Source organism: Mus musculus, chromosome 19 (genome assembly GCF_000001635.26).
Source record: "Mus musculus strain C57BL/6J chromosome 19, GRCm38.p6 C57BL/6J".
In the NCBI taxonomy this organism is placed as follows: Eukaryota; Metazoa; Chordata; class Mammalia; order Rodentia; family Muridae; genus Mus; species Mus musculus.
This window is the reverse complement of record NC_000085.6, coordinates 24919071-24975009: the sequence shown is the minus strand read 5'-3', so window position 1 is coordinate 24975009 and position 55939 is coordinate 24919071. Positions and strand designations below refer to the sequence as shown.

The 55939-nt window shown below is 37.6% G+C and overlaps 1 protein-coding gene and 1 non-coding gene across 5 annotated transcripts; both read left to right on the top strand.

Annotated features, from left to right (window-relative positions):
* The first annotated feature begins 13346 nt into the window (after positions 1–13346).
* Cbwd1 (COBW domain containing 1) lies at positions 13347–55381 on the top strand. Of its 4 annotated transcripts, none has more exons than NR_033744.1 (15): positions 13394–13693; positions 17020–17106; positions 19578–19674; positions 21659–21750; positions 25749–25808; positions 26904–26941; positions 32281–32327; positions 34175–34261; positions 36570–36614; positions 43290–43346; positions 46635–46683; positions 52186–52254; positions 52348–52413; positions 53860–53989; positions 54308–55094. NR_033744.1 is itself a non-coding variant. In NM_146097.3 (15 exons), the coding sequence occupies exons 1-15, from the start codon at positions 13479–13481 to the stop codon at positions 54415–54417; spliced, it is 1182 nt and encodes a 393-aa protein (NP_666209.1). In that variant the 5' UTR covers positions 13394–13478; the 3' UTR covers positions 54418–55094. The 4 variants fall into 4 exon arrangements, 3 of the variants coding, with proteins under 3 accessions (XP_030106750.1, XP_030106751.1, NP_666209.1); NM_146097.3 differs by having other exon boundaries at positions 13394–13626; XM_030250890.1 differs by lacking the exon at positions 32281–32327 and having other exon boundaries at positions 13347–13626; positions 54308–55381.
* Mir3084-1 (microRNA 3084-1) lies at positions 32707–32775 on the top strand. The gene has a single exon (NR_037245.1). It is a non-coding gene; the product is annotated as a microRNA 3084-1 (primary transcript).
* Positions 55382–55939: the final 558 nt, after the last annotated feature.

The following is a 55939-nucleotide window of genomic DNA, read 5'->3' as shown; positions in this document are numbered from 1 at the left end:
ATAACAATCTTAACAATGTTAAAAGTCCAAAGTTCAAAGTCTCTTCTGATATTCATCCAATCACTTAACTGACATTCCCTATAAAATCAAAATCAAAATGCAGAATACATATCTCTAACACCAAAGGATATATGTTACCATTCCTAAACATCAGAATAAGGAAATACTGGACCAAAGCAAGACCGAAAATCAGATGGACAAACTCCAAACTCCACATCTCCATGTCTCCATGTTGGATATCAAAGTGCTCTTCAGATCTTTCATCCTTGTTAACTGCTGTTAGCAGATCTGGCATTCAGAATCAAAAAACTTATTTCTCCTGAGCTGGTTCCATTCCCTGTTAGCAGCTTTCCTCGGCAGCTATCCCACCGTTCTGGCATCTTGGACATTCTGATGTTTCCAAGTCAACTTCAACTTCACAGCTTCTTTTTCCAATGGCTGAGATCCACACATGATCTTCTGGGCTCCTCCAAAGGACTTGGGTCATTTCTCTAGCTCTGTCCTCTGTAGCATTCTAGGCTCTGTTTGACTCCATCCCACTGTTGCTGCTGTTCTTGGTGGTCATCCTCTGGTACTGGCATCTCTAACTGGGTTTTTCTACTGCAACTAGGCTTCACCAATAGCCTCTCATAGGCATTCTTTTTAGTGCTGAGCTTCAACTCCTTTGAATGACCCTTCAGTCCTGGGCTGTCAACTGCAACTGAGGCTGCACTTCACCAATGGCCTTCTCTGGCCTCTCATAGTGGCAAGCCTCAGCTGCTCTCTGTGACCCCTTCATGCCTTCAAAACCAACATCACCTGGGTGATGCTTACATATTATCAAGATACAACCTTGGCTATCTCTGGAACACAGTTTCTTTGTGCTCTCAGGAAAACACTTCCCAGAAGATTTCACCTCATTGATGCTGATCTCTTCTTAATCACAGCTAATTTCTTAGCTATAACTAACCAGCATCAATTGTCCCAGTATTCCCTTCTACTCTTGATTATAAAGCCAGAGCCACATGGCCAAAGCTGCTGAGTTTCTGCTGCTTGCTGGAGCTTGAATGTAGCCTGCTCCCTTGTTTTATTACATTATCATCAGCTTTCTGTTTTCCAACTTCTGCACTGCCTAAACTTGGAACTTGCTCTGTAGATTGACTGTGAACTCAGAGATCTGCTCTACTGATCTCCTGAATGCTGGGATTAACTGCATGTACCACCTTGCCTGGACTCGCTGGAACTTAAGTTTTCCTTTACCTGGGACTTGCTCTGTTCCGGGCTGGCTTTAAACTCAGATATCTCCTTGCCTCTGTCTCCTGGGATTAAAGGGATGTGTGGTATGAGGCCACTGACTTCTGCTACTCTATCAGTATGGGACCTCACCAGGACTCTTGTCAGATATTCTGTGGTTGCCTGTGTCATGGATATCCTGTAGCTTTGGTTCTGCAGGACCAGCCCGTTCACCACTCGAGTTGCTCACAGATGGGGTGGGCCAATTCAAAACCCTGAATCCGTGCCTGAGAGGCACCTGACTCACTGGTCTGCTCTCCAGTTCTCATGACCTCAAAGAAGGCTCACCAGCAACACCCCCCAGCCTCTGTGCCCCCTCCTGACCCCCTTCCTACCACCCCTGCTACCAGGGCCAGCTCTATCCCTCTACCCAGGCAAGGTGCAGGGCCCACTCTCCCAAGTATTGCAGCCAGTGAAGAACAGAGCTAGTTCTCCCACTCTCATAACCAAGGTGCCTGCTCTCTGCCCTGCCGTAGGTGGCAAGGGAGGAGGGAGGGGATGAGGGCAGCTCTCCCTTGTCCACACCACCACCCAGCAGACAAGAGGCAGGGCTGGTTTTCCTGCACTCAGCACAGCCTCCACAACCAGGGCCGGCTCTACTGTGCTGCCCAGGTGAGGTTCAAGGTCTGCTCTCGATCTTGTGCTCTAAACCTAATATTTTTGGTTTGATTTTGTTCAATATCAGAAGAAATTATAATTGATTATAATTTGCATCTTTAATGAAAATACTGGAAGAACAGGTCTCTCACCCAAGAGCATTTGAACAAAGGATAATGCAAGTGTGAACCCCTCTGAGAGAAGATAATGGGGTGAGTGTATACATTCTCAGACATACCATAAAAAAGGAGCACTATCTAGATGGGGCCAAAGTCCAGGTAGGCACTCTAGCTCTGCTAATAGGTTTGTTGAATGCACACTTTCTTTTGGTTGTGATATATTGTTTTCTCAACAATGTTTACTGAGAAAGAACAAGTCAACTGTTCTTTATTTAATTTAATAAATTATTTAACCAATTTATTTAATCTCACTTTAAATCATGGAATGACCATAAAACTACTACATAATGTGTGTTGAGGAAATAAGGCTTATGCTATAATCTATAGGGTATGAATGCTATAAAAATTAAGTTTGTATTTAAGGTCTAGATGAACCTTTCACATCTTATAGTGTGGGTTCTTTTATTGATTAGAATGCTTTGGGGCTGGGGTTGAAGTTCAGTGACAGTGTGTATATTATCAAGCATGAAGCACTGTGTGCAATCTCCATCTCCCCAAAACAATGAGAGTATTTCATTGGAGATCTTTCTGCCCCACCCTTTTTTCCTTTAAAGGCTGCTAAAATTAAAAAGTTGGTTCTAGCAACTTTTACAAGACAAAGCAAAGCCTTACTCTAATGTAAGTTAAATTTATCTAGCTATTTCCATTTAGGGAATTATAGTGGGTTCTCAGTCAGATTAATTGTAGCAAGTATGTGTTTTCTTTTGTGGAGTGGGCCTTAAATCTAATCAGAAAGTCATTGGTCACCCATGTAATGTTTGTACCACTATAGCACCCATGGACATACGCCTCATTCTTATGAGAAGAAAGCAGCAACAGTGCATATTTTCATGTGAGGAAGTCAAGTTCTAGAACAAAGCCTAGCTGTTCTTATTTAAGTTAAAAGCAAGAGATACATGGCGGCTGGAGAGATGGCTCAGCGGTTAATAGCACTGATTGCTCTTCCAGAGGTCCTGAATTCAATTCCCAGAAACCACATGGTGGCTCACAACCATCTGTAATGGGATTCAGTGCCTCTTCTGATGTGTCTGAATACAGCTACAGTATACTCATATAAATAAATAAATAAATCTTTTTTAAAACCCAAAAGATACATATGCATATTAAAATAATAAGCAGCAGCAAAGTTGTAGATCACACAATTAAAGTGTATTGGCATCCATTAAGCAGCTCACACTGATTTTTCAGTCTCAGTGACAGAAAAGAGACTGGCAGTGGCGAGAGAGACCCTGCTTTTTATTATAACACTTCTGTTCTCTTTAAACATTTTATCAAGGGGTTATACGTGCTATCCTAAAGACAGCTAACCAAATAAAAACCTCATATTGGTCATGACTAGTTTCAGAGGCATAAACAGAACTCTAAACAACATGCGATTTCTATTACCCTCTTCTGTGGTTTGGTGCAGTCCTCCGGAGGCATTGACCACAGGAGGGACTGTTTCTAAGTCCCCGTGCCACTTCCTCCTATGCGCAGCTCTCATCGTCAGCAAGCAGGATGTGCTGTAACCATCACTCCCACATCCTAGACAAGAGGACCAAAGGAGAAATAAAGAAAGATGCTAGGTGCCAGGTCGTTGTCACAGGCATATGTTCCATAGCCAGAATTTTCTCACTTGGACACATATAGATGCAGAGGAGACTGGGATGGGTGTTCCTCACTTCTGGGAGACATCCACATAGTTTAATCTTTGGGCTTTAGAAACAAAGAAGAGAAAATATTCAGAACCTGTCTTTCTGGGTCTGGATTATGTCACTCAGTATATTTTCCAGTTCCATCTACTTACCCTCAAGTCTTACTCTACAGATTAATATAGTACACTGTGTATGTGTACTATGTTTTTATTATCCATTCTCCAGGTATGGATGCAGAGGCAGCCTCCATTTCCTAGTTATTGTGAATAGAGCAGCAACAAGCATGGACAACCAAGTGTCTCTATAGTTGGGTATGGAGTGCTTTCATGGTTTCTCTTCTTTGTAGATCTTCAGAGTATATAACCTGGAGTAACGACAGAATCCAGGATAGTAAACTGGGACCATGGAAGAGTAGAGGGAACTCTAGAGGAGAGGTTAGTAGGACATGGGTGCTAAGAAGGGGGAAAAGAAGAAAGCAGAGCAAGTTTAACTGGTGAGGGGGTGTGCAAAGGGAGAGGAAGAGAGAGGAGATAAACGGCACTGAGAGTGTTTGAAAAAGCCATGGGGATACAAGTTATTTTCTAAGCTCACTTAGAACATACACATAACATATGTGTGAATATATATATATACATATATATGTATATAATTTATATGGGATTATTCCACATGGGGTGATAATGCTCCCCAAAAGAGTTATAGACTAGCAAAAACCCAAGTGCCAAGCAAGAGACATCTCCCCTTATATTGTTGGTCAAGGGGATCTTGTGGGAAGCCGCCCTCACATTCGCCGTTGCAAGATGGCACTGACATCCTGTGTTCTAAGTGGTAAACAAATAATCTGCGCATGTGCCAAGGGTAGTTCTCCACTCCATGTGCTCTGCCTTCCCCATGACGACAACTCGGCCGATGGGCTGCAGCCAATCAGGGAGTGACACGTCCTAGGTGGAGGATAATTCTCCTTAAAAGGGACAGGGTTTCGCCATTCTCTCTCTTGCTCTCTTGCTCCTGAAGATATGTAAGCAATAAAGCTTTGCCGCAGAAGATTCCGGTTTGTTGTGTTCTTCCTGGCCGGTCGCGAGAACGCGTGTAAGAGGATCCAAAGGTCCCCCAAACAGTATAAGCTAATTGCCATTGTCTTTGCTTACCTCACAGAACTTGAAGGTAAGACCCCATTGCTGAAGATACCACTCTCTTCAGACACAGGACTTAGAGGAACCAAGCTGGCCTGGAAGCTTCTCCCCCAAGGAGAAGAACCACGGCTGTGGATGTGTACCCACGTGGCGTTTTCCAGCCACAAGGAGCTATGATTTCACAAGGTTAGAAATATTGGGATAGCACTTTTATCATCAATTGGCTCTGAAATTATTGCATTGGCATCTTATAAATTGTGATATTATTGATACATAAATCTGATTGATTAATTAAGCATTAAGAGTCTTGATTCTAGTGGGGTACTGGATATTGTGATGTGATGGCTGACCATGGGGTGCTTAGGGCGTTATGTGGTTGCAAGAGGAACTGGAGGTGGGAAGCTGGAGAGATGGCCCGGCAGGAGCCCTGTCGTCCAGTGTGGCCAGAGACTTGGCGGGCCGTTAGGAGCACAGGAGCGTGGTCTGACCCAAGGAGAGTTGGCGGGTTCATTTTTTAAAAAAATTTCCCACAACAGATGGTTCCCTGAAGATGCCACACAAACTGCCAAGGTAGAGACATTACCAATGGACCTATCCAGCTGTGAAGCCTGGAAATTATAACAATAATTGGTGTAACAGTACTAATAAGTGGCACTTTTACCTTGGGGATAAGCAACAGCAGATTGGACTTCAAGCTAGCCCAGCAGGAGTGAATCTCTGCTGGTTAGGTCTTTGTCATTTTGACACAGTCCAAAGTCATGTGCAAAGAAGCAACTTCAATGAGGAAAATGCCTCTAGCAGATTGGCCTGCAGGCAACTCTGTGGAACTTTTTCTTAATTGATGTGGGAGGGCTCAGCCTGCTGTGGCTGGTGCCACCCCTGAGCAGATGGTCCTAGGTGTTATAAAAAGCAAGCTGAGGCAGCCACAAAGAGTAGTAATTCAGTAATCAGCATTCCTCCATTGTCTGTTTCAGGCCCTGCCCCATATTCTTGCCTTAAGTTCTTACCCTGACTTCCCTTCACAATAGAGTATAAGCTGTAAAATAAAGTAAATTCTTTCCTCCCAAGATGCTTTTGGTCATGGTGTTTATCACAGAGATAGATGGCAAACTAAGACAAGAACTCATACCTGGGATTGTAAGCCTAGCCCCAAGACCTTATAGCCACAGATGTCATAGACCCTAGCAGAGAACATACTACTGCCATTTTCCTAAGTCAATCTAGCTTCCAATTGTACTGTATACTAAATACTTGCACACACAGTAAGTGCACCTCTCAATTCTTTGTGCAGCAGATAGAGGCTACTACAGAGATCCACACTGGTAACAATATAGACAATAAGTGACAATAGGATGTGTATCCCCAAATGATACATCCACAGTTCAACCCTCAACACCCAAGGCTCAGGGAACATCATGGAATAGGGGTTGCAAAGGTTGTGAGAGCCAGGAGAGACCAGGATGCCAGCTGAGAGAACATGTCTTCCAGATAGGACAAGGATATTGTACTCATGAAATCTTAGCCTGTATCCCTCCTCTGCACAATGAGCACACAAGTAGACATGGATGGTGGAAAACTTCATATGGCCTCACCTGTAGATAAGGTAATCAATGGTTGTACACACACACACACACACACACACACACACACACAAAATATAAATTATAAAAGGACAGGTCATGAATTTGAGGGAGGGGAGATACTGGAGGAGTTGAAGGAGGACAGGGAAGGCTTGGAATGGTGTAAATACAGTGTACTAATAAATGAAATTCTCAACAATTTTTTTAAAAAGATTTATTTATTTATTATATGTAAGTACACTGTAGCTGACTTCAGACACACCAGAAGAGGGCGGCAGACCTCATTATGGGTGGTTGTGAGCCACCATGTGGTTGCTGGGATTTGCACTCAGGACCTTCGGAAGAGCAGTCGGCGCTCTTAACCACTGAGCCATCTCGCCAGCCCAACAATTATTTTTTTAAGTAAAGAAGGGGAGGAGGAATAATAGAGTCCTTAGCTCAGGAACTCTCCTGTTAGTTCAGATATTTATTGTACCAGTGAAACAATATAGTTACTGTGTAGGAGAATAAGTATGCTGAAAGTTACTCATTTGAGGACATTTCCTTAAAGAAAGAAGACGTAAAGAGGTGGAGAGAAGGAAGTGGCTTGAAAAATCTATGTTGCTATGAATTTGAAGCAGCCCACACTGAGGCTCATGGGCAGGAAGGAAATGTTAAATTAATAAAAAGAAGTAAATTAATCTTATGAAAGTTTCATTAATCTTTGTCTTTCAGTACAATTTTAGTGGGTGCTGTGTTCTGAATGTGTCCCCTAAATTTATACAGTCGGAGTTTAATCACCAGTGTGACAGTATTAAGAGGTGAGGCCTTTAGGAGTGAGTAAGTAACATGGTTTGTCCTCATGGATGAGATTAATGATCTCATACAAAAATGTAGGGCTTCTGATCATTGGCCCGCTGAGGACACAGCACATGTCTTCTCGGGAGGACACAGATGCCATGCCTTCATCAGACAACACACCTGCGAATGCCTTGATCTTGGACTTCACTGTTTTCAGAGTTTCATGAAGTAGCTTTCTTTCATTTGCAAGGTCCCCAGTTCCGTGTTCTGTTAGAACATCATGGAGTTACTAAGACAGAGAACTTGCCCAAAAGGAGTTGAAGGAATTAGAAAATACTGGTCTCCAATTCAGGTCTTTGCTCAGTGAATTGAGCACTCTTTGAGGGCAATAGAGAGAGGGGCCTGAGGAAGAGAGGTGGAGAGCTCTCATTCATTTCTGTGTCTTTATTTACATTTAAGAAATAGTGACCTTATATTTACATTTAAGAAAATACTCCTGTGTGTTTGGAATATACTTCCTTAAATCTATAAATGTTAGACAGTAAAATGTTAAGCCACAAAAATTAGTTCCAAATTTTTATTGAAAGAATATATTGCTTAAATTATCTCCCTAAACAATTACAACATAAATTACTTCACTTTTTTTTTGTCTTGCTTAATACAGCTCCTTGCTTAATACTATATTTTACAGACAATCGTGCAGCTCTCTGCTAGTCTGCCTGCAGGCTTTCCTTAGTGTTTAGTTTTGCCTTTGAATTTGTAGGAATCTGGCTTTATAAGTGACTGGCATGTAAGCTAAGCCTTATTAATAATAACCTTATTCAAATACCACAAGATACCAAAGTTTAAAAGTATTGCCAACAGCCTTTGAAATGAAAGTCATAGCTGGGCGGTGGTGGCACACGCCTTTAATCCCAGCACTTGGGAGGCAGAAGCAAGCAGATTTCTGAGTTCAAGGCCAGCCTAGTCTACAGAGTGAGTTCCAGGACAGACAGGGCTACACAGAGAAACTCTGTCTCATAAAACAAAACAAAACAAAACAAAACAAAACAAAACAAAACAAAACAAAACAAAAGTAAAACATAACAACAAAAACAAAAACAAAGAAAGAAAGGAAAGTCGTACCTCCTAAAACATGGAAATGTCTGTATCTCATCTGTTGGCTACTTTCAATATTCTAGTGAAAGGATATATTTCTTTAGAGTGGCTGTGTGTTTTAACACAAGAGAACCAAGCACTGAATTCCAATAGTCAGTTTTAACCAAAGCAGTCACAAGAATCGCTGCCAGTACTCTGAGGCCTTCCTGATATGTTCATGTGCAAGTAAGCTGGTAAACATTAAATATTTATAAAAAATATTTTGTTTGTTTTATTTGCTAAAGAAGAAGAAGTGGACTAATTGTGAAACTCTCAGTTTCCTTTTCTCTAAGCCAAGAGCTATTGCTGGCCATGAGCAAAGCCCATGCAGGAAGTTACAAAAAAAAAAAAAAAAAAGTGAGAGAAAAAAGAAAGGCAAGTTGGCATTTTTTTCCCTTTGACTTACCTTTTCTCATGGAGACCGATATAACTATTCAAGGAAGAAAAAAAAAATGGGACAATGGGAAGTGACAGGAAAATATGCCCAAGGATTTTGATAAACGAGGGTGACTGTCACAAAGCTGAGCTGCTAGAATCTAGATTCCCAGGAAACTTACCTGTTTTACTCTTCACTAGCAGGGATCCTACTGAGCAGAGATCCCATACTGAGCAACTCAGGTCTTTCTCCAGAGGGGCAGGAATAATTTCTGAGCTTCAGCCCCTCTTCTGAGGTTACTAGGTGTACAGTAATTGGAGTGTACTTGAAGCTGCAGAGCAAGAATTAGCTGGAGTGCTGGGTGATTTAGAACCCAAACTTAAGATAGTAAGGAGTTCTTTTTGCTAAACTTTATTTGCTGCAGCGTAAGAAAATATTACGTTACATCAGGAGCTGATAAACCATAGCCTGCTGCCTCTTTTGTTTTTGAATGGACTGCAAGTTATTCATGGTTTTCGCAATTTTTAATAAACTGAAATCTGAATTTTGAAGGTCGTAGAAATCTGTCTTCTCCTTTATTATATAATCAAATTCTCCCCATAGCTGATTTTTTTGGGGGCCTGTAAAGCCTAAAGAATTTATTATCTGGTTTATGTTTTGTTTTTAAAGCTTTCAGATGCCTGGTTTGGCAGAACATGAACTTCCTGGTCAGGCGGCTCTGGAGTGAGCCACAGAGCTGTTGCTCACTGTTTTATGACCTTGGGCATGATCCGTAATGTCCTTCAGTTTCCTATTTATGTTTAGTTTCCCATCTAGGAAGTGGGCATGCAAGTAGTATTTATCTCAGAGTTAAACATATTTAATATGCTTAGTGTGAAATTCATTAGATATTAAGGACTCCACATATCATAATTATTGCTGTTAACATAAATTCATTGACATTAAATAAAATAACAAAGCTAACTGTGGAGGGCATTTTAAGATAAATGAATAACTGTGATACGTTTTACAATGTTATATGCAGGAATTGTTTTCATTTACTTTAAAAGACATTTTCAATTAATCAATAAGGCTCACTTAGAAGAATGGTAAATCTTCTATTATGCTTTAATAAAATCTAGAAAAAAATAAGATCTAATTACCTCCGCAGAACTGAGGCTCTAAATATTAAATAGATAAAAATCTTGCTTTTCAGTTTTATTCATAATAATAGCCAGACACTGGAAACAACTGAGACATCACTCAACTGAAGAATGGATAAAGAAAATTTGATACATCTACGCAATGAAATACTATTTCGCTATTAAAAACAAAGACATCATGAGTTTTATAGGCAAATGGATTGAATTTGAGAATATCACGCTGAGCGAGGTAATCCAGATTCAAAAGCACAAGCATGGAATGCATTCTACACTTATAAGTGGATATAGTGGATATTACTTACACTTATACGTGGATATCATGGGTATTACCCATGCTCTACTCCACAGACCCAGAGAAGCGAAACAAAAAGGAAGGCCCAAGTGAGGATGCTCGAATCTCACTTAGAAGGCGGAGTAAAATAGTTGTAGGAGGCAGATAGATGGAGGGAGCTAGGTGGGAGAGAGGATGGGGTGGGGGAATTGGAGGAGTTTTCAGGATCTGGTGTGGGGAGATTCAGGGGAAATGGCCAGATGGCCATGAGAATGAATGGAAATCTGCAGCTGGTGTGGGTGTGGGTGTGGGTGTAGTGGGCACCTCGAGGACATTCCAGAGAACTGAGATAGGGGAGACTCCCAAAATCTATAGGGGTGGCTTTAGCTGAGACTCACCACAGTGAGTATATGGAACTTGAGTAAGCCACCTCCTGTGGCCAGGCAGGAACCCCAATGGTGCCGTAGGGACACCAAACCACCGACAAAATTTTCCACCCAAAATTTATCTTGCATACAAGAAAAATGGAGCAGAGACTGAGGGAATGGCCAACCAATGACTGGTTCAACTAGAGATCCATCCCATGGGCAAGCACTATTGATATTCTGCTGTGCTTGCAGACAGGAGTCTAGCATGGCTGTCCTGTGAGAGGCTCCACTTGGCAGCTAACTCACACAAATGCAGAGATCCACAGCCAAATAGTGGGTGGAGCTTGGGGACTCTTATGGAAGAATAGGTGCAAGGATTGCAATCCTGAAGGGGATAGGAACTCCATAGGAAGACCTACAGATGCAACTAACCTGGACTCTTGGGAATCTCAGGCAGAAGAGTATACACAGGCTGGACCAAGGCCCACTCTTCCATGTGCAGCTTGGTCATCACGTGGGTCTTGAACAACTGGAACAGGGGCTATCCCAAAAGCTGTTGCCTGTCTCTGGGATATGTTCTACTAGCTGGGCTGCCCTGCCTGGCCTCAGTAGGAGAAGAAGTACCTAAACCCTGCAGAGGCAATGTGCAGGGTTAGGGAGATACCCGGGGAGGTGGGGGGGGGGGGGGCGGGGAGGAGGCGGGAAGGGCTTTACCTCTCTCTCAAAGGAGAAGGGGAGGAGGGATGGGGGAAGGATTGTGGGAGGCGTGAGCGGGAGGAGGGACAGCCATGTAAAGTGAACAAATTTAAATATAAACAAAGCAAAAAGAAAGAAAAAAAGAGAAAGGAAGAGAGAGAGAGAGAGAGAGAGAAAGAAAGAAAGAAAGAAAGAAAGAAAGAAAGAAAGAAAGAAAGAAAGAAAGAAGGAAAGAAGGAAAGAAGAAAAGAGGAGGAAAAAGCCCTTGCTTTTCTGAAATTCTGCTCAGTGACTAAAGTGAGAAAAGAAAATGACAACTCCATAGATTCAATGGATAATTATTTTATTGGAAAGAGATATGCAAAAAGACTAAAGGAACAATTTTACCAAGTTATAAGTCTTATGTTTGCACCTGAGGTTAGAACTTTAAACTGCTAAAATTATCAATTCTCTGGGGAAAAACAAAAAACAACAAAAAAACTGGCCTAGCATCTGAGCACATGATTGCCTTTACCTAAAATAGTAGTTAAGGGATAAAACTCAATATAACATTAACTAATCTAATGTGCACAAGTCAATGTTTTCCAGTGGATTCAGAGTTCTTTTTACCATAATGATAATCACATTTAGAACATTTTTATTACCATAAAAATACATGGTGCCCACTAGCAGGGACTATTAAACCCCTAGTCCTTAGGAGTCACTAAGCTGTTTTCTGTATCTCTAGATTTGCCTGTCATGGACATTCTTCTATATTAATGGACTTGCATAATGTATAGTTTTTATGAATGGATTTATTTTTAGCACATCTTTGAGATATGCTTATCTGGTAGCAGGTAGCCAGTACTTTGTACCTGTTTTTCACCAATTAATTTTTCCAGTCTGGATATGTGGCATTTTGTTTGTCTATCAGTTGATGGGTGTTTAGAGTACATTGAACACCCAATGTATATAACTTATTAAAACCTCATTTTGAGGGGCTGGAGAGAGAGCTCAGCATTTAAGAGCACTGACTGCTCTTCTAGAGGTCCTGAGTTCAATTCCCAGCAACCATATGGTCGTTCACAGCCATCTGTAATGGGATCTGATGCCCACAGAGCAATGCTTGCTAGCCCCTCTTAAAGCCTGAAATTAAACATGGTCAAAACACATAAAAAGATGCTCAGTTTTGTTCAAATCCAAAGAAATACAACTGATGATCACATTGAGGTACTATTTTGTATTTAATTGGGAAAAAAATTCATGTCTGCTAATATTGACATTACACCAATATGATCTCTTACATTGTTGGGAAAATGTATGACTGTCTCAAAATGAAACAAAACAGCAACACCTGAAAACAATTGACAGGAAATTCAGTAGTGAAGCTGGAAATCCAGCAAACCCCAAGAGAGTATACATTGAATGGTACTCTTTTTTATGAAATTGAAAAACAAACAATGGTCAATGTTATTTATGTGCGTGTGTATAAGGACAAACCATAACAAACACATAAAGGAATGTTCAGTATTCCCAAGAAGATTCATGATTATAGTTAGTATTCTAGGCTGGGGTAGAAGAGATGCAATTTAATGTTTTTGGGTTAGGGTACTATCAAGGAATCCACTATAAACACACACAAAGGAGTCCAGAGACTAATGAGAATATTATGAACCAATAAATACAATTATTGATCTGAGTTTACCTTATGTCCAAGTAAAGGAGAAAGAAAAATAAATAAAACTATTACATTGTAAAAGATGAGATAGCTATAATACATAATTATCATTGTAGAATAATTATAATATATAGCATGACTTCACAATTACTCTTTTCCTTGTGAATGAAAGAGATGGACTTCATGAGAATAAAAAAAAAATGGCAACTTGAAAAATGTCTGTCCTGTGGTGAAGCTGCCCAAGCCTAATAGGTGTTGCCTCAGCCCAAGCAACAGACAGTGGCTAACAGCTGGAGCCCACTACAGCTTCGAGGCAAGGGAGCTCCTAGCGTCCTAACAGCAAAGTGCAGTTTGGCCCACGGGCAGAGGGCACGCCCCTAGAGCGTGCTTCACACCCGGGGGGTGTGTCCCTCTCTATAAGGGGCGTGTCCACTGTGCGTGGGGGTGTATCTATCTCTGCGTAGGGGCGTGCCTCCCCCGGGAAGGCGTGTCTAGTTTGAATAGTGGCGTAGCTGGAGGGCGGGCTGGTTCCTCAGAGGCCTGCTCCGCGACGCGTTGTGGTGACATCATCAGCCCCGCGCCGACTGAATCCTGTCGCGGAAACGCGACTGGCGGCAGCTCTTTAGTTCTGGAGTCACTGGTGTCCTGCTGGCGGCATGTTACCTGCTGTGAAAACTGTGGAGGCGGAAGAAGAGTACGCGGAGGATTGTCCTGAATTGGTCCCCATTGAGACCAAGAACCAAGAAGAGGAAAATCTTGACTTCATCACTAAGATTCCAGTCACAATTGTCACCGGGTACTTAGGTAATTAAGGGGGGCTGCCGTGTCTCCTCAGGCACCCGGGCCTCCTGGCCGAGGACGAATCTTCGAGGTAGGGGCTGGGGCCTCTCTTCTAGCATTTTCAAAGGTAGTTTTGAAACTCAGACTCACCTAATGTTATGGTCTCTTGATTAAGTTGTCTTTCATTTGTGAAGCTCATCTCCCCTCAGTTTAGAGTAGAAATAATAAAGTCATCTGAGTTTTCTCATTAAAAAACAGAAAAACAAAAAACCAAAGCAAAACAAAGCCAAATGGTCTATTGTTATTAAAGGATGCCCTGGTCAAGGAAAAAAAAAAAAAAAGAAAGAAAAAGAAAACAAAGATGCCGACTGTAGATTGCCTGACACCTTGCTTAGTGGATTCCATTTCACAGGAACCAAACTCTTCCAGCCATTAGTGACAAGTCCTAAACTGTGCCCTCCCCTTTTGAGGTCCGCTTGGAAAGCACTGTTAAGAGATTGATTTAGAGTAAGACCTTTGTTTTGGGAACTTTCCTAAGCTGGGGGTCTTGAGGGTGCACCTCGGGGGTGTGGTCCTTGGAAAACACAGATTTGTGAAACACGGTGCAGTTTTCTGAAGATCAGTCCACGTGCTTATTTTTTGTTGGAAATGTCTAGATATCCTTTTAAAGCATTACAGTTAACAGCAACAACAAGTAAGTGGCTGAAAATGTGGACAAATAAAAATTGTGGAAAAAATATGAATCAAGTGGTACTCTCATTCCTGTGTGTTGCAACAGACAAGTTGAATCTCGGTGCACCCTTTAGATACAACAAAGAAATCACTGTTGTCTCCACACCACCAGGTTTTGTTTGTTTGTTTGTTTGTTTGTTTGTTTTTCCCCTTCTAGAGTCAGACCAAGGATATTCTAGATTTTACTTGGGCTTCATTTTTATAAAGGAATAACGTTTTGGATTCAGATGCTATTCTATAGAATCAGAGCAAATTTCCTGGTCCAAAGAACATACTTCAGAGTTGGCCCTTGGCCTTTCTGCATTTGGCTTACTGATAGATGAAAGGGACAATACAGGTAATGGCCTGAAGCTCTGAGATCAGGACTAACTCCACCAACCTCCTTGTTCCTGACTGAACCTAGGGGACAGCTGGCCTCCTGTGTCTTTTTTTAAATTTTGATATACCGGGAACACTGTTCCACTAGCCTCCACATTTTCGTTGTTTTTCAACCTATTTCTCTGGCTTCCATCCTTCAGATTCACTTCTGTATAGTTTTTAGTTTAATGTCTTACAGGCATTTCCATACTTAACATGTCCAACACTCTGGACACTAATAATTTCTCAAATCCTGCTCCTGAGATTCCCAACCATCTGCAACACTAACAATATTTCCTCCTAACTCTGGTAGTCCTGAGTCTCCCTGCTCCTTAATATATCTTGGTGCTAGCCCTACCTTTCACCAAAGTGTTGCTTGATTGTCACATCCTTTAGTGGGTTCTACTTGGGTGAAAACTTAAGTTCCTTAGCAGGAATTCAAGGACTTCTATGATCTGGTTCCTTCCTAACCCTCTAGCCTGTCAGATGGCCCAACATATTGAATTTACTTCTTAAGTGGTTTCAGCCTTCCTAATGCTGTAACTCTTTAATATAGTCCCTCATGTTCTGGTTAACACCCCCCCCCCACACACACACACACCATAAATTATTTTTGTTGCTACTTCATAACTAATTTTGCTAATGTTACAAATTATAATATAAATATCTGATTTGTAGGATAGTCTTAAGTGACTCCTGAAAATCATTTGACCCCACCAAAGGGGTCAGGACACAAAGGTTGAGAACCGCTATCTTATAGGTACTGCTTGGAATACTTCTTCCTGTAACTACTCCACCTAGCTCGCCCTTTTAAGTTTTCCATAGCATTTTGTATGTCTCCTATTAAATGATCAACCTGCAACAAAATAACTTTCTAATTTGTTTCTAGCTCCTCCACCATCTTCCCCTACTTAACATTTTTAAGGTCCATGGAGGCAGAAACTTCAATTGGGTGCATGCTAGATACTTTTGAATGAATGTGAATTATACTGCAATGTCTTTTTCTTCATAATGTGGTTAATTATTAAGCCCTAAAAGTTCTCCAGAGAAAATCTCTTATATCCATGGCTTTCAACTTTCCCATTGGCCTGTACATAATTATGTTCAAGGCCTCCTGTTTTAAAAATTTCCTCATTGTTCTGTGTTCTTAGATCTGTCTCTCCTGCACGTCACCCAGTTACATTGAGCTTTCTAAAGTATCTTAAAGTATCTCTTCAAAAACTTTTAAAATGAGTATGACCTAAAGTATTGAAGATATTAGTACCTTGTTATTTCCTTACTATCTCCTGGTTATACCCTATGAAATTTGCAAATGTATTTTAGTAGATGTGCAAACTATGTGTAAAAACATTTTAGCATTATTGCTTGTAACAGTGAAATATTGAGGACAACCGTAATGGCTACCTACATAAAAATGAATGATTTATTCCAATAATTGAACTGCTGTGCAGCTAAGATATTGTTTAAAGGTATTTTTTTAAAAACGTATTTCATTATGAACTTGAGAATTTTTGGTTCACAAGATTATGTTTTTCTTCTGCTTGAGATGAACAAACTAGGTTTGTTACGCCACCTGCTGGATAAAGTTAGTGTAGTCTTAGGAATTTCTCTACTGATAGTCTGTTGTGTATACTTACTACCTCTGTACTCTGTTTCATAAAATCAGTGTTATAGTAATAGACTGCTTGAGCATACTAAAAGTAGCTATATAGTCAACCTGAATTTATAGCTAGTTTGTGGTTGTTGAAATAGGTTGAATAAGTTTAGAGAAATAACTATTAAGAAAGCATCATGAAAGAAATCGACATTTTTTTTAAAATAGGTGACTTTTCTTAGAAGTTATAATTCATTAAGTTTTTATTGAATATAAAATTTAAACAACCTTTATTGCTGTATAAATTATGAAGATATTATTTTAGTCATATTAAGTTAGAAAACTGACTCAACTTGTAAGATTGTTTATAATTACTTACATATATAAGTAATAATTTCAAAGTTTTCAAAGATTTTTAAAATTTCTTCTCTAAAGCCCTCTGTTCTGATTTTAAGTAAAGAAAAATGGCACATAAATTTTTGTTTTTGTTTTGTTTTTTTGGTTTTTTGAGACAGGGTTTCTCTGTGTAGCCCTGGCTGTCCTGGAACTCACTCTGTAGACCAGGCTGGCCTGGAACTCAGAAATCCGCCTGCCTCTGCCTCCCAAGTGCTGGGATTAAAGGCGTGCGCCACCACTGCCCGGCTACATAAATTCTTAGAAACACTAAGATATTTTACATTTTTTGTTTTCTCAAAATTAGTCTTTGACCTTTATTGCTTTAATATATTATATAGGTGCTGGAAAGACAACACTTCTGAACTACATTTTGACAGAACAACATAATAGAAAAATAGCAGTGATTTTAAATGAATTTGGAGAAGGTAAGTGAAGCTTAATGACTGTTATGTTGCAGTAATGTTTGGGACCCTTTATTTTACTGCTAGATTGATGCTCTGTACTTAAAGATAAGATTGGATGGTATTACGATATGAAGCCACTCTGAATAGTTATCAGAAAAATAGGATTAATTTTTATTAACCTAGCCTGGAGTTTGTAGTGTAGTGGCAAAAGACAACAAGAGAGACCCTGCCTCCAGCAGGTGAGAACCAAACTCTAAAAGTTTGACCTCCACACATAGTCCATCTGCATCAAACATGACACCCCCCCCACACACAAATAAGTAAAATATGTTTAAAGAGATCGATTGATTGTGGTGCAATGTTTCCTGTATGCCAAGGAAGTTCTGCTTCTCTGAGCTATGCTTTAAGGAAGGATTCTAATGGTGCTTTGCTAGCTTTTTATTAATTGATATTTTATTATACACTGATTATTTTTACTTTTTATTTCTTACTGTTTACTTTATTTTGTAGTTTTTATGGTTTTTGCCTTTTGCAACATCTCCTGAACTTTCTCTTTATTAATATTGGATGTAGCTTAGTATTATATAATACTCTATCATCATCCAACTAAAACAAGAAATGAAAATATATATTTTTTGTTTTGTTTGCTCTTTAAAACTTTTCCCTGGCATTGGTACATTGTATGTAAAACATCTAAAATCATTCTTATGATAAACATCTCATGTGTATTTACTTCCTAGGTAAACCTTACTATAAGACTTTTTTATTTGACTCAAAGCTTAATTTTTAAATGGCTACATGATACTTTGGCCAAAAACCTTTGTGAGAATGAAGTCAAGTCTTACTGCATATTTAGAATCCTGAACAGTCTTATAACAGGAACCACCAATTTAATATGGAATTAAAAGAAAACAGTCTCATAAGAGAAGAACATAAATTCCTTGTAAAAAGAACATAAAAAACCCAGTGTTTAAAAGTATCTCAGTATATTTAGAAAGTTGACAGTAAATGAGATGAAAAATGTTTTCAGGGTAGTCCTTTTATTAAAAAATATGAGCCGGGCATGGTGGCACACGCCTTTAATCCCAGCACTTGGGAGGCAGAGGCAGGCGGATTTCTGAGTTCAAGGCCAGCCTGGACTACAGAGCGAGTTCCAGGACAGCCAGGGCTACACAGAGAAACCCTGTCTCAAAAAAAAAAAAAAAAAAAAAAAAAAAAAGAACTGGGCAAGTGAGAGTCCTAAGGAGGATAGAATTATATTTTTCAGTTTTAGAATTGTCTTCCTAGGAACTTAAATTATTTAATATTGTATGAATATATTTTATGTAAATAAGTGATTTTTGCCTGCATGTATGTTTATATACCACATGAATGCTTGGTGACTATGGAGGTCACAGATGGTTTTAGATCCTCTGGAACTAGAGTTATAGCCAGTTACGAGCTGCCATATGGGTGCTGAGAACCAAACCGAGGTCCTCTGCAAGACCAGTAATTGTTCTTGACCTCTGAGCCCTTTTTTCAGCCTCTATTCATTTAATTTAAAAAAATATATTTTTATTTCTGTGTGTGTGTGTGTGTGTTTGTGTGTGCACGTGCGTGTGTGTGCGTGTGTGTGTATGTGTGTGCGCGCGTGCGCGTGCAGGCCCTTGGACCTTAAGTCCCCTGGAGCTGGAGTTATAGGTAGTTGTGAGCCATGGTTCGATGTGATTCTGGGAACTGAACTTAGGTGCTCTGCAAGAGCAGCCAATGCTCTGAACCATCTATTTGTTCAGCTCTTGTTTTTTACATTCTTGAGATAAGGTCTCACTGATTGGCCTAGGCTGATGTGGAACTTGCTTTGGAACCCAGTTGTATCTTAAACTCCAGATCTTTTTGCCTCAGGCTCCTCAGTGTTGGAATTACAGGTATATACCGTGCCTGGCTCTATTTAGTGTTTATAGAAAGAAAAGTTAAAATCATCTGGCATGCCATAATTTAAATATTTACTGGATTAAATACTTACTTTGGGTTTGATTTTTTTTGTTGCTGTTGTTTGAAAGAAAAGGGACTCTGGCTGGCATCACTGAAGAGTCATCAGTATACTTCCTGACTTTCAACTTGTTAGTAAAATTTTAAGTTTTATTTATTGATTTAGAGTTATGAAAAAAATACATGTTCTAAGCTATAGTTTCTGCATTATAATCTGCTGTTCAGAACTTCATTTCTGGAGGGCTGGAGAGATGGCTCAGCGGTTAAGAGCACTTTCTCTTCTAGAGGTCCTGAGTTCAATTCCCAGCAACCACATGGCGGCTCACAACCATCTGTAATGAAATCTGGTGCTCTCTTCTGACCTGTAGGCATACATGCAGGCCGAATGCTGTATACATAATAAATAAATAAACAAATCTTTTTTTAAAAAAGAACTCTATTTCTGAATCTCCTCCTCTGGGTTTGTTGCTGTTGTTGTTTTGGCTAGTGAACATAATATAAAAACTGCCTATTTGTATTTTCAGGGAGTGCAGTAGAGAAATCCTTAGCTGTCAGTCAAGGTGGAGAACTCTATGAAGAATGGCTGGAACTTAGAAATGGTTGCCTCTGCTGTTCAGTCAAGTAAGGACTGGGTTTACTTTGTGCCTGTTGACTGACTTAAGATGTCTGCTGATTATATTTCCAGCTTCGATTTTCCTTTATAGATTTAATTGAATTTACTTATAGCTTATACCATTGTATTTTGGGGTAGGATATACATTTATTAGATTGTATCTTCTTTGTTCCTTGCTATTTTCTGTTTGTTCTAATGTTTTTATTCTTTCACTGAATTTTTAAAAATTATTTTCAGTGTCTTATTTCATATATAAAGAAAGATTATTCTGAGTTTAATGCATCCTCAGTCTATTTCCAAGTATTTAAATCTCTTTTTTTTTCTTAAAATTTTTATTTTCATGTGTATTACCATTCTATCTGCATGTATGCCTGTGTACCACATTCATACATGGAGCCCACAGAGTCCAGAGAGAGTGCTGAATGCCTTGAAATTAGAGTTACAGACAGTTGTAAGCCACCCTATGGGTGGTATGAATTTAACTCTTGGAAGATCAGCAGTTGCTCTTACCACAGAGCCATCTCTCCAGCCTCTACGTATCCAACCTTTTTAAAATAAATGATTATCATAAGAAAGAATAGCCATGGCCTGGAAGTTGTCTCTGTAGATAAAGTGCTTCCCACATGAGCTTGAGGACCTAAGTGTGAAACCCTAGTACCAACATGGAAAGCCAGGGGTTGTAGTGTGATTTACCCAGGGCTGGGTAGGCTGGGACTGGTAGCTCTCTGGAGCTCCCTGGCCTGGCATGGAGGAATAGCTGATTGATCAGCTCCAGGTTCAAGTGAGAGACCTTGTCAGAAAAAAATAAGGTAGGAAGACATTGAGAAAGATACCCAACATTGGTATCATCTGTCCTCCATGTGCATACGTGCATATACACGTCACCACACTTGCTGATACAAACAAACAAACACATAACAAAGAAGGAAGATCCAGCCAAGGCTGATGACACAGACTTGTAATCTGAGCTACTTGAGAGCTAATAGGAGGATTGCAAATTCAAGGCCTACCTGGGCTACCAAGTGAGTCAGAGCTAGCCTGGGGAACTTAGTGAGATCCTATAACAAAACAGAAAAGTAAAAAGAAGACTGGGAATGTAGCTAAGTAGTAGCTTGCTTGCTTGCTTAACGTGTGTGTGGCCCTGTGTTCAAATCCTAGTATAACACAGAAGCAGAGGAAGAACATTTTGTCACAGCATAAGTTTCCATGGGCAGTGTCTACTTAGTTTACTAAGCTGCCATCAGTCCTAGAAGAGTACCTGACATACAGTAACAACTCAGATAAATCATTTGATAAACTCTTGGATAAATTATCATAATTACTACATGTGCTATTGATTTTTCTATACAGTAGTGAATTAAGTTTCTCCCTTGTTATTGTGATCTTAGATGTTTGACACCAAGTCAAACTTTTTGGAAAAAGGAAGTAGTTATAAAGTCTTTTTTAACCAAAAGGCAACACATTCAATATTTGTCCTTATTTTTGGTATTATAAAAATAAAAAACAGGTAGTGAAAGCCTCTAATGTCAGCGTTTGGGAGGTGGAAGCAGGAGATTGAAAGTTCTAGGCCAGATTGAGTTGCATAGTTAGATGCTGTCTTCTTCTTCTTTTTTTTTTAAGAAATTACATTGTATCTTAATTCAGTGGTATGCAGTGACATTCCTTTCAACTTAGTCACTTTCCTTATTGAACTACTCTAGATAATAAATTCTATTATTTATACTGGTTTTCTTTTATAAAGCTGTAAAATAAATAATGACTTTGGTTAGGTAGCATACTTTGCTTTTTGTTTTAATAAAGTATTAACTTAATACATACCACCTCTGTCTGTATTTGTACCTATTTTTTTTAATATTAGATATTTTATTAGAATTTAAATTTGTGTGTACTTGAGAATATTTTTATGTTGTATTGTTGACTACATTTTAAATTGCTTTTAGATTTAAAAATGTTCAGGTAGTCAGTTATTACTATGTTTTTGGTATTTTCCAGGGACAGTGGCCTTAGAGCTATAGAGAATCTGATGCAAAAGAAGGGCAAGTTTGACTACATACTCTTAGAGACCACTGGGCTAGCAGATCCTGGTAAGAGATGACATTACTAGACACCAACATACACTTCTTTGAGACCTTAGAGAAATATTTGAAATAGTATTTTTTTTGTATATGTTTGTGTGGAGTGTATCCATGTGTATGCGTGTTCAAATGTGTGTGGGCTCATGTGTGTGCCTGTTCATGTAGAGACACATCTTCTGTTCTAATACTAATGAGACCAGTTTTCCATAGTGAATTTTATTTTGGTCTTTTAACTACTCTAATTTTCTTCTTAAAATTATATCAATTTGTTTATATATTTATTTTGGTTAGAAGGGATGAGGGGGGAAGAGGAAGATAGAAAATGAATAGATATAAATAAATGAGAATGAATATGAATTTGTATGCTTGGTGTTAAATGTGGAGTTCAGAGGACAGCCTTCAGGACTCAGCTCTCTTTGTCCACCATGCTGGTTAGCGCCTTTCTCTCTCCATGTGGGTCCTGGAACTTGAACTGAAGGTATCAGGTTTGGCAGTGGGCACCCTTGCCTGCTCAGCCATCTCACTGGCTTCTAATTTTTTTTTTTTTTTTTTTTTTTTTTACTGTTTTTGAGTGTCTTGCACATACAGGTGTGTGCTCTGGCCCTAAGCTATGCCCTTAGCCAGTTTTAATGGTTCTGATTTATCATTTGCAGCTACATATACTCTGATAAACCTTTGTTATCCTTATGCTAGTCATCCCCCACATACTTGTTTGTCTGTTCATTATTATTGTAAATTAATTTATTGGTTAAGTGATGATGTGCTACAAAGCCTCTTTTTATATTATTCTACTCTTTCCTTGTGTTCAAGCTTGTTTTGGTATTGTATTGCTTTCAAGTTCTTTGCTATGAAGAGTTACCTCAAAATTTTATTTGATGTCTAAGATTATGTTTCCTTGAAGAATGAATCCCTTGCCATTTGTCCCATTAAATCCCTCTATTCCTTTCCCTTCCTGACATTGATCTGTATTGGTTTATGTATATGCATTTGTGCCTGATGTGGGAAGGTCAGAGGACTTTCCTTTACCTGTGTGCATTGATGGGGAATTCCTCTTAATAACTTCTGTATCTTACCCAAACATGTTTTCTTGAGCATGTTTGAAAGCTAGATATTACTGGGACATGTGAAGAGGGAAGCTATGGAAATTGGTGACCAGACAGACAGATGAGATAAAATGGCTATTAGTTTCTGCCTTCAAATATCTAGTATGGCTTTCTTGGATGTGTTCCATTCACCTAGTACTACATAGTAAATTCTTGCTGCTGTGAGGGGATGGTTAGACTTACTTCAGAACTCTCATTCCTTTTGCTCTCAGTCCTACAAAGCAAATTCCCCCAACTATAGAAGTGATTTTAAAAAATGTATTCTTGAAATCTTTGTTGTTATCATTGACTTTTTTCCTTTATTACTTTCCAGTTAGTTCTATTTCTTGCCTTTTGAAGAGTTGTTTCTGTTAAAGTAGTAGGATTTTGTAAACTATTCTTACACATCCTCTTTTTGGGGGTGGGAATTGAGTTAGGGAAAGACCACAGTAACTCACTGTCTTATCATTCTGTTGCTGTAAGGAGACACTTTGACCACAGCTACTCTTACAAAGGAAAGCGCTTAACTGAGGCTTGGTCACAGTTTCAGAGGTTTAGTCCATTATCCTTATGGTGGGGAGCATGGCAGCCCAGGGACAGATATGGCAGTTGAGGGTTCTACATCTGGATCCAAAAGCAGCTGGAAGGATCTGGCTTGAGTTTTTGAAACCCCAAAGGTCATCCCCTGTGACATACTCCTCCAACAAGGCCACACCTACTCCCAACAAGACTACACTTCCTGATCCCTGTTAAGTAACACCATTTGCTAATGACCAAGCATTCAAATATATGAGTCTTTGGGGGCTATTCTTATTCAAACTACTACCACAATCCCATAGAAACTTTGACTATTACTCTTCTAAATTTATGGTTAGAAAACTGATCTTTTCTTATTATTTGGTTGTTCTAATTTTGACATGTAAATTTTTAAAAAAATTTTTGTTCAATCAGGTTTTGAAGAAGGGAGATTCTGTAATGTAGTTCAGAATTTCTCAGGCTTGACACAGTAATATTTTAGATTGTCCAGTTATCTTCTGTGAGAGGTGTGTCTTAGTTAGGGTTTTACTGCTGAGAATAGACACAGTGACCAAGGCAACTCTTATAAGGGGAATATGTAATTGGGGCTGGCTTACAAGTTCTGAGGTTCAGTTCATTATCATCAAGGTGGGAACATGGCAGCATTGAGGCAGGCATGGTACAGGAGGAGCTGAGAGTTCTACGTCTTCATCTGAAGGCTGCTAGTAGAAGAGAGACTTCCAGGCAGCTAGGATGAGGGTCTTAAAGCCCATGCCCACAGTGACACACCTACTCCCACAGGGCCACACCTTCTAATAGTGACATTTCCTTGGCCAAGCATATACAAACCATCACAGGGTGCTATCTTGAGCATTATAGAGTGTTTAACAGCATCCCTACCTTCTACCTACTAGATGCCAGTAGCATATTCCTAGAAGCAACTGAAATTATCTTCAGACATTACCCAGAATTCCTTGGGGAGAAGAATCTCATACTCCATTCCATCATCTTCGCTACTTCTAAGCACATACAGCTGGTTCTTGTGCATCCTGTAAGGATTGTATTACATGAAAATAATGTTTAGAATAAAAGCTATAATACAAATTTACAATTCATCTTGGTAAGAATTAAGACTTAAAGCTATTGACTTGAATTAACATCAGTGAGTTTTTAAAGTTAAAAAACTATGATGTTAACACACCTATTCATTTGGCTAAGTGAAGAAATGAATAATTTTTTGTATCAGTGTTTAGTGTCATGATGCCGTAGATTTACTCTCTTCTCCTTTATTAATTAAAACCATGTTTTTAACCAAGAAAGTGGAAATAATTCTTATTGGCAATTCAGTTGTTTCTCACTTAGGAGATTGACACTCTCCAGTTCTTAGCTAAATAATTGTCATGGTAAAGTAATTTCCTTGAAGAGGACAGACATTGATTCTGCTCCTGTTACTCACAAATCCTATTTCAGTCAAATTGGAAAACTATTAAGTTTTTGGGAAAAAATCAATAGGTATCAGGAACCCATTAGATCTTGTGGCCCTTGCTATCTCTTGCATGAGTAATCACTGTAAACAGCTGACAGGTGTTTCACTGTTGACCCAGAGTGATGCTTAGGGGAACCACATCTTGTCAGAGGAGGGAGACAGCTTTAGACAGTGCAATGAGTTCAGTTCTCCTCGTTTGCCCCTGTGCTCATTCTTCTAGACAGCACCATCACTAACGGGGATGGTAATGCTTGGAAAAATCACATACTTTCCCTTGCTGTCAGCTTCCTTTTTCTGTATTGTAGCTCACTAATCAGGATGTGTGGTTTTGTGTTAAACCAGCTTCTGTCAAAAATAAGTTTGAATTTTTTCTTAGAAATTATTTTCTAAGAATAATAATTTTATATCCAGCACCAAGTAAATATATGATGATGAATGATTACCACCAGAGAACTTGTAATTTTTCTTGTTCTTTTCTTTTATAAAGATTACAAGTGAAATGTATTGTGACTTTTGGGAAATCACTTTTGCAAGTGATTTTTGGAGTTAATGTATTTTATTTGCTTTTCCTTGGGAGGGATTTATTTTTTGTGAACTATATGATAATCATATTCAGAAAGTGAGAAAAAAAAAAGTCCTGTGTGTCCTCAGCTATTGTGTCTAAATTGTTGCACAGTATTCATGCGTAAATTATTTTGGCATCAATAAGAACATTCTGTTTGATGAGGGTTAACAGTTTACTGTTTAGAAACAGGGAGAGGAGTAGGATGACCGCACATCTTGAATCGTCCTCATATTGCAGTTCCCATGAGAAGACTGAAGTATAGGTTTAGTTTGTGTGTGTTTAACAGCAGTTGCTGAAAATTAAGACAATTTGAAGAAATACTTTATTTACTGAATATTATTATACTATGTATTTTCAGGTGCAGTGGCTTCTATGTTTTGGGTTGATGCTGAGTTAGGGAGTGATATTTATCTTGATGGTAAGTTAAAACAATTTCTTTTAAAGTAGTATTTTATGGTTGGTTGCATTTTGTTTATATTGTAGTTTTAATTTCCATACCATTGTTCTTTTCCAATTGTTTAGTTTTTGATGAATCAAGTTTTGTTCATAGGGTTCTAAAGTCCTAGAAAGTGATAACACCAGATGGTTAGCTATTGATATCATCTCTGACTACGGACTTCCACCGAGGCTTTCCTTTCAAATTACTCTGCAGACTGCCTGTGTCCTCTGTTGCCATGGTGTGCTTAGTTAGTTAGCTAGAGCTTTGTAGGGAGTCAGGAAGACAATGGAAAGAATGATCTTTCATTCTCTGCTTTCATTTTTCCTTGAAAATAATTAAGAATGCTTCTAAACACACATACGCTACTTAACTCTTGTCAGTCTGTAAAAATTTATAAGCTTGATAGTACTTTCTTAGTGTGGCAACTATATTCACTTTCTCCTGTTGTCTCTCCTTTCTTTTTAAACCAATCATGTAGACTATAGGATAAGAATCTTTGAAGCTGTGTTTCGTTGAGAAGTACTATAGATAGCATGTAGCTTGTTGTGTTTCATAGACATCAGATTCTGCTGTTATTTTTAAAAACGATTTGACTTATATTCTGAAATTGCTGAGCTAATTGATCTTTTGAGAACTTAGATACTTGGTATGATGCTTTGTTTTTGTGAGCTAGGTGTATTAGCAGAGGGCAGGAATATAATATCCTAAGATGGCTCAGATTCTTTAAACAATTTATTTAGAAAAGCTTCACTTTGACTGTGAAAATAAAAACAACATGCCTTATATACTTTTTCTTACTTTACTATGTATTATGGAATTTGTCTTAGTTTGGGTTTGAAACACCAAAGAATTTTTTTTTGTTGACTTAATTTAAAATTTCTATTTTATAAATTTTCTAGTTTCTTAGCAACAGAGCTAACTTATTCCTGAGGTTGAGTTAAATTGCCACACTGATTAGAGAAAAAATATTTTATGGAATAACATTTGTGAACTGAAATATGTTTTAATTTTTCAAGTATAGTTGCATAATACTGATAACTTTAAAAAATGACTGATATGTTTATTTCTTTATAGGTATCATAACTGTTGTAGATTCAAAATATGGATTAAAAGTAAGTTGAGCAAATATAACTTGCTAATTGTCAAGGAGTAGGAATAAGGGGTTGGTTGTATTGTTTTCTGTTTCTTAAGAAAAATCTTTTTCAAGATGCACTTTGTATGTGCCATTATTATTATTATTATTATTATTATTATTGTGTGCTTTTAAACTTAGTATTTATTTTAGTCTGGGTGTTATTTTAGGTTGGGTGTTGTGATTAAAAATTGGAGTTACTATGGTATTTTATAAGGTTATATAGGATAAAATTTGGATACGTGTTATTCTCACTAGAATCCATTCCCATTATTGGATTTTATAGGAAAAAAAAAACCCAGCCTAATAAACTATATGAGATCTTAGTTTTTGTTATAAACTGTTAGGAAACACAAACTACATTAGTTTTTCTTAAAGTACTGATTTATTTAATTTTGAAGTATTCTGTGAATACTTTAGCTAACTGCTGATGTCTTTAAGGTTTGTCTCAATTTATAAAATGAACTAAGGAAAAAAAAAAAAAAAAAACAAATAAAATGAACTAAGATCTTAACAGCTTATTGCTGCTTAAAATAAACAGCATTTCCCAGGTTTTCAAGTGAACTGAGAAGTTTTTTAAGGAAACAAATGTTACAAAAGGCTTTGGAGAGTGAGCCTGCCTCTGTGCTGGCATCAGCTCTCCAGCCTGTCTGGGCATATGGACTGGGAACAAACTCGCAATTTCATACAGGCTGGGTATGATTGCATACACCTTTGTCTCAGAAATTGGGAGGTAGAGACAGGCAGATGTCAGTGAGTTAGAGGACAGCTTGATCCACGTAGTGAATTCTAGGCCTGCCAGTGCTGTATAGTAAGAACCTGTCTCAGAAAACGAGCAAAATTTCTTGGGAGTATAAACTTGGTGTTTAAACGTTAGTTTAATATTTTACCCCTTGATGTATCTAAATTTAATTTTTATGTTGGTCTTTCTCCCAAATCTTCAATAAAATTATGTTTTAGGAAAATTTACCAGGCCTGTCCAAATGGCTACAAGTCTATGTTACTGGCTCTTCCTACCCTCACTCTTAGTACCCTAATTTGACACATTTGAATCCTGTTTTAGAGTTTAGAATTTAAATTTATGAGTAGACTAGGGATAAAAGGAAGATTGCAAATATTATACTTTTGGCCAGAAAAATTCTAAAGGCTGTATGTGTGTGTGTGTGTGTGTGTGTTCGAAGGGTCTACTCTTTAGCTCATGAAGTCTTAAATTTGGTTTGGAATCCAGTCTGTCCTGAAACTCATATTCTTCCTTCTTAGATCTGTGTGCTGGGATTATAGCTGAGGGTCACCACACTTTGCTTAATGAGGTTTTGTTTTTTGTTTTTTTGTTTTTTTTGTGTTTTAAAGATAAGTTATAAGTCACCGTAATGACTGTTTTCAAAACTTTTTTTTTAAATGTAAAAAGAAAGCACCAGAAAATTTCAAATTCTTTGTTTTGAATATATTTTTAGGCATGTTTGAATTAATTTCCTCTCTAAGTTGACTCACAAATTTGGGGTACATACGATAGCAGCCAGAACATTTTATTTGCTTTTATTTTTATACATTTGACATGCTATATCCAAAGTCAAACTCTAGCAATTTATGCTTATAGAAATAATTTTATACCTATAGTTGGATATAGAGAGGAATTAAATAGAATCTTTTACTGGCATGATAAAGATCCCCCAAACAAAGCAATGTTCTGAATAATACAAATGTAGTATATGTTTAACCCCTTGCCACCTTGATAAAACCTCTTAAATTATTAAATCAATATACCTACACAAAACTGACATACTGTCAGGATAATGGAAACTTTAGATTTTCCAAGTCATATGTCAGATAAATAACTTTGCCTTTATATAAAGAATTTGCCAACTTGTCCAATTCCTCTGGTTGCAAAGCTTGACCTCAGTAGCTGCTTGTGATTCAAAGAATTCTGAGGCAGTACAAGTAATGACAGTTGGATAATGGGCAGCAATTTAAGGGTGTCATGCTTCACAGAGCCAGCCCATCACAAGTAAAGCTGAGAAATGGTACCCTGTGGCCAGCCAGCCAAATTGAAACTGAAGTGGTAATTGATATCATAGCCTATCACTCTAATGGGATTGTCACCCATTGATCTGAAATATTCATTTTTTAATCATGGCCAAAGAATTGGACAACTTAAAATGACAGCTCTCTATTCTCAAGGCTTGACATCTAGGCATTGACATTGTTCTTTTTAGTTCTACAAATGTGACAGCATTTAATGCAATAGAATCAATGAATGAAGTTTACACATAAAAGGTCAAGTAAGAGGTTTCTTTTTGAGCCTTCTGTTGTATTGCACAAGAGGTTGAAATAATTCAGTCAGAAAACAGTTTGGGTTGGAAAAGGCCAGGAAAATAAGTAGATTGACATTATGCAATAATTTTTTTTTCAAAGCTGAAACCACATTAGATCACTAGCCAGTCTTTGTAAAGAACAAAAACAAAACAAAACAAAACAAAACAAAACAAAACAAATACATGCTGCTATTTCTCTCCTTTTTCTTTGTCTGATGTCTGACATCTTTGACATTGGATTTGTTTCTACTGTGGTCAGCACAGTTCCTTCTCAGATAATGAAATTTTAGACCATTTTGATTTATTTTCTTTGGTCTTGCTTTTTTTCTTGATTCTGCAGGAAAGCACTCTGGGAGCTCTTCTTGAAATTGTGACTATAGTAATAATTTATTTTGAATCATTTCTTTGTGTCCCCCAGCTTTGTTGAGCCATAACTCACAAATAAAAATCGTATAGATTTAAGGCATACAATTTACTACCCTGATCTGTCTGTGTATATGTTGTGCAAACATTGTGGGACAATCAAGTGTTAACCTTGACCACCCACTGACATAGTTACTAGTTTTTGCTAGTTTAGAGGGTGTGATAACTGCAGATTCCTAGTATTCCCTCCCATAATCCTAATTATAGTTGCCCTGATGAATTAGCTTTCCAGAATAAGTTTCCAGAATTTATTCCTCCTGAGAAACTAGGACTTGTGTCCGTTGACCGTCACCTCACGTCTTTTGTTGTTACTGCTTTTGCTGTAGGTCACACTGTGAGTTTGAACGTTTAATTTTTGAATATGTTGGTTTGTTGGGTTCATTAGTGCCAAAATTATTATTGCCATTTTTTAAACCTAAACAAAAGCTACAGTCTAGCAGAGATGAGGACTTCTTTGGAGATTGGTATCTTTTTATAAAACTTTTAAATTGTATGCCTGTATATGTAGATTAGAACATCAGAATTTACATTTTTGTTCTTATTTTATAAATTGAAGTCCTGCTTCCAAATAACCTCTGAGTGGCAAGCAGAGTTTTGGTCTTTTTGCTAAGCCTGGCTTGGGAAGTAGGAATTTCGTAAGGAACCTGTAGTGCTGATACTCAGAAAATAAGTGTTAGTATACATTTATTACTTTTTATGTTTAGAAAGCTTTCATATGTGAATAGGCAAGGCATTTATCTCTTCTATGATTGTCACATGTATTTGTAATCAAGTTGTATACATTGGCAGACTTTTATTTTTGGAGGTTTTAAGTTATTTTAAGTATTTAATATTTCCTAAAGGTAATCAAGTCTTGGTCTGTGCCATTTAGCTCTAGATGAAATTTTATCTTGAATAAATGTCTCAAACCTTTGTTAAGTTGCTTTGTGAATCTGCCAAGTTTTTTTAAATTATATTTAAGAACAATTTTAAAGTCATTTTAATACCTTTTTTACATGTTACAAGGAACAGTCAGATACATCAATTGATATGCATGCAGATGAAGCTTCCAGTAGATCATCTTGAAAAATATTTTAGTTTTAAAGAATGTTGAAAGGGATCATGCAGAGGCAGATGGCATTTTTTTAGTAGATAGAATGCTCAGTGGAAAGAGATGTGTTGCCACATGTTGGATAGCTTTTTTTCAATAACAAAATTCCTGTGTTTATGTCAACAAATGGGACTGTTAACTACAAGTCATTCATGGACTGCTCCAGGGCCTGCTGATAGCTTTAGTCTCTAAATGCAGAGAATATCATGCTGAATGGATTTGTTAATAGTGAGAAACCATGAATAATTATGAAAGCATGAATGTTAAATTTGGTCTTTTTGGCATGGAGTAAGTTATTGATGATACATTACACTCTGTGTTCTGTGAGCTTTGTAACTGGGAAGTGAGTATGTGGTTGAATTTATAAAATTGTATTAAGGGGGCTGGTGAGATGGCTCAGTAGGTAAGAGCACCCAACTGCTCTTCCAAAGGTCCAGAGTTCAAATCCCAGCAACCACATGGTGGCTCATAACCATCCATAATGAGATCTGACGCCCTCTCTGGAGTGTCTGAAAACAGCTACAGTGTACTTACATATAATAAATAAATAAATCTTTAAAAAAAATTGTATTAAAAAAATGAAATGACTATGTCATGGTCATGACTTTGGTTTTGTCACACCTAAATAGTATTTGTTAAACTTTTAGAAGGAAAAAAAGTTGCCTCTATAATCTTAACCAAGTCTATTGAATAATCATCAGTGTGTCTTAAGTTCGAAGCTATGATAGTTACCTCCCCATGAATTGTACAACTAGAGTGATAAATATGATGGAACTTGTAGGTAATCCTACATATTCTCTTATGCAACAATTAAGTAATATTCTCTAGAAAACTGGTTGTACATGGCATAAAAAGCTTTTAAAAAGATCTTAAATAGTGTTCACTTTACTTCTATCAAGCGTGCTTTTAGTAAAAAATAGTCTGGTGGTAATATATAAAAGTACATATATATATGTATGTGTGTATGTGTGTGTATATATATATATATATATATATATATATATATATATATATATAACATATATATATATATATATAGTCATAATGCCTAAACGAGTTAAAATGTTGCAAAAATTAAATAAGTATATATAAAGGTCCATTAAAATGTGAAGTGTTAATATAATCTAGTTGTCTATCGCCCTTAGTAGCCAGATTTTTCTTGTGATCGGGAGTCTCTGTTGAGAGTCATGTGGTTGAAAACATGAATTTGCAAAAGACAACCTCTGGTAACCCTTTTATGCTAGCATAGATGACTTCAGGATATAACTACTATTGAGAGAGGGGTTGCTTTCAGAGGTGAAAAGGTGAATGGCCTTCTAAATCAATTCTGTGTAGCAACTAACTAAACCAAAAGTCTTCTGTAAATTTGTATTTAGGAATAGAACTTAAAGTCTCATTAAGACAAGATAGGTAGCTTTAAAATAAAATCCTTTGTGTTGATATTAGATTTTTGTATTGTATTATAGTAATTCTTTTAAATTTTGTTTTGTTCAGCATTTAACTGAAGAAAAACCTGATGGCCTTGTCAATGAAGCTACTAGGTATTCATATTTAAAGCTTATATTAATTACCAACCTGTTAGAAAATAGAAGTAACATAAAAACAAACGGAAAAAAAAGAAAGATAGTTAAGACAAATTTGTTTCCTTTTCCTTCCACACATTATTACTGTCTACCCCTCATGGACCCATGACTAGCATTTTATTTAAGCCATTTATATTGTGGGATAAAATGAATGGTAGACATAAGACTTACCTGATCTTTATGAATTTAGAAGAGTCTAACATTTAGAAGCGTTTTGTTCTCATGCCCCTTTGGAATTGAAGATAGTTAATTTGCTTCCTTAAAAACTGCCTCTTGCACATTTCATTGACCTGCTTTCTTTTGAAAATGTGAGCAGTGTTATTTCTTATGTGCTATACAAATAGTTGAAGGTTAATTAGCAGAGTAACTGAATATAGTAATTCTGCCAGTCTCCTTCAGACAAAAAGAATTAGAAATATTTGTATTGGGGTAAGTAGCAGGACTTTATCTATGAATGTGACCATTAGGTTCTTTCATTTATGAAATTGGGAATTCAGAACATAGATATGTATAATGTAGTCATACCTGGGCTTAAAACCCAAGTTCCAGTAGTCTTTTGCTGGGCTGAATTGTATGAACTTCAGTTTTTCCCTTTTTGAACAATGGGCATAATTTCTGCTTCCTATAGCTATCATGAAATTTTACAGAAAACGTGTGATTAAGTAGTAGCTGTTGTTATTAAACAAAACAAAACAAAAAAAACAACAAAAAAAAACTGCCTCACTTCCCACTGTTACTCAGTACAGAGGAACAATTACTGAAATACTTGTGACTTGGTACTGAAAACAGTGGTAAGTACTTTTAAGTTCTCTTTTGTTTTGTTCGTAGACTTACAAGTATTTAAAGTACTTTCCTTACCCTAGGTATATCTTCACTAATGGGCTGAAGGGTTACAAACCAAATATGCTGCTGGGCTTAGGAGTGAGGCCTCCTGAGATAGGAAAGAAAGAGTGAGGACAAATGATTTCTTGTTATCTTGAGGTTTATTGAATTCAATTTATTATTGAATTCTTCTGTTGTCCTTCCTAAATTTTTTGTTATTGTACAAATGTGATTTAAATTAAAATGAATTTAAGTATGATTGTAACTTTTTTCACCAAAATAGTTATTGTAGAAAATATACATAAAGCAAATAGAAAATATCAGAAAATGTAAAGTTCATAAAGAGTAAATTTAAAGATTTGGAGATGTGTGCATTCTGTTTTTAGCCACATAAGATTACTTACACAGAAGTAGGGTTGTGATATAAATTCTGTAGTTTTTTGTTTTTTCAATTTTGCTCATGTTTTTTAATTTTATTTCTAATCCTGTAAAAGAACAGATTAGAAAATAGTAGTCCAGTGGTTAGAATTTCCTGAATTTCCTGAAAGTAGTTTTTTAAAGCAAACTACTTAATGTTAAGTGAATTTTATATTTCTTTGAAAATTATGATAAATTTTATAACTTTTTTATCAACTAGACTGTCCTTATTCCCATCATAGTAGATACTAAATTTTATGCATTTCTTTAACATATATATACACACAGACAGACAGACAGACACACAGAGACACAGACACACACACTTGTGAACTGAAAATTATTCTCTGATCTAAAACTCTGGAGGCTTATCTTTATAGGATCAATAAATAATTCTTTTTGGATGAGCTTACAAAGTAATGTATGGAATTCTTCTGTAGAGTGAGTAGGTTGGGAGTAAACTGAACCCAAGCTAGTTATTAATTGAAATGTTGGCTTAAATATGTTTCTATGGTTTTGTGAGTTCTTAACATTTTTTTTCTGACACTTGTCCTTTGCTCTTTTAGGCAAGTTGCATTGGCAGACATGATTCTCATCAATAAAACAGACTTGGTTTCAGAAGAGGAGCTAAACAACTTAAGAACAACTATCAGGTACAGTGCACTTGACTATTGTAGTTTGAAAGCCAGAAGAAAGAATATTTGATGTTTTTACCATTAAGAGATGATAAATTTGGAGAAGCTAGGTCTGTTTACTGAAGTGCAATAGTTTGTACGTACTGAAATGTCACATGACCCCCATTATTATATATAGCTCTTACATGCCAATTAAAAATAAATCTATTTTCAGTTTTAGTGAACAGTGAAAATTATAAGTATGTTAAATGCCTTCAAATATAAATTTTAACATGTAAAATATTTTAAACCATGGGTATTGCTCTATAGGAATATAAGATAAGGTCTAAGGTTGACTTGCTTCAAGGATCATAAAGGAATCATATATATAGTTCTTGGCTAATTGACTGATAAATAAATAGAAATGTATAAAATAATTCACCAGCTCTTGCAAAACATAATTCAGATTTTTTTGGCTGATATTCTGGGTCCACTGACTCTCCTTATGAGTTTCCATTTCCTGTCTGTCCTTTGACTCTTTCCTAAGGGCAAGCCTCCTTACCTCTCTAAGACAGTTAATTTACTTCTTCATCTATGTGTCTTACCAGCTCCCAACTACTATTTTCTCACTTACCAGTTTCTGAGTCTATCCCTCCTTTATAACATATAATATTATGTATTTTCATCTGCAGATCCTATTCTCCCTTTTCTTCCCATTCCTTAATGAAATCTTGCTCATATTGTGCCAGTTCCCTGTAAACCCTTCTTGATTTTAATGGTTTCCTTAGTTATCAACTGTCCTTTGTCTTTGCTTTATGTCTTCATTGCCTATGTATAAGGGTAATCAAAATAGACTAATATGAATGATACTATGTTATTAATAAATATCAAACAGTCATCTTGCTGGCTGTTTTGGAGATTCTCATTCCTTTTGAAGCCAAAGGTGAACTTTTCAAATGAGAGTAAAATCCAAAGATTGTGTTTTGAGTTATTTTGTAATACTTAAACTAGGCAATGCCGTATATTTCAGTAGCTTTTCTTATTGGTCACTTTTAGTCACAGTAGAGCTTTTTATAATGAATTAGTATTACCACATTTAATGTCATTTCTATTGGCCTCACATGTTGACTGTAGTACCACTAATTTATATAGTACATGGTATAAAACTGAATCAAAAATGCATAACTATTAAGTCATTTCTAATGATTATGATTGCAAGAGAAAGAAATTCATACTTTCCCTCTATATTTTTTCTTGTTTTAATAATAGTATCCTTAGATTTTGCTACAAAAAGTACTTTCTCATATGGAAGGCAGATAATACTGCATAATGTTTAGGAATATGGGAGTTGAAGTCTGCTTTGGTTGTAATTCTTGATCTGTTTCTTCCTGTTCTGAGGAGGTTTATTTAGGCTTCTTGAATATCATCTGCAAAACAAGAATAAAACCTATCTTACACGTTTACTTTAAGTACTCATGAGACTTGTGAAATTGTTGGTGAGCTTTGCACTCCCTGACAGTGGGTGCTTCCTGAGCTCTTACAATGGAGATTTGTTTCTCTGAATTGAAAATTAGTACTCTTGTTAGTAGTAGTTAGTAGTTAGTTAGCAGTTAGTTAGTCGTCCAAAAATGAGACTTACCTCAGAATTATTTTATACAGAAAGAACCCATTAGAACATATTGAACCATCAGCATATATTTTGGACATGTGTCTGTAAAGAAAAGAGAATTAATAAGACAAAAACATATAGGTGTTAAAGATGTTTAAAGGAATTAAAGTAATTTTTTTGTGGCATACAAAGGGAAACTTTTTTTTTTTTTGGTGTTTTGTGTTCTCCATTTCTACAATGAATATGTATAGAATTTGGCTGTCTTGTAAAAGTTTTGACTATACAAGAACATTAAGAATCCCTGCTTCTTATGGAACCCCCCCTTTTTTTTGGCAATGCTGGGGTGAAACAGTGGTTTTGTGCATGCTAATTAAGCCTGTACCACTGAGCCATAGCCTTAGCCTCTTCCTAAAGTGAAGGATCTCCTTCCTTCCTTCCTTCCTTCCTTCCTTCCTTCCTTCCTTCCTTCCTTTCTTCTTTTTTTTTTTTTTTTGTAGTAACAAGTTTTCTTGAATGCACATAGATTGTGCCAGATTTGTGGTTTGAAGAGAAAGAATTCTAAGCCATTAACAAAAAAAAAGCAAAACAAAAACAAACAAACAAAAAACCAGAACAAAGCAAAAGGTGGGGTGGGGGAGAGAAAGAAAAGATGTTTACTTTTTGTTTTAGGAATAATTTTTGTATGCTTTTAAAAAAATCACCACTTTTTAAATCTCTTTCTTTTGCTTTTTATTTCAGATCAATAAATGGACTGGGAAAAGTTTTAGAAACTCAGAGATCAAGGTACTTTTTAAAGTTGCTATTAGAAATGGAGGTGTATGTCAGTTGTGAGATTGTTGCCTACTATGCACAAGGCCCTGAATTTGACTGTAGTACTGCATAAACTATAGAATGCACATGCCTGTAATCTCAGCACTTGGATATAGAGGCAGAGGCAGAGGCAGAAGTTCAAGTTCATCCTTGTTTATTTAGAAAGTTCAAGGACAGCCTGGCCTACATGCCATTGTGGGGAGGGAGGAAGAAAAGGAAAAAAATCTATTACTAATACCAACAACAAATAAATTAGCCTTTAGTTAAGAATAGACATTAGAAATTAGAAAGTACAGGCGTTGGTGATGCACACCTTTAATCCCAGCACCTGGGAGGCAGAGGCAGGTGGATCTCTGAGTTAAAGCCCAGCCTAGTCTACAGAGCGAGTTTCAGGGTAGCCAGAAACCCTGTCTCAGAAAATAAGTAACTTAACTGTGCTATAACAAGGATATAGACACATTAAAGTAATACCTAAATATTGTCTGAATGCTCTTTACAAATTAGTTTGCCATACTTAGTTCCTTTGTTAGCAACTATACAACTATGATACATAAATCTGGAAAAGCATGTTAATGTAAGGCCTTTAAATAGGTTTTTAATACTTTAAAATCTTATTTTTGCAAAAAAAAAACTGTAATAAGAATACATGAAATTATTATGTTTAAATTATTAATGCATCCCTTTATATATTTTACAGCTTTTATAGCTTTCTCTTACCTGTAGTTCTGTTCATAAAGATGTGCATAATCTTCTAAAATATTTGTACTCTCTTGAAAAAACAACAACAAACCCTCTGTGAACTGTTCTTTTGTAGATTGAACTGGTTTTGTTGTTGTTATTGTTGAATGGTGATGATTTCAGAAAACTTCAGTGTAGGGATATTTTGTTAAGTTCATGTTGGGGACAAGAATGGCTTAGTAGCCAATAGACTCAGACTCACAGCTGGCAGCTTAGTACCACCCAGCCTCTAGCTGAAAGAGTTTTCCATTGTCAAATGCAGAGAGGTCTTAGCTGAGTGGGCTGTCTGCAATGGCAAAGATTAGAGGTGCTGACAGACTGCCAGAAGTGTGAAGCGGTGACAGCAGCAGCTGCTCTGAGTGTGGATGCAGCTGGGAATGAATTTGGTATGTGTTTGCAGGAGCCACAGATGCCTTTAGTGTGAGCCTGCTACAGGCACTATATAAGTAGATGTACTCCCAGATTTTCCAGTTCCATTGTAGAAACCTGATAAGTCTAACACATACTCCAAGCCATTGCTCAGCCTTCATTCCTATCACAGTCTACTGTTTTCTCCTTGATTTTCTTTCTTTTATAAATGACAGACAACTCCATAGACTTAAATCAGCTTTTGAGAATCATATCTATCAGTAACTGTGGTTCTGTTGTGACAGCATGTATTTAGTTTGTATTTTCTTTGTTTCCACTTTGAAATTATCCATGTTATAACTAAAGGTTCCTCTTGATTAGCTTATATATTGATTTTGTTTATTTGACCATTTCCAACATTTGCTCTCTTACAGAAATACTAATCATACTTGTTGCTTAAGGATTAAGGGTGCAAATGAAAAAAATCTTTATCTTCTCTTTCTTTCTTTTTTTTTAAACATTGTTTTCTTTTTAAGATTTATTTATTTATTATATGTAAGTACACTGCAGCTGTCTTCAGACACACCAGAACAGGGAGTCAGATCTCCTTATGGATGGTTGTGAGCCACCATGTGATTGCTGGGACTTCCATGTGGTTGCTGGGACTTGAACTCAGGACCTTCAGAAGAGCAGTCGGGTGCTCTTATCTGCTGAGCCATCTCACCAGTCCTTATCTTCTCTTTCTTAAGTATCTGCTGTTGGCAGTGAATCTGAGTCTCTGAACTCATGTCCTTGCTGGGAACTTGGGAGTTGAATTAGAGACCTTTTCCATGAAGATCAGATATCTGTAGTAGTCTTATTATTGGATCATGAATCTTATGTAATTTCCCAAATTCCTAGAGACATACAAACAACAACTTGGGCCTCTCAGTTTAGAAACAAGATTTATTTCTTAGCAGAATAATTGGAATCATTATTTTTAACATTTTAATCCCATTAGTATTTTAAAGTTGGCAAAGTGAACGTGCTATAAGCAAATATAAGCAAACTTTGTAAAATAGTAAGAATCATGTGAGGTGTTATCTTACTGGCAAGGTTTAATTGGATTGGCAAGCAAATACAATTTCTATGGAACTTTGTAGACATTGGAAGTAGGAGGGAAAGTTAGAAGGTGTGGGGAATTGCAGGCTTGTCTCCAGTTGGGCTGAGGTCTGAACCCGAAGTCATAATTCACCTACATGACACGGTAGGCGTTCCCTCATGCTCCTGCAACTCTGGCTCCTGCCTAAGTTACCGCGCCCCCCACAGCCCCCACAAGAGAAGCATGGCTAGAAGTCATGTAGGCAATGGCCCAAGCTTCTGACCTTCAGGCTAAACTCCTCCCCAGTTACCTAGCAACAGTAAAGACCATAAAAAGGGCTGTTCAGCCCCACCTTGCCCTCTGACTTGTCTCTCTCACTCCTTTGTTCTCCCTCCTCTCACTTCTCCTCTTTCCTTTGTCTTCTCTCCTCTCCTTTCTCCCTCTTACTCTTTCTCTCTGGCCTTCTCTCTCTCTCTCTCTCTCCCCCTCTCTCTTTCCCCCTGCATTTCTATAATAAAGCTCTAAAACCATAGAATGTCTCTGCTCATCAAGGCCCACTGCGCTTGGAGGATGGGACAGGCTTTCTCCTAATGAGCCACCCATTAGAAGGCCTTTCTGTGCTCCAGTCAAGATCTGCTGCACTCACTCTTGCAGGTGTTGGGAACCTCTCTTCCCTCATCCTTCTCTCCTATAACCCTGGTGGCTTTAGCAAAGTAGCTCCAGGGTTCCCAGGTAGGGCTGCCCCTTGGCCACCCCCTGAAGAGTGGGTCAGAGGCTTGAATGTCCACCCAGGACTGAGTGGAAAGTGTATGGCAGCTCTCCCATGCCTGACAGACCAGAGCATAGGTAAAACTCTGGTGGGGCATGGGTTTCCCCTTCCCCAGGGCATCCGTCAAGAAGGCATGCATTCTTATTTAAGGACTTCTTAAGATTTTAAAGATTCAGGCCGGGCTTGGTGGTGCACGCCTTTAATCCCAGCACTTGGGAGGCAGAGGCCAGCCTGGTCTACAGAGTGAGTTCCAGGACAGCCAGGACTATACAGAGAAACTCTGTCTCAAAAAACAAACAAACAAACAAACAAAGGTTTTTAAAGATTCAAGAAAATTGAACAGAGGAAAATAAAAATACAGTTGGTCAATAATAATTTAACAACCATTGCAGTTTTCCACTAGTTCTAGGCATTTCAGGGTGGGATCAGGAATTAAGCAACAGATAAGACATAAGTACTTTTAAGACACTGGAGTGATCAATCATTTGGGGGAAAACTGAGAAGTGAACAAGCAAAAAGCAACACCTTAGATAGTATTAATATATCACAATAGAAAGAAAAATTGCTCAGCATTCTGTAAGAATAAAAAGCAGAGGCATGACCATTTGATCTTTCCTGATGAAGTCTGGAAAACTTAACTAAAAAAATGATCGTTGATTAGTCTTGAACAGTGAAGGGAAAAATTTCCCAGATGGCCTGGAGTGCAGGTGCTTTCCCAGGATAAGTGTGCAAGTGAAGAAAATCTTCACTTAATATTTCAGAGATAAGCAGGGCGTGGTGGAGCTCGCCTTTAATCCCAGCACTTGGGAGGCAGAGGCAGGCGGATTTCTGAGTTCGAGGCCAGCCTGGTCTACACAGTGAGTTCCAGGACAGCCAGGGCTACACAGAGAAACCCTGCCTCAAAAAAACAAAACAAAACAAAACAAAAAATACAGAGATAATATTTTAGAATGACTAGGACACATGGCTGCATTTGGCTGAGAGAAAAGGTGTGTGAGGACCATGAATGCCACAATATACAGGATTTTCTCTGTAGGCAACAAGGAGTTACTGAAAGATTTAAAAACAGTGAGAGAATTAAAGGGTGAACTCAACTGCGGGCTAGTCTCTGAAGTTCCGGGCGTACAAGAAGGTTGGCAAGACTTGCATAGAGTGGGATGAGCATGGCTTTAGGAAGGACAATGAATTGATTTTATAATCACTTGAGTTTTAGATCCACTTGGAACAACATTTGGAAATTTAGTGCTAGAGTTTAGCACAATGCTTTTGGAAATAACAGCAAGTGTGTAGACTAGGTGAACCCTGTGGAGCAATTCATTGAATTTTAAAAGGTGGTTAGGCAGTTTCCTTAAAGTAGCATCTGCAGGCTATATAAGACAGTAGGAGACGAGTGAACTCTTTTTTCCCTTGATTTATTTTCATATTTAATTTAAAATGGTAATGGTCTTTCCATCTTATGGTTTGAATGCCTGGGAAAATGTCTGGTATTTTTATTTCTGAATTAAACAATTCCATAAAAAGTTTTCTAGACATGTATTAAATGAGAAGAGACATTCATTTCCAAAGCAGTGCTAGTTTGGGGGAAAGTTCATAAAAACTTGTATGTGGAAGGAAGCTCATGCCTTGTCACTGAGAATTTGATGGTTGTTGTTGGTACTTTGATTTTTAATAGTACTTAGTGGAGTTGCTACAGTGTGGTTATCTCTAAATGGTAGCATTCTCAAGGACACTGTCACAGTGAGGCAGTGCTGTAGTTAGAAGGGTGTTCACAGAATCGGTACCTACAGACTTCAGTGAAGATGACAAATTCATGGTTTAAGCTTGTTCTTGTTTAACAGTTAAGGTGGGAAAGGAAGTATGCTTAACACTAGGATTTCCATCTCTTAGTGTAAATTGATACTCAGAAATTTCTTCACAGACCATTTGCTTCCTTGCTTTATTGTTTTCCTGGCTCAGCACCTCTAGTGTGTCCAGAATGTGAAGTGTTGATATAGTATATTAACACAGAATGTTGTGGTATTTGTTGTTTAATAAGATGGGAATTTGTCCATCTATGCCAAGATAAGCGTTTATAATTGTGTAGAGTGCTGTCCTGAGAGTGTGGCTGGCTGCTGCAAGTAAGCAAGGCGGGCCCAGCTGGACACTTGTGAGCTAAACTTAAATTTGTATGCTTAATCAAATGTCTTGAGTGTGACAGATGTCTGACAAGATATTTAATGTCTGGCAAGCTGCTTGAGTCTGGTATTGAAATATAATTGTACTTTTCATTGTAGCTTTGTTGTGTTCTTTGAAATATTTCCTTCATTTTAGTTTAATTATGAGCTCAAGGTTTTCTGCTCTTTTGTGGGCTTAGGTTAAAACTGAAAGTCAGTCATCTGTTTTTTTAAATTTACCTCTATGTACTTAAACCATGAGGTACTGTGTGATTATTAGTGACTTGAATTCCTGCATTCCTCACAAGGTTCAGTCCTCACTGATTTTTGAGGAAGCATTTGGTCTGACAGTGTTGTGAACTAGGAAGCTTCGCTCTACTTGTGCGCTCATTCTGAACGAGTAAAGTTAAATGTGATGTTCTAGAGGGAGTAATATTAATTCACACGCTGGCTGTCTGACTCCTTTTGGTTTTATTTATATATTAATTTATTTTTTGGCATTTGGGATTGACTCCAGAGCCTTACACATGCTTTGTCAAGGTGCTGTATGCCCAGCCTCAGAATTCTAGGGTTTTTTTTTTTCCCCTGAGACAAGGTCTCAGTATGTAGCTCGAGACCTGTCCTGAAACTCATTATGTGACCAGACTGGCCTAGATATCACAGAGATCCACCAGCCTCTGCCTTCCAAGTGCTAGGATTAAGGTTTGTGCCACCACACTCAGTTGTAGAGTTCTAGTATTTTTATATTACCTTTTATCATAGAGAAGGTATAAAAGAATTAAGAAAATTCCAAAGGTATTTGGAGTTTGTGTAAACTATTGTCCATTTGTTACTTCTTTTAGTTCATATTTGGGGTAATATGAAAAGCTTATTTAGATAACTTTTAATATAAAAATATGGCATTTTAAAGCTTATAGAGTTATTATTGAAGGACAATCAGAAGTGGAAAGGAATTTTTTTTTTTTTGAAGCAGTAACAGGTAAATTTTTTGCCTGATCTTTCTTATTCAGCTACTTTTAGGAATTTAAGGTAGAAATCTTTTATAGTGTCTTTTTTTTTTTTTTTGTCTTGCCTGCCATTTAATATATGACCCTAAATGTAATGTGCTAGTTAATCTTTTAAAAATATATATATATTTTTTTATCTTGTGTATATGAGTGTTTTGCCTGTGTGTATGTTATGTGTACCATGTGTGTGCCCAAATGCCCATAGAGGTCAGAAGAGGACATCGGGTCTCCTGAAACTGGAGTTCCAGACAGTTGCAAGCCACCAAAAAGATGCTGAGAACCAAACCCAAGGCTGATTAATCTTTATGCTTACGTATTTTGTTAAAAGACCCTTTGAGATTTTTCATTTTGAGACAGGGTCAATAACCCTGGCTGGTCTTGACCTTACTATGTAGCCAAGGATGTCCCTGAACTTCTCATTGTTTTTATCTACCCCCTAAATGCTGAGTTTAGAGTCCTGGACCACCATGCCTAACTTGAAATTTTATACTGGATTATTTGGATGTATTTCACAGAATTTTCAACTGTTTAAATGCATTTCCTTCCTTTTAGAGTTCATCTCTCAAATATATTAGACCTTCATGCCTATGATATTCTCTCTGGAATAAGGTATGTTTTCAGTAATTGTTCATTTTAAATGCAGTATATTTTATTCCAGTCTCCCATTATTTAAGATGATGTTTCTTTAGCATGAAAGTTCTTTGTTGTTTGTTTGTTTTGTTTTAATTTTCTAAGGCATGCTTTTACCTTGCAGCCCAGGCTGACCTTTAAGCTTATGATCCTCTATCACAGCTTCCCAAGTACTGAGATTATAAGCTTGTACTACCACACCTGGCTCACAAGGTCATTTTTTTTTAAAAGATTTATTTATTTATTATATGTAAGTACACTGTAGCTGTCTTCAGACACTCCAGAAGAGGGCGTCAGATCTTGTTACAGATGGTTGTGAGCCACCATGTGGTTGCTGGGATTTGAACTCCAGACCTTCGGAAGAGCAGTCGGGTGCTCTTACCCACTGAGCCATCTCACCAGCCCTCACAAGGTCATTTCTAAGTATGATCTTGAAACAATCGATGGTAACTGATTGTTTGGGAATCACAATTCATTTTTCTATAGAAATTTTAATGTAAATGGTAATAAAGCCTGGAAATCATAAGTGTCTCTGTGCCAACCATTATAACACTTTCTAAATAAAATAAAATAAAAGTCATAAACTATATAGAAAAACCTAACTGGCTTCTTCTCTTACAACTCCATTTCTTTTAGTACTAGCTTTCTGTCTCATTTTGGAGGTATCTTTATGTTAAGATGTAGAAAAAACATTATTCTTGGATATAAGTGTTTTTTGTTGTTGTTTTGAGACAGGATTTTGCTATGTATCTTTGGCTGGCCTGAAATTTGCTAGGTTGGCCTTGAACTCACATAGATCTGCCTGCCTCTGCCTCTGAAAGGCATATACCACTACATCCAAATCAGCTATTTATTTTTCTACTTGTACTAAGAATATATGACATAAAGTCTCTTATAATAAGTTTTTAGGTTACAATACAGAATTATTAACTTTAGGCAAGATGATTTACAACACTGACTTACAAAACTCCTTGAATTACAGGTCGTTAGCTTTCCCCTCTGAAACCAGTATATTCAAATGTATGCTTCTATGGACGATGGTATTTTGTTCTTCAGTGACAGATTGTAGGACTTCCTTTAAAAAAATAAAGTCCACTTACATATATACAAACATGAATATACACAAAGAACACACATTTATTTTATCTGTTCATTTAAAGAATAAACATTTAGGTTGTTCCCACATCTTAGCTATTGTAAATAATGTTTATAGTATCTTTTAAGTTTAATTTGTGTCTACTCAGTATCATGAAAATGGATACTTCTCTGAGTGTTTTTTAATTAGTAAGGCTATTTTATTTATGAATAGGCATAGTGGGTGGTTCTGTACTTGTGAGATACAAGTAGGTACCCAGCCTCTTGTCCTTAGTATTGTTCACTCTTTGAAATGGCATCTGAAATAACCCATATGGATATGACATAGTGCTATACTGTACTTCTTTATTTTAAAGAGAATTTTAATACCCATTTATTGTGGTTTTTCAAAATGGGACTACTGTGCCTGTAGGTATGGAATACGCAGGGCAGCTATTTCCTCATTTTTTAAGTTGAAATCCAGCGTGGTGAATATGTCGTCCTCCAAGTCAAGGGCTAGAACTAGCCATTCTAGAAGTTAAGTCTTCCGTTAGGAACTGTTTTCACTTACTGCTTCTGGTGTTGGACTTTAGTGTGACCCATTAACAGACTAAAATGGCTGTTCAGGAAATCCTGGATAAATTCTGTTTGCTTTTCTTTGTCTATGTGAATCACATATGAGTGTGTACTTGTTGAAATACAGCCTTATGTGTATGGTACAGTCAGAGCGTCTGATTGTTGCTTTCCACAGTGTGAAGTCTTCCTGGCCCGTTTTCCTGCTGTATATTTTGAGTACTCAGGAATTTCTTTAAACTTATGATGGCTGCATATGGGGTATGAAAATCATTAGGAGTCGCACTGATTATTTTTCACACAGAAGACTCTGATGAATAAATTTCAGGTTTTAATAACTGTATGCTTGTCCACTCTACTAGAGCACAGTTTCTTTTCTTTTTATAATAGGGGCTAAATTAAGGGCACAAGATTCTGAGACTTAATAGGAACTAACCCTAAAGATTTCTTGGTTGTTGTTGGGGTTTGTTTTGTTTTGTTTTGTTTTAGCCTTTTACTTGCATGTGAAAGTTGTATGTACTCACTGTCTAACAAGACTGAAACATGATTTTCCAATAATTTTCTAATCTCATTCTATTTCTGACTAAGAGCAGTTATAATGTTTTAGTAATACTTACAGTAGTATGTGTGTAATGTCTCTCTGCTGTAGATGAGGCCTTTGCATGGCTTTGCTTTTGCTTAGCTGTTAATCAGGCAACCAGCTGGGAAGGATTTAATGTGACACCCTCCCTCCTAAGACCCCCCAGTGTGAGTCATTCCTTCCAATAGTTCTTGCAGCCTAAACTTGCTGTTACTAATTTACCCCTCACCATGCTTCAAGACAGGACATCTGCAAGGCTTTAAGCCCTCCTCCTCCCTTCCCCTTGTCGCCATCAGTGTCTAAGTGTGTGCTACAGTTGTTATGGTAGTAATTTGTTCTGCATATTGGTCTTATGGCTCTTCTCTTTAACAGAACAATGGATTCTGACTTTTTTTTTTCCTTCACTCCCCCCTTCTGAGATAGCTCTTGATGTCCTGGAACTTACTACATAGACCAGTCTGATCTATTTTTTTCTTAACTGGTAACTGACTATATAGGACATTTATACTCAGATACTGTTTGTCCTTATATAATAGAAATGTTTATGGACGGGAAACCCTTAAAGGAAAATTTACATTTCTAACTTTTTGAAGCTACCAACAGCTTATTTCATATTAGGAAGCATGGAAAAGAAATAAGAAACTTAGAACACTACAGAAAGGCCATGCATGTTTCTAAGCTTGTTGAAATTATCACAATAACTTTTTGGAATTATAAAGAAATCTACTGGCATATTTAACATAGAATGATGCTAAAATATTAGTTTTCTCTTCATTGTATGATACTTTTGGTTGTGCATTCAAAAATATTTTTAATAACTTACACTTTTCTTGACATATATCTGAGATTTCTCAACTTTTCTATGCATAAATTGCATGCATGTATAAATTTAAATATATGAAGAGTAAGTAAAATTGGAACTTTGGGGGTAGATTCATCTCTGGAATGTTTGTTCCTTTATTGGCCATGTGTCTCTAGGTAATAGATAATGTTAAATCAGAAGTATATGGATCTCTGAATATGTAATTGGTTGTTCTTAGTTTACAGAAAAAGCTCCAGCATGTGTCAACAGCACCCCACCTTGATCAGGTAAAAATAAAATTTTATAAAATTTTAAAGTATCTCTTTTAACCATGTTGGCTCTACTTGGTATTTTTTTTTAATTAGATCTCTTTCTAAAAAAATTATTTATAGATTAGGTTGGCAATTTTAAGAGTTTTGCATGTCTATGAGGTTGTGTGATCTAGTTTAGCATAAGAATTTGTCATGTGTTAAACATTCTAATCCTTCTCCTAATATTTTAGAAAATCCTGTATTCAAACTTATTCTGATGAGAATTTCTGCACAAATGAAACCTGTGGGTTCTAGAGAAAAATAAGGGTTGGCTTATTTAAATAAAAACTGACCTTGAATTTTACCTTTAGTAGCACTGTAAGGCTGTATGTGTGTGTGTGTGTGTGTGTGTGTGTGTGTGTGTGTGTGTGTGTGTGTGAGAGAGAGAGAGAGAGAGAGAGAGAGAGAGAGAGAGAGAGAGAGAGAGAGAAAGAGAGAGATTCCCCAGGATGATATTTAAGATGCTAGGAACAAAGTAGATACATTTTTACTAAGCCATGTTTTTGGTAAGCAAGTCAAAGCTGGTAGAACTTTAGGGTCAACACTTGCACTTGGTCCCCCAAAGAAGGTGTTGCCTTTTCTCCAAACCTGAGGCTGTGGGGCCCTTGACATGGCTGTGCCATGACAGCAACAATTGCCTCAGGAACTCACTCATTTAGGACTTCTTCCCTCCTACAGATGAGGGTATTCTTTTCTTCTTGGCTCTATCACATGAGATTCTTAGAATCTGTTGCGGGGAGAGCTCAGAAAATCAGTTCTATGCTTTATGACCTATTGCAGGGAAAAGTAGGGTCCGTGAACTTACAAACAAGAGTGATTTTCCTGCTTCTGTTTCTCAAATGCCAAAGTGCAATGCACTGGGCTAGAGGATTGTACTGGTTACTTTCCTCATTGCTTTAACAAAATACCTGACAAGATTAATCATTATAGCTATCCTGAACATCGAAAGCTTTAGAAAAGATAATATTTTTATATAAAGTAAATCATGCAGGTTTTAGTGTGTAATTCAGTGCTGCCTGCACACACACACACACACACACACACATCCATGTGTACAAGCACCTACCTTTATATCTCCCACTCATATTATATTATATTATATCTATATAATAAGTGTATCTAAAAATGCTGAGAAGTCCTTATATACCTTCTAGTCAAAGAAAGGGTAGTTGCCATTCTGACTTGAACACTAAAGAGAAACTAGTAGGGTTTTGTTAGCTGGTTGTCAGGCCTGGATTTTTGCGTCAATACAGTACGAGAGGAGAGGCAATCCAGATGTTGAAAAGTGAAAATATATGTCCCAGAAAAGCAGGCTTTAAGTGCAGAAGTCTTATTCGATGGATAGGGCTGGAAGATGCTGAGCTATAATGTGTAAGGCAAAGAAGGCTCACACTACTGTGTGTTAGTGTTAGAGAAGCAGGGCTTGTCTTTGGGATCTAGAGGCCAAGCATGAAGATATGTCCCATGGGGTGAATGCCTGCAGTAGAAACCGGGTGATCCCTGAGCTGTCTGCATATGGATTAGTGAGAAAGGGGGAGGAGTGACAGAAATGTAGAGGAACTAGAGGAACCTAGAAAACTTTAGACACGTCTACAGGACAAAGAGATTTGAATGAAAATGCCACCTGCTCAGCATGGCATCTTGGGACTGAAAATACCACAGAGGCAAAGAACAGTGGAGGACTGCAGCTGGAGGCAGAGGGATTGAGTCTGAGGATATTACTGGGCTTGGTTTTCCAGAAAAAGAAACCATGAAGAAGTTATTGTATAGTAGGTCTTGTTTCCATGAGGTGTAAAACTGAGACTCTAAAGAGTTAAATGGGAAAATAAGCCAAATCAGCAAATTAGAGTTAATGTTAGTTTTATTTTAGGGGAATTTCTTTATTAGGCTTTAGTTTTTTAAGTTGTTGCCTCATTTTCTGTTTTTGTGTTACTAACCATCAGAAGGCACTTAGTTTTAGGTTCAAAGCAAAATTAAATTTCAAGATCTAGTCTGAGGTTGGTAATACCTGGGTATGCTGTATATAAGTTATTGAAGTTTTATTCCTGAGAAAAGTTACTTTACTTACCTTTTTAAAATTTCCCATCATCCCTTGTATCATCTCAATAAAGATGAGCTGGGGTGGGAATATAGATGAGAAAGTCCACTGTGCTTAGTTTTGTTTGTAGAGGCAATTTAGAATTGAGTTTTTACCATAATTGACAGCTTTCATCTTCTTTGAATTTTCCTCATATGAAAAGAGTTTATGGAAGAAAAGCCACAATTCCAACTTAGGGATCATTTACCTTGAACCTTATTATATATCATCTTAATTTTAGGAATCAGTTGTGCCTATTGCTGGAGTTCATTATATCCTTTAAAAGACTAAGTGATAGCGAGGTGTTGCAGGGCCTGACTCTTATGCCTGTATTCCCACTTCTGAAGAGGTAGATTCAGGAGCCGTAATTCAAAGCCAGCCTGGGTTACTGGAGACAGTCTCAGAAAGCAAAAACTAACCATAGAAAGTCATGTCCCTAACCTACAAAAGAAAAAAAAAATGCTTATAAATATCTTTAAACTACAGTAAAGCAGGGAATGTATTGAGTTCTTTGCTGAAAGATTCTCAGAAGCTGTTCAAGTTAATGAAATATACTTATAATGCAATACATTTATGAGGGATTTTAAAGACAAAATTACTTTCCTTTGAAATTGATACATTGTATGAGTACTTTGTATTGTAGAAAACAAAAACTGCTCAAGCTGATCTCTGTCTGTCCTTTAAAGAGATTCAGTGTGGGTGGTGTACAGCAGAACTTTGTGTCTTATGTCTCATACAGGACTCACTGAGTACCAGCTCCTTGGTGCTGCCCTCACAGTACCAAGCAGCTGTCATTTTAGTTTCTGAATTTTTTTTAAGTTTAACTATTTTAAGTAGGAAATACAAGCATAATCGTACAGTATTTGTCCATTCCTGGCTCATTTCATCTGGCAAAGAATCCTCAGGGTTTATTCACATTTTACCATAAGGCAGATCTATCTTTCTTTCTTCCTTCCTTCCTTCCTTCCTTCCTTCCTTCCTTCCTTCCTTCCTTCCTTCCTTCCTAATCCATTTTATATACACATCACTTTTTTAAAAATTCATTTGTTGATGAGCATTGAAATCATTTCTAGCTTTTGGTTTAGTTTTTGTAACAAAATGCAGGTAGAACTTTTCATAATCTATGGTTTCTATTCTATGTAGCCAACTGCAGTCCAAAATATTAAGTGGAAAAATTCAAGAAATAAATAATTCATCAGTATAAAACTGCATGCTGTTTTGAGTAGCATTATGAATCCTCTCACCGTTCAGAGCTTCGTGAACTATCCCATTGTCTGCTACATCTGTGCTGAATACGGCACCGCCCATCATTCACTTAGTTGACATCTCTGTCGCCAGATCTACTGTCACATATCATAATGCTTATATTCAGGTGACCCTTATGCTACTGAATCACCTCCCAAAGCACAGGACTAATAATGGTGACAATACAGATATGTCAAAGAGAAGCTGTACAGTGCTTTCTTTGTGTGAAAAGGTGGAAGTTCTTGATTGAATAAGAAATGGAAAAAAATCATATATCGAGACTGCTAAGATCTATGATCAGAATGACTCTTGTATCTGTGACACTGAGGAGGAAAAAGAAACTTGAGTTATTTTTGCAGTATGATTCAAAGCATGAAAGTTAGGACCACGGTATGTAAGTGCTTAGTGAAGACTCGAAAGGCATTGCCTTGTTACTAGGCATTATCTGTAGTTGCATACAAATACCACAGTTCTTGGACTGTAGGTCCCACAGATAAGGGGGAGTGTTTTTCTGTGCCTTGCATTTTAAAAGTCCAACATGTCTTTTTGGGTTTTTTTTCCATTAATTTATTTATTCACTGTACATCCCAGTCGCTGCCCCCCCCCCCCAGTCCTTTCCCCTTCCCCTCTTCCCTTCTCCTTTAAGAGAATGCTCTCCCTTATATTCCCCCACCCTGGCACATCCAGTCTCTGCAGGGCTAGGCACAGACTTCCCCAGACAAGGCAGACCAGCCAGGGGAACAGATTCTACAGACAGGCAACAGCTTTAGGGCCCAGTTGCTGGTGAACCCACATGAAGACTGAGCTGCACAACCACTACACTAAGTATGGAGGAGGGGGAGAACATCTCTCTTTAAGTTGACTTTACTCCTGATGTCTCTCCGCTTTGCATATTGACAACATCAGAGGATTAAGTGTCAGCATATTGTTGCCCTGCATCGATCTTTAATGCTTTTATCGTGTCTAAGTTTGCATTAAAGAAATTCTGAATGCTGATACATACCCGAAACCCCAGCACGCTAAGGTTGAAACAGGGATTGTGAGTTCAAAACCAGCTTGGGATACATAGCAAGATCTTGTTTCAAAACCAATGAAACAAAAATTAAATCAATGAATAAAACTACTAGCATTTTTATATTTTCTTCTGCTGTCTTACATGGTGTTCTAAAATGCTTGGGGAAATGAGGATTTCTAAGAAGTTAAACAGAGATGCACCCTCTTTCTTCCTGTTGCAATTATTTTGTGCTTGGCTGGAGCATTTTACTATCCAAGATGTTTTTAACAACATGCTTATTATTAGCCTTTGTGCATTCTCATTGCTGAGTTTGAGATTTGGGTTATATTGTTAGCAAAGGGAAGTTTGAATTTTAATCATGTAACCTATTAGAGGAAACTCTAAGCTTCTGTAGAGAAAACAGCTCTATCAGGATCCAGAGAAAAACATGAATCTGTCAAAGATCTGAGCCAGAATTGCCACTACTGCCAGCCTTGCTGAGAACTCCTTTCACTCAGCACCATGGTTGCTCATTTAGAGACCAAACAAACATGGCTTTCTTTCTTTTTTTACTTTTTTTTTGGAGACAGGGTTTCTCTGTATAGCCCTGGCTGTCCTGGAACTTACTCTGTAGACCAGGCTGGCCTCGAACTCAGAAATCCACCTGCCTCTGCCTCCTGAGTGCTGGGATTAAAGGCGTGCGCCACCACGCCTGGCTATGGCTTGCTTTCTAAGAGAGCAGAGTTAAATTTTGTTTTGAGTGGCACTCCTGGACCTGGGTATTTTATTTTTCTAAGCTTCATTTTCCCAACTTCTAAGTGAAATGGTTATCCCTACTCCCTAGGATTGCTGTGAAGAGCAGCGGAAGAGCCAAGATGCACAGGCAGAATGCACACAGTTAGGCTGCGTTCCTTCTTTGTTTAGGACCCTCACTTGGAAGGTTTTGTTATTTGTTAAATACTGAACTGTTGATGCACTTTATAGATATTGATAATTCCAAAATCACCAAAACAAAGAGAGAGATAATGGTTGATTATATTAGTCAGCTAAAACTCCATAAGTATGGCCTCTTTCTTTTTTTCATCTTAAAACTGGTTATAGTTTAAAAAAAAAATAGGTGGATGATTTTATAACAATTCTGGATTTTCCTCTTGATTTACAGAGTATTGTTACAGTCACATTTGAAGTACCAGGAAGTGCAAAGGAAGAATGTCTAAATGTATTTATCCAGGTGAATGCAATTTTTAACTGATTAATGATTCATCGGCTGCTTTGTGCGTGGTAGTTGCATTAGCAACTTATGAAATTGTGTCGCCCGATACAGAATCTCCTGTGGGAAAAGAACGTGAAAAACAAGGACGGCCACTGCATGGAGGTCATTCGGCTAAAGGTGCGCTGTGCCGTTTGCCCTCAGACTTTGGAGAGGGTATCCTTTTCTTGGCTGCTATGGAAACACCATATTTGGTTTTACCAGAAACACCAGGTTTAGTACAAATAACCTTTGTCAGCCCTCACTTTCATCTTTTCCATTGCTGAAAAGGAGCTTTACACGCCACTGTAAAACCATGGTTTATTTACACCCACCACTTTATTTAGTGTTGCGGCTAGAGTGACCTGTGTGCCTTGCATCGCTAGCCAGGATCTCCCCTGCTAGGTGCTCCCAGCAGTGATCTGACTCATAAGCTTGACGCCGTCAAAACTCTTCTTCTCGGCAGAGTGGTCACTTAGGAAATGGTTTGTTTTTCCAAGAGAGCATCATTTAACAGAAATAATACTGAAAGTTCTGCCACTGCTGAACCTTGTATTGATACATTTGGCAGACACTAAACATTTGCCATATTTTACACAAAGGTACAAAACACTGGAATTCTTGTTCAGGTTTTGGAAAGGCATTCATATCACTTGACATTTGGATGTGTGTGCATGCTGTTGTGTTTGTCTGTCTGAGTGTGGGAACACACATAACACAATGTGCAGGTGGGGGTCAGAGGACGACTTTAGGGAGTCGGTTGTCTCCAATTGTGGGTTCCGGGAGTCAGTCTCAGTTTGTCAAGCGTGTGAAGGAAGTGCATGCTTTACCCACTGAGCCAGCACTTGGCCACCCCTTCCTTCATGGAACTTTTATTCACATGACTATAAAAGATTTTCATTTGATCATTGCCTACATTTATTATAATACATTTCCAAAACAGATTCACCAACAAAGTATCTTAAATTCTCAAATTTTGTAGTTAAATTGTGAAAGAAGTATAAATCTCTTAAAGGCAGAGTAATTAGTATCAGGTTTTTGTTGTGATAAATAACATTGAAAAATCCTGATATATTAGTTTTATCATTAGAAAGGGACCATTGCCAGGCATGGTAGATCTCAGCAAGGTCAAGGCCAGCTTGGCCTGCATAGCAAGTTTCAGGGCAGCCAGGGCTTTATAGCAAGACCCTGTCTCAAACAAAACAAAAGAAAACAAATGAACAACAAACAGAAATAAGAAAAAGGAAGTAATTCTTTATTTTAAAAAAGTAGCCAAGCATGGTATTAATCCCACCACTTAAGAGGCAAAGGAAGGCAGATTTCTGAGTTTTGAGTCCAGTTTTGTCTATAGAGTGAGTTCCAGGACAGCCACTGCTACACAGAGAAAACCTGCTTTAGGGGGTGGGGAGTGGTATCAGTATACACAAAAGTTTTAAGGAATTTAAAATATGCAAATAATTGAATCAAGTGATATTTTTATTGCTCTGTTATGAGTTTGTTTTTTGAAAAGTAGTATTTTCAAATTTGATGTACTATTTCTGCTTGCAAATTTGAGGTAGAACTGAGTGATCATTGTTCTTTGAACAGGGACTGGTGTCTATCAAAGACAAACCACAGCAAATGATTGTGCAAGGCATCCATGAGCTGTACGACCTGGAAGAAAGCCTAGTGAACTGGAAGGATGATGCGGAGAGAGCGTGTCAGCTGGTCTTCATTGGTGGGTAACAAACTTCTGAAGGAAAGTGCACAGCCGGGTTGGAAGGAGACGTACTGTGTTACTTAACCAGATTAACTGAGAAGCTTGTCTAGTTGTCTGAATCATGGATAATGTAAGATTTTGTTAGAACTTTACTCTTTAAGACAACTTAGAACAGTGCTTACTTCAAGCACTAACTTGGTTTAAGGCTTAACTAGAAAGTTGTGAAAGGAATCGAGCAGTTACTGTTGATTTTGTAGAGTGCCTGCGTTTAACTTTGGAATTGATAGGTGAACAATTCTTTTAATAAGCACAATCACTGTTTTGTTGTATTCTCAGGTAGAAATTTAGATAAGGATGTTCTTCAACAACTCTTCCTCACTGCTGTGGCAGAGGCAGAAGAGCAAAGGACAGCACCAGGCAGAGATGGAGTTTGTCCATCGCACTAGAAGCTGTTTCTTACCGGAAGAACTGACGAGAAAAACAAAGATGTATTTAAATCCTGGATCCACTACCGCTGTTGTGATTTGGGAGTATACGTATAATAGTATTTATTTTATAAAAACACATAACATTGTAGTAAATTATTATAAAAAATATCTGATATTCATAAAATATATCCTCTGGAGGTTTTTTTTGAGGCAAGTATTTCACAAAAGTTCCAGAATTTTCTTTGAAGTTTAAGTATGACTGCTGACAACTTATCCATCATTATTTGTAAAAATGATGGCAAACATTTTCATTTTCTCTTAAAAACTTCAGGTTATTGCTGAGATACAATGAATACAGTGATAGTAACAAAAAATTGCTATCATTATATTTAAAACCAGCTTAACCTTTATTTTTATGCTATGTGTGTGAGTATTTTGCCTGCATGTATGTCTGTGTACTTTGCACATTCAGTGTCTGAAGTCCAGAAGGCACCAGATCTCCTGGAGCTGAAGTCACAGACGGTTGTAAGTCTTCATGTGGGTGCTGTGAACTAAACCCAGGTCCTCTGGAAGAACAGCCAGCACTCTTAACTACTGAGCCATCCATCTCTTCAACTCTCTCACTGTGTTTTTAGGAGAATGAGTTTTTAATGTTCCTAAAGAGTCAAAGAAATTAAACCATCTCTTACAATCAGTAATAGTGTGATGGTACTTTGGCTCTTTTTTTTTTTTTTTTTTTTTTCAAAACAGGGTTTCTCTGTGTAGCCCTGGCTGTCCTGGAACTCACTCTGTAGACCAGGCTGGCCTTGAACTCAGAAATCCACTTGCCCTGCCTCCCGAGTGCTGGCATCAAAGGCGTGCACCACCACGCCCGGCTGGTACTTCGGCTCTTTGTTCTGTTTTACACCTAGAAGATTATAATTGTTGAACTTTAAATTTTTAGTCTTATTGCTGGCATTAAATTCTTCCTGCCTATTTTGAACTGTGTTAATTTTCTGTATAATATGAGAAATAATGAGGTACACTCCTTTACTAACCATAACTAAGGATAGCTATCTGTGTGTGTGCATATCATAGTGCGTGTGTGTGTGTGTGCATGTGTGTGTGTGTGTGTGTGTGCGCGTGTGTGTGCGCGTGCGCGCGTGTGAGTGTTTGCACACATGTCAGCTTCTGAATTTCTAGCCAGTTCTCATGTCTCTGCCTCCCATCTCACTGTAGAAATCTGGAGCTGGGATTATAAACCCAAAACAAGTCTGAATTCTAATTGCCAAAGTTTTATGGCAAGCAATTTGACCTTGTAGCTCAGCCATCTTACTGGCCTCACAGATGACCTTTTAAAAAATATTTCTTAAATTTATGAACACGTGTGTTGGTGCCTGTGGAGACCTGAAAAGGGCATCAAGACCCCTCAAGCTGAGATAGCATGCAGTTATGTGTCACTGCAGGCCCCTCAAGCTGAGATAGCATGCAGTTATGTGTCACTGCAGGCCCCTCAAGCTGAGATAGCATGCAGTTATGTGTCACTGCAGGCCCCTCAAGC

Coding starts and splice junctions, on each gene's coding strand:
- Cbwd1 (NM_146097.3), top strand. CDS start 13,479: ATGTTACCTGCTGTGAAAACTGTGGAGGCGGAAGAAGAGTACGCGGAG. Junction 21,751..25,748: donor CACTGGGCTAGCAGATCCTG/GTAAGAGATGAC, acceptor ATGTATTTTCAG/GTGCAGTGGCTTCTATGTTT. Junction 52,414..53,859: donor TGGAGGTCATTCGGCTAAAG/GTGCGCTGTGCC, acceptor TTCTTTGAACAG/GGACTGGTGTCTATCAAAGA.